This window comes from Nipponia nippon, unplaced genomic scaffold, assembly GCF_047370975.1.
Source record: "Nipponia nippon isolate SJK-2023a ecotype South Korea unplaced genomic scaffold, ASM4737097v1 scaffold_6, whole genome shotgun sequence".
Taxonomy (NCBI): Eukaryota; Metazoa; Chordata; class Aves; order Pelecaniformes; family Threskiornithidae; genus Nipponia; species Nipponia nippon.
In genome coordinates this window covers 10,862,894-10,923,841 of record NW_028262380.1, presented here as the reverse complement: position 1 = coordinate 10,923,841, position 60,948 = coordinate 10,862,894, and the positions used below count along the sequence as shown (strand labels likewise).

Sequence of the window (60,948 nt, the reverse complement as noted above, 5' to 3'; positions counted from 1 at the left end):
CTTTATGCCTCCGGCTCCCTCTTGTGGTGTACCAATGTTGATCTGCCTTACAGACCACACCTTAAAACATCTCATTGCACACCGAGGCTGTGCCACCAGCGAATCCTGCTGTAGAGGTGGTGAATGTTCTTCATGACTTCCATCTCTATAGTTTGGGCATCAGTAGAGGAGATCTTTACACTGCAATTAAGAATTAAAAGCCTTTGACAGTGGTTATCTCTCCCAGTATTTTTCACTGTCCCAAAGCATACTATCTGCCCAGCAATAATAAATAAGTTTCTTCTTTTTCTTTATTTCATTTGATAGATTATATATATTTGTATATACACACAGTACAATATTTTTCTTTTGTGATAGAGAATAAATGGAGTTTTCATTGCTGGTTGTTCATTAAGTCAACAGATTCCAGTTAATAATGAAAAAAATTAAACATTTAATATCAAAAGCAACTTCAAGTATCTTCTATACATTTTAGTATTCAGTATATAGTAAGGTGGTTTGGGGGTTTTCTTTTTATATCAAAAGTGTATTTGAATAGACTATTTTTACCCTAATACTTTAGAGTACTATGCATATCAGGCATGGAGTTTAAAATGATGTATCTCATGGTCCCAACTAGCTCTTCACAAGAACCATAGGTCACTTGTACAATCATGGTGTATGTTTCAAAACAGGGTTTAATCATCAGCAAAGTCAAGATGCAATTACCATGTTTAGAAATGCACTATTTCGTTCTCCTACAACAGGTCAAGCTACAGTCCTTGATGTGAAGCAATATACAACACCGCTGTTTGTAAAACAATACCTGACCTAGGCATAAATAGTACTGAAGTTCCCAGAGCTATTCATCCCTTAGCCTTTCCGTACAAAAATAATTCAACTTAGGCATATATTGCACTAATTTTATCACACTGGATAGCTCTTACCCTGCATTATCTGTTCTCTTTGCTTAACTAAGGTGACACTAGGGTTTTAATTTCCATGGAGAACCTGGGAATAGGGCAACAGACACACATATGGTGTGCAATAAAGGGATATCTATAATATCAATAGTAATCTCAGAGGCATTCACAAAGGAAACTACACATTAGATTTGGAGATCATTTTCTCCAGTAGATTCATCATTCTCTCCTGTAACTGTAAGCTTTGAACTTGAATGATGTTTTGCTGATCCAGAATCCTGCGCACTTCTCTACAGGTTTCTTCCATAGCTCTACTCAACTTCTTTTGTTCTTCCAACATGGCCTCCATTAATTTTAGCTTCTTCTTTTGGAAGCTGCAGCTTTGCATTTTTCTTTTCTTAACTGGTCTTTCTTCAGCTCTGAAATGTGAATATTTGTTAACAATTAAACTCATATTTATAAAAAAAAACCAACTATGTTAGAACCTAGAATTCTATACTACATTCTTGGCCAAGCTACAACCTAGTCCTATTTTTAAACCCCACTATGTTCTCCAATAAATTCCCTCTCAAGTTCATGCCAAAACATAAGTATTTACTGTATTGTTTCATAGTGTTACAGACTGTAAAAAAAGAAGTTTTTAAATCTCATTCTTTTTAATGAGAATTTTCCCTACAGAATACCAGGCATCTTTTTTTTTTTTTTTTATTTTTACATTTCTTACGCATTCAATTTATAAACTGTTTTGGGAGAGACATTTTGCTCATCTGGCCATTAAAACTCCAATTCTAAAGCTGCAATAACCGTCCCATCCAGAGACAGCGCTGCACTGTTACGTGCGGTGGTAAGTTACAGCTTGTTTTTTAAAGCATCGCATCAGTAAGGCTGATCCCACTACAGCACAGTAGTCTCAGAATTTGCCCTTGCACTGAGACACAGCAGTTGCACTGACAACTTATTTATATATTCCATCACAAAATATTATAAACAACATAAAAGATTAGCACAATACAGCTTACAAGCTTCTTTTCTTACAGGTCACAGACTGATCACCTTTCATATTTGCTTTTAGAGGCATTTGCCAGTTGCACTTTAAGATATTTTTTTTTTAATTAAATGTATTTGTCACAAGCACAGGATGCTATGGCTACCTTCTTCTCTTATTTAGGTTAATGACAAGTTTTATCAAGTAGGACAGCTAACAAACCCAACCATACTTCCCTTCAAACTCCTAACATTTTAACGACAATTTCAAGCACATTATAACCCTCTGCCAATAGTTTTGTTTTCACCATAACATAAAGGCAAGACTCTGTATTTGATGTAGTAATTAACTGCTATTTGGATTTAAAAAAAAAAAAAGTTCTTCTGCAATTCAAAAAGAATATTTGTAGCCCTTGGAGAACACCAGATTTCCGAAGCCAAGGCTGTCTATGTATCCAGTCATGTTGATGAGTCTAGCAGAACGCCTCTAAGCTCTCTCAGGGTATAACAGTTAGACAAGCATGTATCAAATTGTACATCCTCAGCTGAAATCTGTAGAACTGCCATGTGCAATCTGGGTAATATTTTAAGAGTTTTCTCTATGCTGCATCATGCTGAGTTTCTGTTTTGGAAGAAAGAGATAAACCTAGCAGTAAAGACAGCACTCTCAAGATGTGTAGTTCACATGGCCGTCCTAACTTGGGGTGACATTGCAACACATGAATCCAAAACCAGCCTACACGGCCTGCAAGTCAGAACACACTCACAGAGATCTGTTTCTCTTAACCTGTAATCTAAGAAAGAAGCATGCTGAACTGTGAAAGAGGAAGAAAGGCATGTAGAAGGCAAATGTGCGAGTGAACTACATATCTTAAAAACCTCCAGGTACAGCCGGATAACTGCTTTTCTAACTTCAAGTGACAGTCCACGTGTCCATTCATACTGTTTGTAACTGCAGACTGGAGTTCCCAACATCAAAGTTATCTGATAATGGGTCTTGAAGTCCCTTCACACAAACAGCAATCTCAGTCATGCTCTGCAAATGCAGTATGCTTTCCAGGTGAAACTCAATAACGAGATAGCACAGTTGTGAGTAGTATGCCATGTCAACACCTTGCAGATTTCAAGACATCCTTGAACAAGGATAACTTGAACTCTCGAGGAATGTGTTTTTATTAATGTGAAGAAGGGGAGCGGGGAGGGAGGTCACTCAGCCGTGGCAGATTTGTATCATAATTTCATTCATGTTCTTATCCTACTTGACAGGCTTTATGCAACAGTGACGGTGGCATTCAGATCTCTCAGCAAGAGAAATAAACAATCCTAAGCACCTGAAAGACTTAATGAAAATATAACAAAAAGACACAATCCCCTTGACATTTAAGAGCACAATGACCCAAAAAGGGTGAGGTCTGTGAAAAGAAACAAGTGGATTAAATTAAATGCTATTAAAATCTTAGAGAAAAAAATTTAGACTTGGTCTTGAGGGAAACTGAGTACTGTTTAGTCATTTCAATGTGCCGTTCCCCTGTGCATAGGTAAGAAAGAACAACAATCTTCCTTAATAAATGTACACTAACATAGTGAACAAAGACCACTGGCTTTCAGATTATCCAAGAATTTAAAGTTACTTGTACAATTCAAAGGGCTTTATCACCATTACACTGCTACGATGATGCTAAGGGAAAGGAGAAGTCATCATCTTTATGCTAAACACAACTTTGGAAGATATAGAAAATAAACTCACCTTTGCAGATTCTATATATCGTATTTGATTTGCGGCATCAAATAAATGCACATAAAATAAATCCATGCTGCTCTGCTCAAACTGCGGGTCAAGCTTGCAGCTGATCACTGAGATTATCACAGCCAGACAATCCTGCAAAAATGGGTCTTGGCTGATGGCAAATTCTGTTTGCCTCCATTAACTCTAAGGGCCAGAATTATTTGAAATGTGGTTCTCAAAGAGGTCAAGCAAGGGGAAAAGGTCTACAGCCATCTAAGAACAACACTGAATCTGTTATTCCAAGGTTCCCATCACTGCACTCACATTCACAAAGAATGCATGCTTTCTGGTAGGCAGAGCAAGAAGCTTTCTGAAATTATGGTATTATTTTAGCAAAAGTCAGCTTTTGCGTTTAAACTTGTCTTCACAGAGGATTTAATTATTGAAAACTCGATGGATCTCTATCCTCTTCCCTATACAGTACTAGAAAGTTGTTACAGTAAGACCTCGTCTGAAACAAGTAAGAACTGGCTCCTAGAGCCACAAGAGGGCTTACGTCTTGTCAAAGTGAGCCCTGGTGAGAGTGGTCCTTAATAAGGAATGAGAGAGAAAATCTGAAGCATGTCAATGGCATTGAGCTGCACTGAGTATTGCATGACTTTCTTGGCAATTGTGCTGCCATTTGGTTTTTAATTTCAATTGGGACCAAAAAAAAAAAAAAAACCAAACCAAAACACCATGAAAAAAAGGAGATGGAGTGATTTGGATTGAAAGATCTAAAATAAGCCTTATTTTTAAGAGAAGAAAAAAAATCTTTGAAGTGTTGTCCTAGAGTCTGTATAGGATTTTATCTGTTTTTCAGTTAAACAAATGTGGTCCATCAAAAACCTGTAAGACATATAACCTTCCGTCCAAGACAATAACTGTCTTGTGCAGCTCCAGAGAGGAAAGAGGGGCAAAACATCTGGTGGTGATGGCAGCTACCTGGGGAACTGTGTCAGCAGTATCTGCAGTCTGCTAATGACTGAGAAAGTACCTGCTGACAAGTGCTTGCTCAAAATCAAGTTTCAGCACAGAGAAGTCCCCCCAAAAGCCAGGGCACAAGGACTCTTCGAGGTCTCCTAAGTACTCTCTAGGTTTGTTTACAATTAACAAACAAGACTTGGTAATTAGACAGCCTTAATTGAAAAGAAATACTTATTTCAGACACCCCTAGCTTTGGTGGTGTTCCCAATCTCCTTTTCTCTCCAGCCATAGTGACTATCAATGAGAGGGTTTTACGATCACCCACAAGTCCATAGTAAGGACTTGGAATTTACAATCCAAGTCTCTTCTTGCAGAATCGCTCTTGAAGAAGAGCTCTTGAGAAGTGGTCTACAAAAGAAGGATCTCATTAATCTAATTTACGAATAAAGAACCCTCAGCAACATGAAACAATGTAAAATGTCCAGTGATGCCTGAAGGAGTTATTTGAATACTGAAGTGTTTCCTCAGATACTGAGCCATCTTTCTTGAGAAGTTCTAGGTCTCTTAGGTAGCACATCAGAGAGACCTCTCCAGTGTCAATAACTTTTTATAACAAAGTCAAGAGAGAAGCAGAGATAGGAATGTGGGTTCAGCACTGAATAACCCACCAGCATCGGTATCCTCAGATAATTTCAGCTAGGAGTATGTCTAGTTTGGCAATCTGTAGGCACGAGCATAAGAAATTATCAATGTTTGCTGTAGCAAACACCAGTCGGTTCCTGTTGCTGATTCTCCACGTTGTATTCCTGTGCAGCTAACACCTCTGTGACAATAAGGGTGCGACAAATCGTGACAGCATCCACAGCCTCTGCCGAGGAAGCATCTCCAGGCTTTGCCAAGCCTAGTCCCTGAAGGTAGATTTTGAAATCTGGAGGAAAGAGGGGTCTAGAAAATCCAGGACCTCAAATACAATCTGCTGATATTCTTGGGCCTCCAGTGTCTACGGGAGGGACCCTCCAAGAGAATTGGCACTGGTATTCCCCTGACTACACAAACAAAGTGTGGAAGAGCTCTGGAATTGGGACCATGTTCCAAGCAGAACCTTGCAAAGCTATTTCCACGCTATGCTCTAAAACAGACAGCAGGGTTCAAATGAAGCAAACCAAGGGAAAGAAATTGGGGACCAAGGGGAACAAAGCAAAACCTCCAGATATAATTAGGCAAGATATTAGGCAAGTCTCAAACACATTGGCTGTCTACCTATCTAAGATCAATTTAATTCACTGTTCAATTAGAAGTTCCTTCATTGATTGCCTACACTCACCCAATAAGGCTCATTTCAGGGATGTGTGTGAATAATTAATGAAGCAGGAGTTGAATGCAGAGAGTAATCTGTCTACCAAAATGTGTTACCTCCACAAAGCCATAAAAACAATTCTTCCTCTCTGATTACTTCATGGCAAATGGGTCTCCAGTACCATTGGTTTCTGGAATTTATGGCTTTCAACAGCTAACAGCTGTTTCTGACTTGGTTGTGCTTTTTTTAGCTATGTACAAATCTGAGTAGACCTCCATAACCCATATCGTTGTGGAAAATAATTAACAATGATCTAGAAATAAGTAATATTAACATTAGAGGTGGCACGAATATCTTCAGAGTTTGAGGACTGAGGATCAGGCAACCTGGATCTTCTGGTAAACTAGGCTCATTCAAATACAGCCAAATGCATTCAGGAATTAATGAGGCTTATCCTTGAAGTAAAGCGTAGAAAAGAACCACAAAAATGACTTGGAGGCTGGGCAAAACATCTTGCTATGATAACAAGTCTGCATAATGAGTTAAGATGCACTACATAATGCGCATAGCCTAAAGCTCAAACTTCTTTGTAGATGCTGCCCATTCAGATTTTAAATAGCCATGGCATAATTTTAGAAAGATTAAAGGCTTTGCCAAAACTGTTATTTCCTGAATTAGCATCCTCACCAAGTTTTAATGCAATTCTATTAAACAATTCATACCTTGGTTAATTCACGTTACCAATTCTTACTCTTTCTCCATGCGTAAACCTTCTATACCAAATTATTTCATCTACATTTAAAAATTAAAGAATACCAAAGACCATATGATCCTGGTACGCAACTACCTTGAGGCAAAAAGTGAAAAATACTGAAAGGGTCTCCAATATAGTGAAGATAAATAGAAGTAACATCCAAAAGTTTAATTCACTATATTCACACTAGAAACAAGACACTGTTTAAGCAAGGCATTAATCACTGGAACAGATTGCTGTAGCGAAGAATGAATTCCCCATCTTCTGAATATATCAGATCTAGACTGGATATCTAAGTAAAAAATTTCCAAGACTCAAACGGATCACAGGAACAGAGAAGAGGAGGACAACGAGACACGGGGCTCCTGAGTGCAGTAGTCCTCTGCTGAGGGAAGCATGTCACAGAACCCTCTCCATAAGATTGCTGGGCTCCACACCAGAATAACTGAATTCAAATACATGGATGCTATTTAACAGGAAGTCAGACTAGATGACATGGCAGTTTTATTATGGTGTATTAATTAATCTATGAAAGTAACTCTTTCACCCCCATTTTCAGTACAATAGAAATGGCAGAACAGATGAAGTCTGAACCACATTCACAGTCTGTATAATTATGTTCTATCATTACTTTAACAATGAAAATAAAGAGTATAAATTAATCCATAGGGTGAAAAAACACCATTTTCAATTAGATAAAAAGTCATTTGTAGTGGTGTCAGGAATCTTGATTTTAAAAGTTTAAGCTGCAGTACAAGACTCCACCACATTGCCTTATATTATCTGACCATAACAGAATAATTCTATTATGGTCAGATGTTTTATGGACATTGCAGTATAATACAAGTTTTGTTGAAGCCCAAGAGCAGTGTTAGAACAATACTAAACAAATAGCAGGCGTCCCATTAAAGGGAAATAGGGATTCCAAATGTTTTTCTCATCTGCAAGTTGCAACAAAAATAGAAGTTAATTTTATCCCAAGTTAATTGTATATCACCAACTAGCAAAATTTGGTTTTTGTAAGAAGGTTCCAAACTCAAAGAATTTCAAATAAAATGCAAAGAAACCCAGTTTCAACTATTTTTAGCTTGAGACTATGTATGTATTTGTTGAAGTATAAATCTTGACATTTTTCTCTAATCATGAAAGTTAAACGTTAAATTCAATAATTTTTTTGAAGTTGTAATTTATATAGCCAAGTAGCCTCCTGCTATGTTCAAGGATACTGTGGAAAATACAAAGCTGACACTCAAAAGCTGTGTTTGAGAGTTTAAGGGAATAACAATAAAGTTTTCAGAATTTTAAAAGTTGACTTAAAAAAAGTTACCGTTTGAGGTTTTTTTCACTATCCTTTGTTGCCATAACATCATGATTTTTATTACTGAAGAAAAAAATCCCACAGCATAAGCTTACTTTGCACACTTAACTGCTCTGTGTATGGCCTGCTTCATAGAAAACTAAGGAATATACAGTTGTAAAATATACAGCTGTAAAGTGCATCTATATTTACATACAGATACGTGCGTATATTTTTCAAAATATGTTTCAAAATAATTGTTTTACATAGCCATAAAGCACGAAAATTGAGGGGGAAATTGAGGACCTGAAATGTTCTTTCAATTTCAAATCCCAGTATTGTCTTTAGTTCCTTTTTTGAATCTGTTAGATCACCTCTGTACCATTTAGAGGCAAGGGCTTTTACAAAAAAGCCAAGATGCACCCAAATTTTGTATGCTAATTCTTTTTTCTCTTGTTGGCTATTTCAAAGTGTTCTTCAAATACAGGATGACACACTAATTGCTTAAGCTGAAAATTGCTTCTCAGTTCATAGTTTTCCATTAGTAACTCTAAAAGAATTATCTTCCATGTCTTACCATGGCAGCTCTAAGTGATTTTAACCCGTCTGATATCATTAGCAAGTGCTGTATTTCCTTCTAGCCAAAAAAGTGTTCCCTACTCTTCTCTCATTCATCAGGCTAAACTAAACAGGTCAAAGCTGTACAAGCTTTTCAAAACCCCCTATGTCTACTGTAATATCACTTTTCCTCCTTCCAGATACGTGCCCCATTAATCTCACAAGCGCCCTCTAATTTTTAACTTGATCACAATGCTCACCTGAAATGTTATACTAATCTCTCAAGTGGTATCTACTGCTCAACTTTCTCTTTTTTTAAACACAGCAGAACTGTATTTTAACTTGTGAATATGTACAGATCTTGCTGTTAAATAGCATGCACAATATTCTATTGCACAAAATTCTTTTATAGTAAAGACTGCGAGAGCATGGCTGCATTCGTGAGGGAGCAACGTATGACGGAAGTCCTGCCACACCGAGAGCTGGCCTGCCTTTCCCTCCAGCTCCCAAACCCTGTTGCACAGCCATCCTTAGCAGGCAACAGCAGCACTGCAGCCTGAGCTACCGCAAGGACAAAGTGTCATTACCTGCCACACGGACTTGCAGCCCGTTGAAAGTCAGCCTGTGCCATTAGAGGCTAGGCTTAAATGATCTGCAGTTTCTAAATTGGCCAAGTAAAGTTAAAATCTTTTTTACTAAAACAGGTTAGGTAATTACTTTGGACAAAGTAAAAAACCACTGAACCTGAAGCTGGCTAAAAAGCGTTCTAGCCTAAATTTTCCAGATCTTATCACTGTGGAAATAATTCAGTTAGAGTGGCTTAAGTCCAGTTTAGCTGTAAATGAAAGCATCTACATAAGAGTGGGAGTCCACATGCAAAGTGTAAGCACAATAGATACGTATTTGTGGTGGATTAGCTTGACTTCTGGGGTGACTTGTCTACACTCTGTAATGAAACCTGGTGTGGTGACCTCCGTCCTCCCCTACCAGTCACCTACGGTACAAAATCTGTGTTGTCCTTAAGCTGAAGAAACTTAACATCTGGCATTTTTTAGAAGTCTGATGTTATCAAATAGTCTAGTGAACAAACTATACCTCACGTTTGTGGAAAAGTGACCTTCTAATTAAATATTAAATAATATTATTGGAAATCAAATTATGAATTGGGAAAAAAGTTATTGCATCAGAAACATGATCTTGGAGTCTGTGGATCCTAAATCAAGAGAGACTGTGCATATCAGGGGTATCAACCCCTTACAATGAACTACGATGAAAAAAGCGTTGCTTGTGAACAAAAAGGCTGCTACAGTTCAAGAATTATGCACCCTAATATATAGCCAAAAAACAAGTTTTAAAAAATAATCAGCTATTCAAGAGGTATTTGCTTCAATGATTGAATGAATTTACCCTAGTTTTATTCATCCAAGAGCAAGCCTGGAAACAATAATCCGAACTTGTTAGGTTGGTTCTTCTTCCAGCTCAACACCTTCTCAGTTGCATGACTGACAGATAATTTTACTGTTACAGTTAAAGCCTCACAGACTCATGCTAAGGATCTCCAGGAGCAACTTTTTTTCCTGCCAGAAAACTGTAATCGACCCTTATTTCACACCACTCTGGATGAAAAATGAGACCAGTAACGTCTACAATTTGTATCAAGTGTACAACCCTGCCTTTTGTTAAAATGCTGCTTTCCAGAGAACTCCAATCTTATCAAAAAAGGAAACACATGTTTGCATTCTCAAACTAGCATTTACTTTGAAAAAGTGACATTCTCAATTATATTTAAAATGTTGCAATGTACTTTCAAACTGCATGAATAGCATTTCGGTGTCCACGGAAATATTTAGTTTGCATCTTTTCACCATTTTAATAATAGCTGAAGCCAGAGAAATTTCATACTCATACCAAAAGCAAAACCAGAGCAAGCCAAAAATCATCTAAGCAGTCTGTTATATCTCTGATTGCACGGCAGGGCTCTCTTGAACATGCCTATACTCCTATTACAAACACTCCACCTCATGTGAGCAGTGACATGCCTGCTGAGTTTTGGCAATATTATACAACTTTTTGCCCAGTCTTCCTACTCCCTTCCAGCCTCTCATAAAGGAATAAAGAAAATACCCCTAATTCAGCAAAGTGGCTGAGACTGGGGAACAGATCTCATTTGTGATTTACAGAAAAGATGCAACAGCTGTTAGAGAAAAATGTGCTAGGGTGTCCCCTTTACATAGCAGATCCAGTTCATTCTGTGAAGTACAAGAAAGAGGGTAAAACAGATGCTACCTCAGCTTGTAAGAAAGTAAGCTTGACGAGCTCTCTGAATGTTCATCTTCAAAGCACTCCTCCCTTCCTTCGTATGTAAACTGGTTATATGGCAAATACAAAGGTGTAGACTTAGCTGATGGAGACTGCGAGGCCTCCGTCTGTGATGTAGAAGGACCTGGTTGCTGATTTTCATGCATTTTCACATCGCTGTGGTCTGTCACTTTGGATAAGATCCTATCAATGGTTTTGTAGTAAGGCCAGTCAGGTGCAACAGTTTCACTGTCAGTCATACATTTTAATTTCCTGTAAGAAAAGGCATACAACGTTAAAGTTTGTTTTCCTGTAAAAGTACGTTTCATACAGATCTTCCATCCCAAAAGATTTGTTCTGGTCACATTTAGGAGTTGAACTGAATGCTTTAAATGAGAATAAAATCAGACACTTTTTTTCCTTTTAATCTCCAATGAAACCTTTCAGTTTCTTTTCCTAGTTTTGACCTGTGATTAAAAGTTGCATGTAAACCCCAAATGAAATTCAACACAAATAAAGAACATTACAACTTCTAATGGAAACAGTACATTGGTTGCAAAATAATTTTTCTTCCCCTTACATTGTGCCAGACTAACCAATCTGACAGTGGTCCCTGACAACTAGAGCAGGCAACACACCGCAGCCTTTACCAAACTACGGGCAGCCCTCTCCTTGCATGCTTTGAAGAATGAATATTTATTTTCCATGATGAATACAAGTGGCTATAAATATAATTCATATCCTTTTCCTAATACTGCCTAAAAGCTCTGAATTGCCCAGGTGAACATCCTAGTAAAAACCATGAGATGTAGATGTCTGTTCATCTGTTACAGAATAAAGATCAGTGTAGGAAGAAGTATAGCATTCCATTAATTTACAAAAAAACGCCAACAAAACAAGTTAATAATGCATTATAAACAGCATGCACAAAAACATTACAATGAAAGGTCTATCAACCATGACTTTGTCTTTCACATGCATCTTATCATGAGATCCATTATTCAGTCCTAACACAAAGTTCACTGCTATCCCACTTGGTACCCATTGCTATTTTATTTACTTTTACTGAGAAATATAAAGCCGAGGTGTATAGATGAATTATACATCTCAAGGAAACTCCAGTGCCCAGCTACAGTCCCAAACTTTCTTTTCATTTGCCTTTCCCAGTTGGGATCTTGTTACTCTAAATCAAAATGCAGCAAGGGAACACAACAGGAAAGGCAAGACCATGCTCCATTTTCATAAACCAGATTCATTCAAATGAACAAAAAGCTGAACCAAATGTGATTCTCCCAGCTAGCAAGAGCCTTCCATTTGCAGAAAAAAGGACAAAAACTATTCCTGGACACCTGGCCCACCCCCTTTTCTTGAAGCCTTTCAGGTTTTTCCTCCTCAGAATCCATCGTGCCCACACTGGTCCTGCAAAGGATAGAATTAAATAACACGTAAACACGATAAAAAGGGTGCCAAACTTAAAAGTGAGAACTTGAAGTTCTTCCTTTTAAACAGCTCTCAGCCTAGGGTAAAGGGAAATCCACCAGTGAGGAAAGAAGGCAGAAAGATTTGCTTAGATTTTAAAGCCATTGAAGGATTCTTCTTTTTTTTTTTCTTGTCCTTGCAAGGTCTGATGAGCTTTTCCAGCTATTTAGAAATGCACATCATAGTCCTGCATAGCAAAGCCTCCACAGCCATCCGTATTTTTATGCCCTCTATGCATTCAAAATTTTAATTTCATACATGTTTCACAACCTGCTGCTGCAATTTCATAGTCAGAGCATATCTAGCACAACCTACAAATACATGCATATCCATCAAGCACAGATACAAAATAGCTAAATACAGGGCTGACAGGAGCCATCACTTGATATTGATTATTTTTAGTTCAATTGTTTAGGCTATTTGCATGAAAAACATACCAATTAAACAATTATAAGCTAGTCTACATTTCACATTTGTGTGCCCATGTTGAAACCCCCAATATATTCAAGCAATGGGGTTTAAAACATTACCATCTTCAGCCGCTCATTGCAATGCATTCACCACGGTCGGTCACCCCACGGGCGAGACAGCAAAAAGCCATGCGTGAGCACGTCTCAGCCGTGCCAGTGCAAAGTCCAGCAGCTGCATTAAGACTTCACCAGACATGGTTTGAGCCTTGAGGACTGCAAAACATTGTGCCAAAAAGGATGGGAAAAGCTCAAAGCTGGTATTCTGCCGACTCTGCTCTGGGGGCAGACTTGTGTTTAGCCTAGCATTAGCCAGGACCCCCAAGTCCTCAACAGAGCTGCTGCCCAGCCAGTCCATCCCCAGTCTGTATCAGTGCAGGGGATTTGACCATCCCAGGGGCAGGACTTTGCATTTGTCCTTGTTGAATTTCCTGAAGTCCCTATCAGCCCATTCCTCCAGCCTGTTGAGGTCCCTCTGAATGGCAGCCCTGCCCTTGCATGTGCAGACTGCACCCCACCGGCTTTGGCGTCACCAGCAAAATAGCAAGCGTGCACTCCACCATCTCCTCCTTTGGGCTGTTGATATTAAACAGGGCATGTCCCAGTATAAACACCTGCAGTCCTCCACTTGGAATGAGCCTCTAGATAGAACACAAGCCATTAACCACTACTCTTTGAGCCCAGTGATCCAGCCAGTTTCTCAACCAGCTGGTAGTCTGTCCATTTGGAGTATAACATCCCAACTTGGATACAAGGATGTTCTTGGAGGCCGTGTCAAAAGGCTTTCTACTGTGAAGCTATAAAACATCCATTGCTCTACACCCATTCACAGATCTAGTAATTTAATCACAGAAAGCAAGCAGATCAGTCAGATACGATTCACTGTTAGCAAATCCATTCTGGCTATTTCCAGTCACCACCTCCTCCTTCAGGTGACTGGAAATTGCTTCCAAGATGCTTTGCTCCGTGATCTTCCCAGGAGTTGAAGGGAAGCTGATCAACTTTTAATTCCTCTTCTTGTCCTTTCTGAAGATGGGTTCAACAATGGCCTTTCTTCAGTCACCAGCGACCTCCCTCGCTATTCAGACTTTCAGAGATGACCCCTGACTGAATCCTTTCCACTACGGGTGTTTCCCCTAGCGCTGCTCCAGGCACACCAGCCCGAGACACCTGGGCCGTGAAGACTGAGATAAAGAAGGCACCAAGTATCCTCACCCTAATTACTTGCATCTGCTGTCACTACATCACCCACCCCAGTCACCAGCACGCCCACATCTTCCATGTTTATTCTTTTATTGCTTAGCAGAAGTTTTCAGGAGTAGGTATTTTGCCCGAGTACGTCAGTACCTTGGTTTTGATGTTTGAGCTCCGCTGTGTACCCAGACCCCATTTTGACAAAACTATCATGATTTTGAAGGAAAAGCTGTAGTTTATTATCTGCCCACACAGCTGTAGGGTTGCAGCTATATAAAACCAGACATTTCTTTGGCTCGGAATGCACTGAATGGATACTAATTCTTCCACTTCTGACTGCTTACCATAGCTCTGGGCTAAAAAAAAGGGATCACTACCAGGAGGTAGGCAAGAGAACTTTGTTAGCTTAAAAGCAGCACCAGCAGCAACCATCTACCTGCATGGAGTCTGGCTCACACATAAAGAAAAAAAGGATGAAATAGATGGAGAGATGAGAAGATAAGGGGGAAGGGAGTGTCAGTCCTTTGGAAAAGAAGTAGGAACACTGCAGGTGGAGGCAAACATGGAGAACAGTCACTGGAGTAGTGGTGATGGTTTAAGTTTCTGGTAAAAACAAACCAAATAGCTAACTTGGTAATACTAATATCAAGTTTCAGGATTCACTGATTTTTAAATATTTTTTTCTACAACTGCCAGAAGAGCAGAAAACCTAGTGAGAGAGCTGAGAGGCTTTGCCTGCACCAAGGTAAGCATAACCCTGGCAGAACTGAAGCCTAAAGCAAAGATGAATTTAGTGCTCTAAGTCAGTCATTACTGTAATTCATCACAGCAGGTCTTAGTTGCATCCAAAATGTAAAGTTGGTGTTTTTGTTTGTTACTTCTCTGTGGTTTTGGTTTGTCTGTTTGTTTTAATGAAAAATGAAGAAGTTAAAAAGAAACAGGACAATAGTAAGGCTGGGATGCAATAGTCCAGAAACGAGAGAGGAAGATGGGCCAAACATTCAACGCTTTGAACTCAGGCAAATCACTGCCTGAGCGAACAAGCCAGGCAGAAAAATTAAGTAAGAAACAGAGGTAAGTGAGAAAGTCAGCAGAGCTTGCAAAATAAATTCACACTGAGTTTATCTAGACCTGTTGCTGGTTCATGAGGCGCTATTAAAATCCAGCTGAGAGCAGAGGCAACTAAGAACTCTCACCAAAAACTCAGGGATCAAAGTCGAGTTTCCACTGGTATCTGAAGTATGAAACACACTGTCCACTCAGTTAATCTGCAAGGTGGTTGCCTCTCTTATTGCAGAGAAGTGAATAAATTAATGGGCTTTGAGATCCTACTGCCAAAACGCTCCACTGAATGGACCGAGACACCAGTTGAGTAATTTGTGCTGCCGTTGACCTTTCTTCAGACTTTATTCTCTGTGCCTATTAATCCACCTTCTAAAATAAAATTATTACAATATTATGCTCTAGAGAGTTTTTTTAAATCGTCATTATCTAGTCAGTAAAAAGCAAGCAACCCTTAACTTGCCTTTTTTTTTTTTTTTACTTTTTGCTCAAAACACTATTGCTTTTTTATTATTATTACAGTATTTGATATTACTACTTGCCTTAAGGAATGGATACAAGATCCATCTCCTGGGGCATCTGAGAAAAGCTTTCAAAATAAATAATAAATAGCAACTGTTCATGAACCAATCAATGGTGAGGAAAAGAAAGATGTCTGAAAGTACAGTACTAAGTTGTGCATCTGCTATAAATTATTGAAATTAAAGAGAAAGCTGGTAAAATATTCAAATTTAACTTTCTGCAGTAATTTGACTGCACTTATATTTTATCATTTGCTGTAGCAGAGGTCAAATATTCCAGTTGCTTAATGTCATAGAGTATAGCAAGGGATTACACAAGCAACAATGTTTAATTGCTATCATGTACACATGAAAATAAAAAATTAGCCTAATCTTTTATTCAAATCATGAGACTGATTCAAATTTACCAATCATTAACATTAATTGACTGCGATTCAAATCAAAAAACAACAGCTGCATCCTGGTTCCTAGGCTTTGGGGAGGGTGATGTTTTTGAAAATAATAAATTTGCATTCACACAGTTCTTATTTTTAAACATCAGAAGGAATCAGTCAAAACTGTGGACCACTGTGCAAGCTTTACAAACCCTGCTTCCTTTTTATAAGCCCGTGTGTATTATGTCAGTGGAAATATTATAACAACAGATACGGTGCACTGTTACACATTAAGATCAGCGTTTTAGCAGTGGCAGGACAGTGCTTTCTTCTAGAAGGACTAATTATAGGTTTATATGTGCTGAATGCCCCAAGTAGCCTACATAATAGACAGAATTCAGCACATATGCTAAGTGATGCTAAACTGCAAGAGCTGGCATGCTAATCTCAGCAAAACTCTTGATGACATCAGAAAGCTTAACTTCAAATTCTAGCAGGCTCAACTCAGCCTTTCCTCCTTCCACAATGGCTAAATAGGCAGGTTCACGCGGCTCAACGCACAGGTGTCTTTAAAACCGAATATTAAAAACCTGGTGGCTGATCTATCCACAACAGATATTTCAAGCTCTACTGCAAGTCCTAAAAGCAGAATTTTACTCAAATGCACCTGCAAAATAATTTTCCTTCCACCTATGGTGCTGTGCAGGATTTTCCACCCAGCCAATTTCCACAGTGGATGAAAAGATCCTTTAATATACTGAGACTCCAGCAAGAATTACTTCAGGTCATGGTATATTTTTCCCTGAATAGTTTCCTCCAAATGCCCTTGGACCACAGTAATGCAGAGGAATACAGGAACCGCTCCCACATCAACCCATCAGCCCGCTGCCTCACTTCTGACAAAGGTCAGTGCTAAACACTTCAAGAATCATTTTGATGGACATATTTTGGGGGCCATTCACCCGTAAAGACACTCGCTTACTTTTCCATTGACAGCTAGTAATATCCCGAATCCCGTTGTCTTTTATAACTCTAATGTGAAGACAAACAATGTCTGTATTTTCATTTAATAAATCTAAACTTTAGTAAAAATAATAATAATAAACCAACCTACCGCTCTCTTGGTGTCAATGATTTTCAGTGGTAATGAGTTCCACATGTGCTTATTACGCAGTGTAATACAAATTTATATGACTAACTAGTTTTACGTTTCTTGCCTTGCAATTCCAATAAATAACTTCTTGTATTACAGCAAAAGAAATATCTGCTTTATATTCTGAAAAATAGTACTGTATATTTTTATGCACCTCTATAACTCCTTTATATTTCTTTGCCCTCTTTCCAAGCGAGTCACAAACTTTTCCACTTCTCTTAAAGCAAGCTTTTCACATCTCAGCCTAATTGTGTTTTCTAAACATCTTCTCATTCTCTTGTCACCTCGTTGAAATACAGGGCAGTCAGAAATAAACACAAGAATTCAAAGAGGAAATAATGACATAAAATAGATTTATATAATGGCATTTTAACATTTGAATAATGTTTTTACCTCAGATATGGAGGAATGGGATATGATCACCCTAAAACTGCTTTTGCGACAGATGCTCACGTGCACTGAACTACACCTGAACCAACCTTATTGGGCAGCGGAAAATTCCACGTGGGATCCAAACGTACCCAAGAACCAGGGTGAATACTTGGGCTGGTAGCCTGTACGGAGCTCCGTGCCACCATAAGCATGCAGGTAGTTGTATTAGCTGCAACAACAGCAATAATTACTGGCTAAGAAAGACTCCTCCCCTACCTATGTAAATGTTTGGCAGACTTTGACTCCTTCTGCACAGTGAGTAATGGCTTTCACTGAGCAAAATAAGCAAACAATATTTACAGAACTGCATCTTAAAATGCTATGGGATCCTCAGCCTGGAAAGCACCATTACAAATGTGTTCACTGCTTTCTATTTTATATCCTTTAATGTTTCAGATCTTTAATATCTGTTTCAAGAGTTGTCCCAAGATAAGACATGCCACTTTTAACACTGAACTTGGTTAAAAGGACTAGTAGAAATATCAAGTGCTGCTTTTTCTTTTATAGAAAAAAAAAATATGTATACATGCATATACACATGTACAGCAATTTGTAGGACAGAAATTTTATTTTCCTTTATGAAATTGTGGCACATCACTAAATAATACTATTATCTGATTAAATATTCCAATCCAGTTAATTTCTGACTATCAAAGTAAGGCTACAGACCATAGCATCTTTGCAACACTGTAAACAGTTGCCTAAAAAAGTAAAGGGTCCTGAAGTGGTGGGAAGAAATAACCGCTCGGGCGCCGAACACCCCCCTCATTCCTGCTGCTGGTGCTACATTCTCCCACGTCATGCTTACTAACCCCACGTAATCATTGCAGAATATTATCTCAAAATGGAGCGTTTTCCCACTCTCAGGATCTTCTTTTTTAGTTTATGCCACAGTGCAGCAATGATGCCCAGAGATACACCAAGGTAAAGCATCTTCCTCAAGTATCCTCCAGGCACCAAAATATGCATTAAAACTCAGCTGCCTCACAGCAAAGCCAGCAGTCGGTGGCAACTCACATCATTTACAGTTTCATCACAACGTTTCCTATCCTCACACACCAGCAAAAAGTACTCAGAAAACTAGAAACTGTAAGTCATAGCTTTTGTTTGTCCCTGTTCTCTCTATCACCTCACCTTGAAAGCGAAGCAGAGAGGCATGCTTTGGATAAGAACAAACAATAAGAAAGATGCATTTCATATTCAAGAGTACAAAATGAAACAGCACCGTGACAGTGCAAGGCAGTTTTCTAACCCTCCTAAATTAGCATCTTAATCAATACACAGGGAGCTGCAATGCACTGCAAAACAGATAAAGCAGCATGACAACACGTAACAGAAGCAATCTTAGAAGTTCACAGAAACATGAGAAGAATGTAAAAAAAAAAAGTGCTGCATTCCCCCACACACACAGCGTGCATGTACGTGAGTGATTTTATTTCTTCCCTTCCCCCAATGCAACTTTAAAGTAAAAACATTAATTAGAAAAACTGAGACGGTCTGATTGATGACAACACTGAAAATTTAGAACAAAGGCTGACAGAAATAACCTATTCCACTTGGCAATTACGGCACTTAAATATCGTGCAGTGTTGCTAGACACCTGTAAAATCTCGGTGCCACGCGATGTGTTTCTCAGCAGGGAGGACTGCAGATTTAGCAGACTAAGCAAAGGCCTGGTAGCCAACAACTCCCGACTTCTCAATCTGCATCCGAGTGTGAATTGCTGGGTGATGCTGGGCAAAAATTTATCTTACTTCCAGCTTTCTCATTTACAGTCTGGGTGAAGAAAATTGTAAGGATTACAGCAGGGTTAGTACAACGTTTTGGAGACATCAGCATTTGCTACAAAACATCAAGTTTAATGTTATGGGAAATGATGTTAAAGATTACGCTTGTGGATCATACAAATGTAGAAGAAGGACATTCAAAGTTAAGGGGTTTACAGGATTTTCCCTAGTTTTCTATTTGATGAGTAGTCTCTGCATGAAATACAGTGAGGGTGCCTTACAGAAAAGCGAGCAGTTTTAACATGGTTGCCTGCTGTAATAACCTTTTTTATTATTAATACAAGCTTTGAGGAGAGATTAAATAAGAGAGTCACATATTTGATTTTCTTGCATTACAAGCACATAGCTAAAATCACCACTCAGGATTTACAGTATGAGGCAGTTTGTGCCTCACACAGATAAGAATTAAAAAAAAAAAAAAAAAAAAAAAGACATGCAAATATTTCTGTTAAGTTCTAATTATTTTTTCCCCTGCAAACAACAAATGCACAAACGCCTGGCATTTTCTAAAGCCAACTTCCCCTCCTGACTGCCACTGCCTGTTCTTTATCATCCCCATGTAGACACCTCCGCCCTCCCCCCGGCTCCTCTGGAGCAGTATTGACGGTGCACATTGATCCTCTCTCTGCAGACAGAATAGTTCTTTCGCTGCTGCTGCTTATAATTATAGCAATGTGTGTCACTCAGTAATAAGACATTCAATTATTCTTGGCCCCGTGAAGTGTAACCCTTCAACTCACGAGACCCAAATCTAGGCGCTTCAGCCCCCCAAAACATTATTCTGTTGTTTTTTTTCTTTTTAACTTTGCCTTGCAATACCGATTCTCACTGGCCACTTCAAACTGCAGGAGTTTCACTGCAAGGAACTGCTGCCAAGCTAACACAATCAGTCCCCTCAGCAAGGAGAAAAAAAAATAAGTCTCTTTTCCCACTAAATACATTTCCATCCCTCTGCATCATAACAACAGCAGCTAATTATAAAGAAACAAAGTTGTCCCGGAGTTTGCCATGAAATGGGGGAAAAAATTAACAATGACGTAACAGCACTGGCAAGAGAGAATTTTAAAAGCGATATGAACAATCTTTAATCTTTTATCGACAGATTTCCTCTAGGAGACTTCTTTCTGAAAGGCAAAAATCACTGCGTTGTCCCTGCTAAAATCTCTTAAAATAAAAAGAATTAACTGAAGCTTACCTGTACTGGAATGTCATATTTGTAATTTTTATCTTTATTTCCTCTCCGTGGCGAATTTCTCCAGTCATTTCAAAGAGTTTGTTAGCCATTTTCTCATAAACTTTGGCATTCCTTTTAGTTTGTTTCAGCTCATCAAAAAATTCTTCCCAAACCAGCATTAAACCTCTCATTTCTGCATCAGTCCAGTTTCTGGCCCTCCTGTGTTTCTCAGTCTGAGAAGAGACAATGTAACTGGGAATTTCTGCTGCAGCCATTGCTGACTGACCTAAAAGGGTTTTAAAAGAGGACACTTAATATAGATTGAGTTTTTAGTTGAGGTTTTTTGTAGTGCAAGACATGCATATGTGGATAAAGAATTTGAATGACAACAGAACATATGAAACCTTTTTGCAACAGCTTGAAGCTTGAGTGCACAAAATGGGGCCTACATCTGACAGGCAGGAATTTAGTTAAAAGCTTTTAAACAGAGAAACGTCATTTTGATGTCACGTTTCCATAGCAACAGAGCAACTGCATAAGCTACAACAACAAAAACCTTTTAACTGAAAGCCAAAGAATCAGGACAAAGTTGACAGGCCATCAATATTAAAGCTTTTAAACACTTTAGGTTTAACAAAAAAAAGATCTATGCAGCCTTTGAGAAGCTACTTTTAAGTTTCTACTTCTTTTTTAGCTTTCCCTTACCTTTTAGGCAGACAATCTGCTGGCAGGGGGTCATGGTCGCCTGAACGAGCTTTTAAGTTGCGCCTTGACAGACTCTCTAGGAGGTTGCAAGGACTGAGGCCGTGTACACAAAAAAAAAGCTTTTTTTGCAAAGATATTCTGCAAAAAGCTTCAGCCAGCTTTATGAAAACTATACATCTCTAAGCTAATAAATGTTTAAGCAGGCAGGCTCATTAAAAAGGAGCCTGCATCTGGGTTTAAGAACATGCACAAAATAGTATTTAAGTGTTTAAATATAGAGAGAAATGTATATACGATTTCAATATAAAGCCACTTTTTTTCCCCCGAGATGTTTTGCTGCTGATAAGCACACACTGCAGTCCTGTCAGTATGAATTTGCCTTTGTAGGTATGTATTACTGTATGTGTATTTTGTATTCCTAGTAATTTAGATGCTATTTATGCAGCCTGTGTTCTGCCTTAGGACTGCAGCAGAAGCATTTCACCTGCTTTATGGGGAACCTAAAAGGATTATTCAATGAGTTAAAAAAAGGCTGCGAGATGCTTAGAACTGTGAATAAATTGCTTTGCTGTAAAACAAGCATTTGGAGCTGGTTTCTGTATAGGGCTAAATTCTGCCAGCAGTTATACCAGAGAAGCACCACTTATTAATCGTATTAAATATTGTGCAACACAAGCAGTGGGCCAAATTCTGCCCCCGCTCACCCTCCTGCAATCTGACAATAATCTTTCACAAAAGAGTGAGATGCAGGAACTGCAGCAATCCAAGCAGTACGAGCAGCTGAAGAGAAAGATGTTAATTTCCTACAGTCCCAATATAACCCTGTTATGTAAAATATAAATAAATAAACCACGGACCTTTATTATTATTATTTTCTGTTTCAGCATATAACAGCAATAAGGACCTCACTGCAGGGCCTTTCCTGAAGATTAATGACAGGCAGGGGTTAATGGCCTGAGGCTCACCCAGTCAGTCGTTAATCCCCAGGAAATGTTCTGTGCCTCAATCCTTAATGCTTAAGTATCCTATAAATTGTAAGTCTTCTCATAACCACATCCTTGATCTTAACAATAGTTTAAAAAATGCACAGCTTGGTTTGCATCCTGAGGATGGCAAAGAGAACACATAATGTTCCTAAAAGGTACACTAGTAAAATTTGTAGTATTGTTGTCTTCTTTCTATTTTATTTATTCTATTGTTTATCACAAAAGGCACAACGGCATACCATAGAATGGGGGGGGGGGGGGTCGGGGGGGACGGGAAATCACATATACTATACATAGGAACTTCCACTGCTCCAACCCTGAACATGTCTCTGTCAGAAATATACCTGCTGAGTCACTGGCTTCCTAAAAAAAAAAAAAAAAAAAAAAAAAAAGAGAGAGAAAAAAGAAAAAAAATCCCCTAGCTTCCAAACAACTACTTTTAACTACTGATGTGACAGCCTAGCAACTATTACCTTTAAAAATGTGTAAATAGCAGCATATGTTGTGGTGATGATCTTGCATGGTTTGTCTCTTGGGTGGCCAGCTGGGAGACATCACATGATCCGGGGACAGATGGTGGTCAGAAGAGGATCAGCTGGTGACACGTCCATTTTATTAATTTATTGTTTTATTTTGTTTTGAAATTCCCATCACTTAACCTTGGGTTCCATGCAGCTATGTTAATAAAACCATACCAGACTCGGCTGGCTGCAGGGGCTGGGGATCACCAGGACAAGTTTAAGGAAGCAATACAGCGTCCTAGAGAAAAACACCTCTGGTCTGCCTTGTTACGGTGCCGGGTCTGACTTGGGACCAATGCACGCTACCGCAAAGCCAAGCTTGCTTTTCAACCTTTAATCATCCATTAGGGGTTTGGTTTTCCCCTCCAGACTCTAATCCACCTAGGTTCTGAAAATGCTGATTAACACCACTGAAAGCTATAGCATGAAATATATACATTGTAAAAAACCCAAAGATGGTCTCTGCTTTAAAGGTTTTTTTTAATCTGGTTTCAAGCACGACAACCCATGGCAGTGTGGGAGAGAACCTGTCCAGCTGCAACAAGTTCTTTCTGCGATGGTCCGCAACTATTCCTTCCCCTTTTCATCCACATGTGCCTGGCATATGTGCGGCTGCTCCCTGAGCTCCGCGGCCTCTGCTGGGGCCGTGCCCAGCCCCGAACCCGGCATCCTGCAGAAGGGGGGAGGTTGTTTCCCTGTACAATTCACATCTCTCAACTTTTCTATACACTGTTTCCTATTAGAGTAATTGACAGATTGATATAGTGGTATAGTGCTATTTAACATCTGTTAAATAAAAGAAATGCTTTCTAATAATACCTCCATTATTCCCCTTCCCTCAGCACCAGAAGGGAATCTAAGTTTCCAGGACTCAAGTTTTATCCCCTCCTCTGAGAAAGTCGTTGATATCAATTATGGAGACTCCGCATACCTCCTCTGCCTCACTGAAGCACATGGGTCAAGTGGTTGATAAAGTGACTGTTTTCCTACACGGAGTTGAAAGCAAGGAAAGCTTTTTTACCCCCAAATAATCCCTGCAGTCCTCACCAGAGCCAGGGGAGGAAAAAAAACCACCTCTCCAGGCTGTGCCTCTCTCTGCTGATGTTCTGCAGATCTGCACAGTCCCTGGGAGTCGCTAACCCCTTGTCCCAGCCCCTGAGTTAGGAGGAACAGCTAAGACAGGACCAGCAAACCTTTGGGGGAAGAGCAGCCCTGCCACAGCAGGAGACCTGTCCCTCCCCAGGACCAGGGTGTCAGGAGGAGATATTGCATTAGCACTCAGCTGCCTCTTGCCCCTCTCAAGCTAGAGGCCAGACAAGATTTGTCATCTATATTAAGACTGGCTAGTCACCAAACCCAGAATAACTGCTGGCATGACAAGCTGTACCCCTGCCAGACCCAAGGCACTGATGCACCTGGCACTGACATCCCTCACACACTCCGCTCTGACGTCTCTGCTGATGGCAGAGTCCTCCAGCATCAGCCTCCTCCAGACTGAGGACCAGCCTGGCACCAGGTACCTCACAAACAACTGAAGCTGTTCCTGTTCTCCTCAATAGGGATGCTACTTCTCTTGGAAACCACTGTAATACATAATGATGTTTCCGAGGACACCTTTGTAGATGACCTCGCTGTAGGAGAAAGCTGTTCTCCTCCTCCACTCCCCTGCTCACCCCAGTCCCTCCTCTGACGGGCACTGCAATGACAATCTAGAAGATGCTCCTATGAACACCAGCCTCAGTGGGTCTGAGGACCTCACTCATGCCCTTCCATTCAATGCACACCTGCTCCTAAGAGCTCAGAAGAACATGAATTTAATGATCCTCTTGCAAATCTGTTCTTTATATCATCTGTCTAAACACCCTTCCTTTTTTTGCAATCATTATATATCAGCTTGAATAATAGCTCTCACAGCTGTTCCAACTTTCATGGTGATTGCTAAAGATAACAAACCCCAAACAGGGTAGAAGGGTTTCTAATTTGCAGACATGGATCTAATGAAGTTCGCCTATAGATGTTTCTGTCACAGAGTCCGGACGGCTCCATTAATCCTAACATAGTTGTTGACTATACTTCAAGTGATCTGTGCTAACCGACTGCGTATACAGCGTTCAGCTTTGCAAGTGGGGGCTAACACATGCCAAATAAAACTTCCTTTAGCCAAGTTTTAGGGAAAGGCATTTTCCCTTGCATTTGCAGGGAGAGAACGACTCTAGTCAGTCAATTACCAGAGCTCAACCCACAAACTGTAAGCCATTAAACTCTGATTACAGAAGAATGTGTCTGATCCTGCTGATGGGGATTGTGGTAGGAGAAGTCAAGCACCACCTCCTTGGCAAATCAGAATTTATTCCATTAGGATGCAAGACATTTCTGCAACTTCTCCTAAATGTGCTTCTGTTTCTGAAACCCAAATGGGCAGCTGCTGAGGTGCTGACACACAGGTCACTGCCTATTTGGGTTTCAGAAATGGAAGTACATTAGTTTTAGTTCAGGTAAGTCTTGAGACCGATTGATCTGGTCCCAGTTTTAGCACTACTGGCAGCAAACACCACTTCAGGCAACAACTCTGGGCAGTGACACTGGAAGGAGGAAGTCCCCACTGGAAGGCCATCAGAAGCATGCATCACCCCTCAAAGACACAGGTCCAGCTCTCTAAAACACATGGGTATTTCGGTAGAGCATCCTCTAACGTCTTGATTACATATAACTAAAAAACCAAAGCTGCTTGCACCCTTTTGTGTTTAGGGCAAGCTGTTGAAAGCAACGTTGTCCAAAGCACAGGCTTGTCCCTGCTCCTCGCAGTCCTCCAGTCTGGCCCACCAGGAGCGTAATACATGTGCGGGCAATAACAAATCTTGAAATTGGATGGTGGCTGCAGAGCACATGTTCATCCTCCGGTTATGTCAGTGCAGGCACACCTTGGTAACTCTGTTTAAAAGGGTGTAAAAGTATGTATGTGTCTGTTTAAAAACAAAGCATTTGGGTTTTGCATTGCAGTAGGATACTATGTTTTAAGTTCAAAAACAGCTGTCTGCACATGTTGGGAGGCTGTCTCCTGCCCCACATTTTGCCGTCCACTGGGCTAAAATGCCCACTTTCTAAAGTCTTACTAAAAATGATGGTTTTAGTGTCTCTGATCACCGCACACTGCAATCTGCAAAGAGAGATAAATATGAGAGAAGCAATACTCTTTCACTGCTTCTGAAAAGCTTGGCCAGAGGAGACAGACTTCTTTTCAACTCCATTAAACCAACAGGTCCATGGCAGCGAAGCTGTTGTGCTCAGGAGAGTGCTGGAAACCAGGAGCTCACCCTAAGGTCTGCAAGGGGCTTCCCTACAACGGAGCTGGGCTTGGGAACTCTGATAAGGTCCATGCAGCCTTTGGTCTGCCGGTCGCCTTGGGTGATGGAGTCGCATGGGTTTGTAAAGGCTCAGAAAACCATAAGGGTTGTGAGCACGGAGCCATCGGGTCAGTGCTGTAAAACTGCACACGAACCACAGCTCATGCTGTCCTAATACCTGTGAGGGAAGTTTAACAGAGAAACAGTACCACACCATTTGTAAGGGAAGCAAAAAGCTATCTAAAATGCAGGAGGGTCCTATTACAAAGACAAAAAGAAAGTTATTCAGGCTGAGGAAGTATAGTAGGTGTCTCACAGTACATAAAAGAAGGACAGTCCCTTTCGTCAGAAGGTCTGCAACCTAAGTGGGACATGCCACAAGGGAAACAAACAGGACAGACCACAGGGACAAGTGACAGCAATGTATTACTGAGTAAAGGCCATCGCATGGTTGAATAGCTTTTATGTACGTCTAAAATAAATAATACCTGCAAAGAAGTCTGACAACAGAAATGGGTGCTCTGGAGGAAGCTGGCTGAGGGGAAGGCATCCTGGCTGACACGGGGCAGAGAAGATTTTGATATGTCAATTCTTGGAACAAAAAGAACAAGAAAAATGAACATTTCCACACAAATGCCCTGCCATGAGGCTATCTGTGTGGCAGGTTTCCCTGATGGCAGAGTGGGGCACCGGCCAGCCCAGGAGGATGGTGACCTGAGAAGATGCAGGTGAGCTGGAGGAAGCTGGAGAGGTTCTTGATTTTATTTTGCTAGACCACATCCTGCTTGAATTTCACTGTAATCAGAACATTTCCCAAAAGCATTTTGATCTTGCTGAACTGGCAGATTCTGACCAAAAATATCTCCTTTGCCTATTTTAGTAGTAACCATGGAAGCCAGCTTTGCACAGACATTCAGTTGGAGAGAGAAGGATGGCGAGAGACAGCGAGGTGAACACAGACAAGCTGGGAAATGGGGCTTCAGCAGTTTTCATGGTCAGACCGGGAAGCATTAGCACAGACAAGGGGGAGAACTGGAATTATGTGGGGCTTTAGAAGGAGGAGCTCAGGGACTGCAGGGAACCCAAGGAATTCACTCCTTGGAGAAACCAGGTATAGACTGGTATGGTGGTAGTAATTAGATTAAAAAGGACAGTACTAAGAATTTTTTACTTACTTTGTATTTTTTTAAGTTTAGCAGAAACACAAACACTCATGCTACAGACCCTAGTTTAGCACATGAGGGGAAAAACATCCCTTCTGTCCAGAAGTTACAAATAACCACTCCCAAACCATCTGGCACTTTAAATATATGGAGGCAGGATGCCAGACTAGATGGACTTTCAGTCACACATGTTCCTAAATTTTCAGGTGTACAGGGAGAGACAGGCAATATTCTTAAAAATTTAGTTATATAGTATAGAGAGCAAAGACATCAGTTCTTTACGTGTTGTACTCCTCGTTCAATTTATAGCAAACAGATAATTTCTGAGATTTGCTTCCTCCTAAAAAATCATTTGCAGGTCCATTAGCATACGGAACAACCTTGCAGTACGTAGTATCAGACATACTCCTTTTCTGGACTAACGGGGGTTAGTCAATAAGTCCTCCTGCCCATATTCGGGTTTTAGCACATTTTAGCAAGCTACGTGCTGGAAAGCGTCTAGTTCATTAAAAACTGCTCCTAAAATGCTATGCAAATATTTCTCTTTCAGAAGTAAATTCCTCTGAGAACCTGTTCTAAACAGTTCACTTTAGACGTAGACCATGATTGAATCCAGTTTGGATTTGAGACGTATCACAAAAGAAGAAAAATAATCCCTGTTACGCAGAAGTCTGCCTTGTGCGGAGCGACGTTCCCACGACTCACCAGGGCAGAAGAAAAAACACCGTGTCACGAAAAACCAGATGACGGCAGCTGGTTTGACCGTGGTGGTGTTGTGGCTGCATGCAGCATCGTTTCTGCCCCAGGAAGAATTAATGCTGCTGGTGTCATCCCTTGCTAACAGCCGCATAAAAGGTAGCAATATTTAAATAAATGCTTGAAGGAGGTTATTGATTCATTGATCCATTAGCGAAAAGCCATCTCTCGGATTCAAACAGATGAGAGCGAGCCAAGCGCAGGGAGCTTGGCGCTGGCACAGGACTCCAGCTAAGCAAGTTTTTGCACCATTGTGGTAGCAAGCATTAGAGATATGTTGAATAAATGGGTTCTAGCTTGCTGTGCGTCCAGAAAGGAGAGCAGTTTGGGCCCTTTTCCAGCAACCTCAGAGAAACTGCAGTGCAAGTCTTTGGCAATTCCCTGCCAGAAGCCCAGCCTCGCCGCTTGGAGCTTGCTACTAGCTTGGCAGCCTGCTGCATCCACCTAGCAGCTGTTTGCATCCCCACGCTGCTTCTCCCTGACTCCCTGCCAAGGGACACGGAGGAGACGGGAAATGGATGTGGGGAGGCTCTGGTCCCTTGCCGTACCATGCCCTCCGCCCGCAGCCGCGCTCCAGGCAAGCCCAGCAGTTACCCCAAGGCAGCCGGGGTAACACCTTGCACCCGTGCATCTCAGTGGGGGATGGCAGTGGGATTAGGTCCCGCTGTTCTGCAGTTTAATCAGCCACAGGTTTTGAAAATAAAAAGTATTAAAGATCAAAGATGCCTGCCAAGTCGAGAAAGGCAGGAGCTTCTCCGACTCTCCTTCTGCACTTCTGCTTGGAGACTCCAGACTACCCACAACCACAGGCTTTTCCCTTTGCAAGGTTTCACTCGGCTCTCCAGCCCCGCAGAGGAAAATTTACAAGATTTAAAAAAAAAAAAAAAAAAAAAAAATTCAGATAAAATATTTAGGGCACAGGAGATTTTCATATCGGTTCATAAAAGATTTAAATACTAAAACGTAAATGGTGTTTTGGGTATTATTGCGAGGCAGCCTCAGGAATGGAAATTCAAGAAAAGTGTTTCAACCTATAAAGTTCAGACGATACTCGTAAAAGACTGCCTGATCTGAGAGCTTCCAAAAAGATAAGTAAAACCAAATTCACGAGCACTGCTGCGACAGCCAAAGAGCTTACCTGTTTAAGTAGTGGCTAATGGAAGTTGAGACGGTACAAGGGGTAGCTGCCATTTCTGGGACAGGCTGCCAGCGATGTCAGCCATCCCACAGCATCTCCCTCTCCTTGAATGGGAAACACATACGGCTTTCAAGGGACCAAACTGGAAGCATCACACAGCAGGTTGCAGTTGGTCCTGACTTTATTCCCAATGCTGTGCTCAAAGTGTTTCAGGGGTGTTTAGTACCCTGTCAGAGAGCTACATGAAAAAACTGCTATTCCCAATGAAAACATATGGGGTTTCCAGTAGAAGCACGTGTTTCCATGTCGTCCCACAGAGATTGTGCAGCCATATGGCCTGTGAAGTCCTGCACTGTCTGTTTCCAAATGCTTCCCCTGAAAGGATGACTTCTGCCTTTGTGCAGACGATCTATGCAAGTAGCAAGCTACTGGGACACTGAGTTGCAGCTCCAGGACAAACACAGTACTGGGAACTTAAGCGTTAGCTCTCACATCTCGTGATAGGCAGGAGGATGACCCGTCTCAGCGTAGGAAGGTTTATTGTGATATGCATATAACGTTGCCCCTTTTAACACAAAGTGGTTTGGCAGTACGTGGGGTTTTATGATTCCTCTTGGTTTACAGCATGCACAGTCTTGCTCCCTGGACATCCCAGGGACAGCCAGGAGGGGTCATCTCCCACTCCCACATCCAAACGTGCCCCTCCGCCCGGCCTGCTGCCCACGCGTGCCGCATCTCCTCTCACTGCCTTCACCGTAAGCCTGTACCACAATTGCTTTTATGCTCCTCATTGACTGCTGGCTTTTTCCAGCTGTTTTTTCTCCTGTCCGTGGCTCTCTGCTGTTTATCAGACACAGCTCTGCTCCAACCCCTCTCCAGCCACCAGAGTTCAGTTTATGTTCCAGCCTGAGTGTGCTCCTCCAATCTGGGCATTAGCTTCTATTGTTTCGGCTATCACTAAACCAAGGAGTGTCTATTTGCTCCTCTCTTGGCCTCAGTGAAATGCTGCCAGCAAACCCATCAGCCTACAGATCAAAGAAACATTTTCTAGCTGTCGCATACAGGAACATTCTGGCCAGCCTGAGGAAGTCTGTCTGCCTCCTTTCGTAAGTTCTCCTGAAGTAATGCAACCCACAAACCACTTCTGGATGCAAAACTTTTCCACGTCCAACACCAGCTGTCCAATACCACCAGTGATTTTAAAATCCTCCCTGGTGCTTTTCATTCAACATGGCATTCCGTGTTGTAAACCAGATGATGTGTCCCAAGTGTAGGTCTGTGCAGGGAAAAGCAGTATGATTTGCTTGCCTATTAATACTCACCACAACGTGGGCATTCAGAGAATATCTCAAGTTGGAAGGGACCCATAAGGATCATCAAGTCCAACTCCCTGCTCCTCACAGGGCTACCTAAACCATATGACTAAGAGCATTGTCCAGATGCTCCTTGAACTCTGACAGGCTTGGTGCTGTGACCACTTTCCTAGGGAGCTTGTTCAGTGACTGACTGCCCTCCCAGTGAAGAAGCTTTTCCAAACATCCAATCTGAACTTCCCCTGACGCAGATTTGGAGGCAAGCAAAGCTAATGCTAGCAAAAGGAGTGACAGAGTACCTGCCACCATCTATTTCTCTGCTGAGTAGATCATGCAAGTGCAATCAACAAGATTAGTTTAAATTATGGATTAAGCGGACTCAGTTTGCCTGCAGCAGATTAGCGAGCACTCAAACGACTCTTTTTTGGCAGCAAAGCTGCTTCCAATAGGTGAGCAAAAATTATTCTGAATAGTAACAAAACCGAAGAGCTACAGATCTGATTTTCAGTACAGCAGAGCCTACCTATTTCCAGCCAAGCTCCACAGGGGGCTGGGCATACCCAGCATAAACAAGCAACCTAACCCAGATGTCCGAGGGGGGATTTGGACAGAAAACGTATGGAACCCAAAACCACACAGATGCAGGAGACTTCCAGCATGAAGATGCAAGTACAGACAAGCTGTCTGACGGGAGTCCGTGGCAGATGTGAATGGCACTAGGGAATTCTTCTTTTATTTCATCCCTAAACATTCAATTGACAGATTTCTGCATAGCCAGAAGGTGCACTTTTGGATCCCCGTGTTCTAAGCAAATCTTCAATTGCTCAGAAGGTTGGGATTTTTTGGTTATATAAAACAGCTTTAATGACTGTAGGACCAGGGACCTTCTAAACAAAGCAACAAGGAACCACCATCTGATTGCAGAGAAACAAGACTAAACAATTTACAAAAAACCAAGCCAGTTCACAACACAGTATCTCATTCTCTTTAATAAAACCGGCCAGTGTTTTTCATTTGCTGTGCAAACAGAAAGCAATAGTGCGTTTCCCAAGGGAAGCACTCTTGTGCAACTGTTTACCAGAGGCAATCGGCCAACTCCAAAGGACTTAGGAAGTCACTGCTCTTCTCCCCGCACCTCACTTACCTTACTGTAAAGGGGTATTGTAAAAACTACTTGGACTGGCCTTAGCTCCTGTTTTGCTGTGGATTTAAAAAGAGCTCAGCCACCTGATCCACAAACCCTCCCAGCCAAGGGCAGAACAAGGACAACTGCTTCTCATCAGCATCTCACTAGCCATATAAATGAAAATATTCTTCTCTGCTAATATACTGTAGCCGTAACCCAACAGTGATGGCTTGCATGCTTGAACATACTGTTTGCACTGACTCTTCCCCGACGCTGTCTTTAATGCCCTGCAGCAATATCCCAGTGGCTGAAGCCACTCAAGCAGACCACAAATGCATCACAGGCAGCAGTCTAAAATATTCGATCCTAATGCCATGGTTTTCTCCCTTTGCAACATCTTTCCTCTCTGCACACTATGCTTCATGACAACTGGACAGGCAGATTATATTAAAGCTCATGCATACCTTTTCAAATGATTTCTCATCAAGTCTCAGCAGGAACTAATTGAAGATTAAACTAATCATTCCTTGAGGCCTCTTACAGAGTGTTTTATCACTTTTTGCGAATACATTATGGAGAACCTCGGTGAAGTGCTGATCTAGCAGGACCACTGAACACACAAGCTGGAGTGGCTGGACAACCCAACACCCATCTGAGAAGTGAGGACTTGGGACATCCCTAATAAATGGGACAAGACAAACCCTTATACATTTCTTCTGGCTGTAAAAACCAGTCTAGCAAAACCACAATAGTAAACATTTTCCAAAATATCATCTGGCCTTTCTGAAAACAAAGGAGCAAGTCTGACAAGAGCTGTTTGACATTACATGAAATATTCCTGTCAGACTCTCTGATCTTCTCTGCCTCCTAAAATCTGGAGAATACCACGACGCCCAGCCAAAACCCAGCTACCGTAACTCGTGTTGATCCCTGCTTTAACCTGCGTCCACAATAACCAAATCCTTTCATCGACCGATCTGCAGTTCCATCCCCGACCTCTGATCTGCACAGCGCCTCTCTGGGTATTGTACATGGCTATCAGATAACGACAACTGACATCCAGACCTCCACCAGCCTCCGGGTAAAAGCCATAATGCTGGGTCATGGCAGACCCCAGACAAAAAAAAAATTAACGTGCTTTTTCTGCAGTGCCTTGCAGGGTTAAGGAGTCATTTAACCAGAGATGAAAGCTGAAAGAAAGGTCCAAAAATGTTTTGAAGCAACAGAAAATATCCTCTGGAATGTCAGAACCAGATGCTTCACTCAGTAATAAAATCCATGGTCCCAAAAGCAGGATCAGATATATTCTTACTAGTGTTTGCTTTGACAGAAATACATGTTTTCAGGCTTCTTCTGCTGTAAAGGCAGAAGAGAATCCTGAGCACTGATCACCACAACTATTGGGAATATTTTGGGAGTATTTTATACATCTCAGTACTGTAAAAGTTGTAGAAACATTATTGTGCTCTATTCTACTCTGCCTCCGTATATAGTTATCATCTTACAAACAAGAACTCTTTCAAGGCAGGTATGACATGCAAGTTCCCGTCTAAGCATTTAAAATATCACCGGTGGTGTGAGTTATCAGTCAAATTTTCTGGAATCACTCTAACTTAAAATAATTTAGATGCTTCCCACTACTTTCAACATGCTACAATGGGATAGCAAGAGCAACTTTGTTTTAGATTATTAACATGATATGATTGCAGTGCACTCAGAAGTGGTCAAAAATCAACTCTCTCTTTCAGTCCCAAGTGCTCAATTCTGTATGAAACCACAGTAAAACAGTAAGTAAATCTTGTGAAGGAGGTGTTTGTTTACATTTGACTGTGCTAATTATTTTCAGAGAGCCAACATGTGTGCTGTTGCCTATCTTATTTATACACACACACACATATATATACATACACACACACACGCTTTTTATATTTTTTATATATATATACACACACATGCGCATGCATTATTTTATCTGGGTGATTTCTAATAGCAACTATTCCAATTTAAGTCTTGGAAGAGGAGAGGAAGGGACAGCTGAAGGGAGACCAGGCCGCTGCCTCACAGCAGAGGCCAGGGAAGCCTCACTACGTGCAGAACCTCAGGACATGGAAGAGCATCATATTTTCCCTCCAAAAATTCAGAAATGCATTGCATGTCCCTACAGACTCCGCACTGTCTCAGGACAAATCCAAGACTGCTAAAAATCAAAAGCACGGTTGGATGCCACAAGTTGTTTTTCTGTATGCTGTAGTTTTACATAAGAATCACCAAAAAGAGAAATTATTTTGTCTTTCTTTAAGCAATAGTCTCATCAGAAAATTCTGCATGTAAAAGCTTGGGGAGATAATAAGACCGACTGCCAGTCCAATATGGGATTGTAAGAAGGCACGTCCACCATGAGACACAAAAAGTTGTTGGGACTCTCAAAACTGTGAGGAAATGTTAAAAGTCAACAAATTTTAAAATACACCCCTCCCAGGCTACTAGCTAATATCTCTGAAATGGTCCAGTCACACAGCAACCTCAGAGCCAGTGCATCAGGAGAAAGCAAACGGGTTCAGCGACAAAGTACTGATCAGTTAAGCCCTATAAAAACCCAAGTCAGCAATCACCACAGAAAGCAGGTATTATAACAGGGACTCCTCTATCCACAAGGTACAAACCTGTGAAGCGACTCCTTACAAGGGACTGAAACAGTGACCAACTTGGCCTCCTCTGGCTGAAGAGAAGACAACGCAGCAACCTCTCCACACTCAGAAACTGCAGCCCTGAAACACTCGGGCCCGTTCCCTTGCCCTGCTTTTGAGAGGTGGAGCAGAAGGGAGGCACAGGCTCAACACACAAGCCCGCGTTTTTATAGCTTTGGGGGTTTTATGGTGTGGAAGAAAATGTTTGGTACCTGCTGTCCTAGGAACAGAAGATCCTCCATGAGCCTTGAAGTCAACGCAGGAGTCCTCACAGCAGACCACCGACCCGGAGCAGAACTTCGTGTCTGGGGGAGAGAGAGTTTGGCAGAACAACGCATCGTGTGGGGAGGGGAGCGAGGAAACATTTCAGAGCAATTGAGGAGGAAGGTCAGCCGTGCTTAGCCCAGGTTATCTTTTAAAGGTTTAGGTGAGGTGGGTTTAGTTTACTTTAGTTTGCAAACTCTAGCCTTTTAAATAGCACGGGCAAATACATTCCCCGTGCTATATAGTCCCATCATAAATGACTTGAATTGGCCCGTAAGCCTTCAGCCTCCTCATTCCTGTGTGCTGAAAGCTATTCACTTTAAGCCAAAAGAATATGACAAACATCCTCATCCACACTTCCTACCACTGCCAGCAAAAGGTGTCTGTTTAAAAGACATCCCAGCCTCACCCAGGCCACCAGCAGACGCAATTTTTCCCTACTTTTTTCTCATCTGCCAAACTCTTCCATTACTGAGTTAATGTTCAATGCTCAGTGTGCCGTCCTTCAGAGGATCGCAAAGCTTTTTTAAAACATGGTGGGTCCTGAAGGTATTGTTATCTCTATTTCACACAAGGAGAAGCCAGACATAGCAAGAGAAAAAAAATTTCAAAAGCTTCTAAATGACTGTGAAACTGAAGTAATTTTCAAAAGAGAATTGGACACTCCAGAGCTGAAGTCAACCTCGCATGTCCTTCAGTCACATCTCAAAATGAAACATGCTTTCAATTCACTGAAGGCAAGGTCCTCAAAGCCACAGAGGTACCTAAAGAGTATCGTAACGGGAAACAATTTCCAGGCATAAGACGCAGAGCTAAATTAGCCGTAACTTCTCTGCTCCTCCAAGAAAATAACCGATTAGGTGCCTAACAGTCCACAGGAACACATTTTTTTCACCAAAAGAAGGTATTTGGGTACCTCAAGTTTTTCTTCCTCCGTGCTGTGATCCCGCCATTTTGGCTGAGCTGAACCTCTTAGCACTAACACCCGTGAAAGCCCACTCGAGACTGGGAAGCTGCGAGCACGGCTAATGCTCCTCAGCGTGGCTCTGGCGTCAGTACGAGGGAGCAGCCGCTCCGACTTTCATTTAAAGACGTGGCTGGAGGAAGAGGGTGTGGTTGGGGTGGCACGAAAATAGCACCCGCCGCCAGGGCAAGGTGGTTGCAACCTCTCCCAATGGAGAGTGCTGGGTTTGGACTCTGCCTCCAGGGCCGGTTTTGATTTTTATCCAGTGATGTTTTCATGCAAAGCGTGTAGTAAGCAGCCTTGGGAAAGCCGCCAGATACCTGCTCCCCACCTCCCTTCAGGGGAGGTCCCAACCGGTAGGCCACAGTCAGGCTCCCACTTGCTTCTCCTCTCCGGCTCTGCAAATCCTTCTCCGCACCATGGCACAACTTCAATAGGAAGGGCTGAGAGGTTGCCTACAGCCTGGGAAGGGACAGGTGGATTTGAATATCCCTTGGGAGAAGGAGGACCCAAACCCAAGCTCGACCACTTCTGAGACAAGTATTATAACCATTAAGTTATTATATGAAAACCACCACACCAATCATTTGTATCTTAAACAGCAAGCGCAAGGCTGTGAGCCGAGGCGTTGGCAACAGGGGCAGGTTTGACTCCCCGGGCCAGGTTTGGAGCTTGCAGTGTGGGAGCCGCTCACGGAATGCAGCATGAGAGCTGGCAGGGGGATGGGAAAAGAGTACCAGATATCCGTGCAGAGAACTCATGGGACAAGTATCGGGGAGGGAACAAGATCCTGCAAAGAAGCCCTCTTGAAATCACCGGAGATACATCAGTTCCCACCATTCGAAGTCCTAACCTATTACTTTAGGGTTAAAACGTCAAACTAAAAATCTCTTTTATCACCAAAGTGCTTTTACCTTGAATTTTTAAGTGTTTGTTTAAGCTGGGCTCCTTGACTGTTAAACAGGTCATAAAACTCTCTGTAGACCAATAGGCTATAGAAAGTTTCTATAGTTTTACTAACTATTGTCTCTCTAGTCTAGCTTCCTGCACCTTCTTCATCCTCAAACTAAAAGAGTTTAGCTGCAAAAATTTAACTAAAGGGGTTTCTTAAAGGAATTTTTAAAGTCGCTGTTGGCCAATGTGTTTTTATCACAAACCAACTCAATAAAGTAAGTAATAGCTAACTCTATGTTTAATTGTTAGAAAAGAGTATGTTTCTAATTAAAGAGCAAGTCTATACATGTATTTTTAAATCCTGTGAGCCTGATTGTCTTCAATTTTGTTGTTTCTTTCAATTCTTTAAATATGTATTTGAAAGAAGTGGAAGGACAAGTAGCACTATTTGGAAGTTGCAAATAAATCTTTTGAGAAAATAAGTACGTTTTAATCTCACTGAAATATACTAACCATAAAAATAGGAGCTATGCAGTAGAAAAGGGATACTTTTTGACAAAACAAGAGGTATTTAGAGGAGGTATCCCTCTAAATAGGGATAGATGAGTAGGCTGAGTAAATGGAAAATATTTGCAATTCATTTTAGACATTTGTCAAGATAATTTTGTAGGTAGGTGCGTGCAAGAACTGCAGAATTTGTTTCAGGCCCATTCAGAAATAAAGTCTGACTCAAATTTTTGATTTAGATTTCAGACTCATCTCAGCGACATAGTCATTAGTTTATCCAGCAGCATTAAAAGTGAACAGCAAGTGCCCCTAAACCTCCTCCCACAAAATAAGAAAGTTACAGCTAAATTTCTGCATCATTCCATGTCGGTGATTTTTAGTCAGAATTTCCCACTTACCTTAACAAGGTGATAATTTAAAAATCTCTGCCAAGGAATACAACCTCCTCTCTGGACTCCCACAGCTCTGAAGACACCTGCTGGTGGAATTCGATATCCTCTATCCAGAGCATCAGCAAGTGTTTGGGAGACTCGTGTTAAGAAAAAGTACACAGTTGTACAGAGATTAAATTCCTTGGAGGTTTTTTATTTATTTATTTTAAGAAAAAAAGAAGAGAGGATCCTACATTTGTATAAGTCTGAGCATAAGAACACAAACAGAGCTTATGGTCTTCCCAGCCAAGCACCTGTTGGCTGTAGAAGAAACACCACGCAGTTGTGTCTCCACTGACTTGCGATGGCCATTTTTTCAGTATTTACAATGGTGTGGGAGCATTACAAAGTTTAACATTGCTTTTGTCGTTTGGAGAACAATGCTGGCCAATCCTGCTTGCACTGTCATTATTTATTTGTTTAATTAAAGATCCAAAAATTAATTATACCACATGCCAATACACAGTGTAGTCCTACCAGTTTTAGTTTTAGAATCTAGCTCAGTTTTCGACATGAATGACACTGCTGAACAGGGGGGAAAAGGTGGAATGAACAAGAGCAGGACAGCTATCTACTGCAATGTAAGCAGAGCTGAACAAGCTTAATGCATTCAAGTCGGAGACCAGACAATTCTCTGGCAGCATTTAAGAAATACATGAAAAAAAATGTATGCCATGGTGCCAGCAGCAGTAGAGGACTGAACGTGGTGACCGCAGGGGCCCTTTCCCAGCCCATGTGTAAGTTCTGTTGGCACAGATACCGTTCTGTGTGTATTACCATTATGGCAGCTTTTCTGCGTACCATTGCAACTTCTACTGTATTCAGGACACAGTTATTGCACTGTGCAATACGTGGGCATATTGTGGATTTACACACAATTTTTTTTTTTTTTTTAATCTATTTTAAGTTGCCTGTAAAGTCTTTAACATCCTATTTATCTTCTTGAGCACCACTAAGGATTGAGCTGATATTTTCCAAGAACTATTCAAAATGACACCAAGATATTTTTCCTAAATGGTTACATCTCTGTGGATGCATAGATATGGTTCTTTTCCCTGATGCATTACTTTGCAGTTGTCTAGACTGGGTGAGAAAATGGAGAAAAATATTCACAGCCAGTTTTAATTTTGATTACTTTGAAAATTTCTTATATGTAAAGTTTGTCATCTCTCCTTTTTTCCTAAAACGTTAGTAGATAATTTAACAGTAGAGAAAGCAACAGAGACTCCTGTAGCCTGGTGACTTTCCTGCAATAGGAAAACTGATGATTCAGTTCCTACCCTCTGTGTTATTACCTTTGACTAATTAGAGCCATAACCAGTTCAAAACTACAGGACTGCTTTCCCTTTTATTTGTTGAGAATTTAGGGGGTTTGATGACCATTAGTAAGGGGCCTTGGAAGTCCAGCTATACCTTATTAACTGAATCACCTCTACTCATGGGCTGCTGGGCTTCAGATCACACAGATTTGTAACAGCTTCCTTCTACAAAAGCCATTTTGACAGTTACCCAATATATCATATTTACTCTATGAATTCAGGTCTTCATTTTAGTTTCCATAAATTTGCCCAAGGAAGGCTAGATTTATCAGTATACATAGCCCTTTAAACAGCAATTACGTTCGCCACCTTCACTTACCACAGCAATTACTTAATTCATATCAAACAAAACCATTAATTCAACAACTCCACATTTGGGACTCTTAGGTGGCTACCATGGCTACCACCTATTTTTATCAATAGCATTATGCATTTTATCCAATTGTTCTAAACCTGTTCTGCTGACACTTCAATTTAAAACAGCTCTTTACACTCTTTCAGATACCAAAATGCTCCAGAAAAGAAAGCTCCCTGAGATCCTTTATAAGGAACCGCAAAGCAAAGATTTATTTAGCCTTTCTGTAACAGCCCTATGTACTTTGAGTGTTCTTATTACACTGCAATCGCCTATCAAGCCTGCTGATGGACAGGCTTCCTACTCCTCATGTGTTTGAAGGGGTTTTCTCATTGTTTCTGTGAGTTTAGCAAGTTGTTCCTCAAAATTGATTTTACCTGCCTTGTTTAACTTGCCTTATTTAACTTGAATGTATGCTCTTTTCTATTTTCTCAGTTCAAACATGACCTCCACTTTCTGAAAGATGTCTTTTTACTTCTAACACATCTCTGCTCTTCCATTGAACAATACCAGCTTTTCAGAGAGTTCTGCTCAAGCCTTTTGATAGAAGAGCCATACACACTTCCTTGAGCTCGTATTATAACGTCTTCTCAACAGCTGCATGTTCTCTGCAAGTATCTTACTCTTTTTGCTGTGTCTTTGAATGACAAAATTGTAAGAATCGTTCTTATATTTATGTATTCCACCTCTTAAGAGATTTTTTTTTTTTTTTTTTTTTTGCACAGGGACAAGAAGATTGAGTTTGTCCTGGACCTTGCACATTGCTCTGGGTTGAAACCAGTGTTGTCTTTTTCCTATTACATTAAGTTGTTTCACATCCATACGTTGCTTTCCCTGGTGTCTCTCATATCAAGGTCTTTCTCCTTCTTTTCTGATCCTATATTTAGCGTCATTGGTATTTCTCCATTTAGTTCTGCAGAGAAAGGCCCGTTCTGCCCTTGTACTTCACCGAATACTCTCTCGATAACAAGCGTCTCAAACAAATACAAGTCTCTCTTCCAAATGAAATTGCTCCATTTGCCAAGACAAGAGCAGCCCATATTTCCAAAACAGAGTCCTCTGATTTTCTCAGCCAGCATGTTGATAAGGGGAATTTTCCAGACAGTTTCAGGACCGTGTTTCAGTCATCACTGTGCAATAATACTAATTACAAACACAGTCAACACCACTATCAATGCTGCCACCTCCACATCTCCCTCTGATAAGAAATGTATTCCCCTAGCCTTATTCTTTCTTTGTTTCCCACAAGAGCACTCAAGTTCCCTGGAAGGGCAGTTTCTTCACACCTCCAGCACAGTTTGGATGACAAGGCAAAGAAGATCAGCTTCTGTAATGTTTTCTAAAAAGCACTGTAAGGAGGATCACTGACACAGATGACTGATTTTCATCCAGGAGATTCTAGCATTGTTCCACTACCTCATGCACTTATTAGGATTTCATTTCCTTCTGGAGCCTCAAGGGAAATTTCATAATCAGCACACCTGGTATGTGTAGTATAAATAATTAGGGGGATGCCCTCTCTAACAATTTATGCAGAAAGGCTGTTCTGCTGTAAGAAATGGCCTCGATTGTAGTCTTATTAGAAGAAAGAATTAGGGTTATGAGATCCCCTCCATTTTCAGATTCAAAAAACCTCATGAACATTTACTGAACCAGATGGAGTCAAGGCTCTACCTGATCTCTAGAGGAACCTACTCAATCAGTATGTTTGTGAGTTTTTTCACCATTATTCTTTCTATGCTGTCAGCATAGATGGTGCTTTATCACCATTTTTCCGTCCCAGAATATAATTTATTGCTTGCCTTAACAAAAAGATCATGACACCAATTTAGCTTACAGTCACATCAAGAAAAATACCTTATGTGACAAATTTAGCAATAAGCCAGCACTATATAAACTGGTTTGACAACAAAAATACTCAGGGTAAACCATGTTAAAGAGGACAGAGATCATGAGAAGCCCTCCATACTTAGCTTTATCTATTCAGCAGTTTGCAAGGGCAGAATAATTGTTACAGCCCAAGCTCCGATCTTGGGAGGTTTTCCCCCCAGACAGTCCTCACAAACTGGACCTTTTAAGAAGAAGGAAATATATTATTATCACGAATGGATAAAATAATCAACACCCCCCGTGCATTGCAGGACATGCAGATTCATGGCCGATGGCTCACACTAACATGTTGGTAGCACCCGCACAATTTTGATCTGAAAGGGTTATTTTGGGGTTTGGTCCCCGTCCCCCCCCCCAAGCCAAAGTCCCTCAGTAGCTGGACTTTCACTCAAGTGCTTTGTGTCTTTCTCTGTTTTACCATCAGAACCCTTTGTTCTGAATTCTTCTTTCTGCTACCTTCGATTAATTCCCTGCCTTAATCTGTATTTAATGCTTACACTACAGATCCCTCACTTTAAATCTTTTTTTTTTTTCTTTCCCCAAACCCAAACTCAAGTTTTACTTTAAAGCTTCTAAAAAAGTTTTATCATTTGAGTGTGCTTCACTTTATGCTACCATCTGTAACTGAAGTACAGCACATTAAATGACATATTTGTGATTTGGAATCCAGTTCTGCAGATAAAAGGTTAAACAGTTCATTTAAATATGCCTCTTTGATATGTAACTGAAATAGATTAAAACACTGAGATTTGCTCACCATCATTACTCCTGTTTTCCAACTCATTAATTGGATATAGGTAGTCAAATCCAGAAAATCAGCTTCTCATCAAGGACTGTGTTCTAAATTCTGAACTTTTTAAAGCTAAAAAATGCTAATGAATAATTTATGACTAAAAGATTAAATCTGGTATGAACAAAACCAGACATATATGCAACATTGTGTAAACCTACTCCCACCTTTCAATTTGCCCAGTTACCTTAGGTCCATCTAAGTGCTTACGCATTTTTCTAAAGCAATCGGTTTTTAAAAATCTATGACTAATTACATCTATTGCTATTAGTGTGAGCAGGCCACATGCAAATTCCAGTTTTCAATGGGTTATGAACCAAAACGTATTCATCACCGGAATTTCTCCCTTTCTAAAAGCCTGACGCTCCAGTTGGATCTGACTGGGCACCTCCCTACATCCATATGTTGCTTTAAGGGGATTCTGCTCCGGTGCATGGCTCCTCTAGAACCAGAGCCTTCAGTCGCAGCATGAGAAAGCACTGCAGGATTATAGTAGTTTTCCCAAGACAAATAAAAACGACTCATCTTTATCTTCTAAGTTTGTATTGGTAACATCAAGACCTTACCCCTCAATTTAGAAAAAGAGAAGCAGGTATCAACGTAGAGGATCCAGGTATTCCATGACAAAATTCAGTATTCTGTTTCAGTGCTGCCCTCTTCTTATCCTACCCAGAGCAGCGGGGTGCATGAGATCTGATTAATTAAACCGATTTCAGAACCCTCAGCAAAAAGTGGGTTTCAGTTTAGAAAGTGGTAGCAGGAGGACTCTGGGCATGTCTGGAGTGAAAAGTCCACTAGTAAAGCTCACAAGCAGAGCAATATTTTTCCCCTCTTTGAGAAGTAAACGTGTGATTTGAAAGTCTGCACAGAATGGATTACTTCCATGGGACGAGCACTTGACAGCTTAAGGTATTTTGTGAAACTTGGAAGACTTACCTTTCTCCATCTGCATCCTTCGTTCTGCTCTAGCGGAAACTCGCACAACCGTGCGCCCTGCTGCGCTGAATCCATCAGCCTGTCCTACACAGCCACAGCTGCTGGAGCCCACTAATACTGTGTGTGCTCTGAGTACTCCCACGCTGTAGGGACTAAGGGGTTAATCCAACTGGCAGGCATACATTAAACTGTGCTAAGAGCATTCCACAGAAATACCATCCTGAGCTAGCAGCCCAGAAGGAATAGCTAACCTGACACATGCTCTGTCCGGGCAACAGACAAATACACTTGCTTTTTAAACTCAGCATCAATAGGGCACTTTGCGGGGCACTCATGAACGCTTGGAAACCCACGGGCATAGAAAATCAGCCGTTGTATGAACGGCTGCATGAAAAAAAACCAAAACTGGAAAGCAATTCGTGCAGCATTAGCTGTGAGAGTTGTACTTTGCTTTAAGCAGACTCACTTCAAGATTGTATCACCTGTCTAAAAGGCAAAATATTTCCTCGTTTATTTTAAAAGTTGCAGCTCTGCCCCCCCCCTTGCATAAACGTGCCGTACAGACACACACTTACAGAGGAATAAAGAACCTGCAGTTGTAAGTATCCCAGATATTGATCTCTATCAGGTTATATAAGGCAGCAGTTTTAGCAGTCTCTCAGGAGTTTGCTGTAAAAGCAATTGGAACTGCAATTAACAACAGCACATCTTAGGATAGGGAAAGACTTCTAACTAGAAGCTAATTAGGAGGGCAAACACTGAAGCTTGTTAGCTGAGATGCTAATGAGAATTATACTTGAGTGGCAGCAGACTAGCTATTCAGAGTTAATTAGAAACCTCAGCTGATAGTATATTGCTCTTAAGAGCTTTCAAAACAAACAACTGGAAAAACTGTCCTGCAGCTAAGGATCCAGCATGCCATGTTGGGTAATTCATGGGCACAGGGAACAGCCAGAAAATTACACTCAGGCTTGAAAGTAATTTAACAGCATGTGAAAAAGGTAGAGAGGGGTTGTTTAGGAGGTGCATGCCCTCCTGGATTTTCTGCAACAGTTCTGTTCACCAGTGGCAAGGCGGATGCTGCATTATACGCTGCCATTTACGCTGCCCGGCGAGAACAGCGGCCAGTTGCACAAGAGCGAGCTGGAGGGCTGCCGCACGCCCCAGGCATCCGCACCAGTCTTGTGCGGGAGCGGGACAAGGACCTGGGCTGGTTCAACAGCCCCTGACAGCCCTCCTATCCCCCCCGCCAGCCTCTCCCATCCCAGCCCTCAGCCGGGGAAAGCTGCTGGTGTCAGCTGTACCAGGGCGAAGCAGCAGGCGTGTGCAAGTTGCTCTCACCATGCCTCTGCCTTCCCGGGGCACAGGAGGGTTTTACTCTCTCCCCCTCCTTGTGCAGTGAGGAGGCAATGAGTAAATCGAGGCGCTTCGAGGGGAAAATCTGTTAAACGTAACATTGCCGCAACGGGGATCGTGAAGTTGTGGCCTTACCTGGGCTGAGTTGCATGGCTGATTCCTGCTCTGAGCAGAGCCAGGGAGGCAAAGCAGAGGGGCTGCGTGTTTAAATGTTTCCTCTGTGCCTGATTGGAAGCGCAAGAGCCAGTCAGGGGCAGGGGAGAGGCTGCTAAACTCAAAGTAGGTTGCTTGTTTCAGGAAAAGATTGGATACTGGAGAACCTGCAGACTGGTTTGCAGCACATTTGAACGCACGAAAAACGTGTCACAGGGGAGAGAAACACTCCCGAAGAATCAAGGGGATTTTCAGTTTTGCCAAGGCCCTGTTTGCATTAAAACTTGCAGTGATTTAAGCAAAACCTGGTTTTAATTCTATTTATTGAAACCAATTGCAAACCCATGTGGCTACTCTTAAATAGATTCAGCTTTCCAAAAGAAAAACCGATGCAATGCAGATTTCAATTAAGGCACATAGAAGAGCACCCACAAACAGTTTTACACCAGTGTAATTAAATAGATTTCAAAGTTTAACTTTAGCTAAACAAACGTGACTTTTAAGGCAGATGTGACCTAGCAGTCACTGGCTGATGGCATGTGAGAGGACGGGGAACTCTGCGTGCTGAAACCTCCCTGCAAGAGTCCTGGGAGTGAACATGTGTAAATACACCCTTCGCACAAGCTTTTCAGTATCTGCAGTGGAAAGCATGTGAAAGTACAAAGAATTAAGAGCAGACACTAACACTGGCAACTATCATCCATAAATCCATCCATTTCTTAAAGCAAAAAAAAAAAAAAAAAAAAAATCCCAGTGCGTAAGCAATATTCTGAAGAGACAAATTTACTTCACTAAAGCTTTGAGAACCATCGTTTTCACCTGATGTTTTTGAAGCAAGAGCCCCGGATTGTGGTTATTCAGGTTTAACAGGACTCGTAAATGCTGACTGAAGCTAGAGGCAAAATTCCCCAAACACCAAAGTGATGTAGTTCTGGGCTCGACCACGCAGCACCTCGCTGGAGAATCGTCCCCGCCACGCGGCTCGGCTCAGCAGAGGGCAGTCCACTGGTGACCAGGACGTGACTGAGAGTTTGACAAAGCCGTTTCACAAATCCAGACTCACCTGTGGCTGGTGCCTGCGATCCCCGAGCTGGCTGGAAGCACCGGCTGGGGGTCCCCTCGCTCAGCAGCTTGCACAGCCGCTCTGCGCTCAGTGCAAAGTGTAATAAGCCGCTTGGCAACTCAAACCAGGCTAAATAAAAGAAACAGAAAAGATTGAAATGCAAACAACTTGTATTAGTGCTGCAGGGAAGATTTACTAGTGGGGAACTAAGGGTATAGATAGCAATACCTCTCAGACAGTCTTAGCAAACTGCTGTCAAGCTGGCGCAAGTCCTAGACGCAATCTAGCCAGCACAGCAGAGAGATGAAAGGCAGCTCCCTTCCTCTCTTTCTCAGGGCTTATTCCCTCCACCCCCCCATCGCTTAGTACTTCTGGTAGATTTTCCCCATGTCAAAGAGTTTCATGGAAGTAACCTTCCCAGAGCTGCAGCCTCAGCTGGAAGCGAACCGGGGCAAGGCTCTAGGTGTTTCCAGGGTTTGTGCTGCTGACAGCAAGCAGGTACAGCCATAGGCGCAGGGGGGCAGAGCTCAGATTTGGCCATAGACACATTTGTGGCTGTCCTCCCTCTGTGACCATCCCAGTGGCTGGAGTGGAAGGCTGTGGGATGCTGGTATCAGACACAGCATCATCTGCAGGATATGGTATCTCCAAGGAGTGTCGGACAGTAACTCCAGTACCTGAGTTGACAATGAAAAGTATGTACCTGTACTTAAAAGGTCAGTTTAGCTAAGACTGAGCCTTTCTCACAGTTAGCAGGCCATGTTGTTTCTTCTTTGCTTGAGTTTATTGATGCTTAGCTTGCTTCGCACCAGTGATAGCGCCTTTACTGATAGCAGAGGACCACAGCAGTGCCTGCCCTTTCAGTGCTGCAACTGGATGAAGGTACCTCTGACCCCAAAGCCTTATCAGCCTGGGCACAGTCAGCCCTAAAGCCGGGCTCAGAAGGCACCCACCCGTGCTGCTAGGGGCTGCGGTCATCCGTCTCCAGTGCCACTTGAGCCTTTCTATCTACCTCTGCATGCTGGCTCATCATAGGCAATCAGTCTATAAGGGAACACAAGGGTCACCCCTTTCTGTGGAACAAAGGGTACCTGAAGATGCTCACTAAACTTGGCTTTCACAGATTACCTTCGGCCTTTGGTTTCTGAACTTTCCTCAAACTCTTCTTCAGTTTCTCAAGCTCTTTATCAGGACTAATACCTCATCTGCAATAAACATACTTGGACAGCAGAGCTCTGCAGCTGGCATGGCACAAGTTAAGCTAGAGAAGCAATTCCCAACATAGCTCGGCATGCCAGTTTCTCTGTCCCTTCTGTCTCCCAGACAGGGATTTTGGTGAGGCAGTGTGGTGAGCACCTTTAACATGCTGTGCTGACACCCACTGTATTGTATTTATTTTGGGGGGGGGGGGGGGGGAATCAAAGATGTTGGACTAAAACTATCACTGGCTCATGCCAACACATATGTAGGCATGAGCCAATGGCAGTGTACATATAGGAATGCCTATAGCGATAATCCAATCGTAGTGAGGCCTTTTAGGTATATATTTATCATCAGAAACTCTTCTGGTTTGAACCACAGATTGAAGCACTGCATTTGCCCCGCCGTGCCCAGGACATACTCCCTCAGCTCTGAGCACTTCGCTTCCCAGCACAGGGAGTCTTCTGACCGCGTCTTTCAGCCTCTGGGGAAACTATAGCAAAACTGGGTTCTCTGAATACTTTCTGTTGCCTTGCTGAGCAATCTCCTTTCTCCCCAGACATCCCCAAACACAGCAATTGTTTTGCTCCCATTGATTCAGGAGGGCGATATACAGTCTGTTAACGTCCTAGCAAGCATATGCTACAAACGGTAGCTTTCCCCATTTGTTATGTGTTCTTGGTTCCCATCTTCCCTCTGCAGGGATAAATGTACAACTCTAACCCTGAATTTCATCTGTTTACCTTCTCCTGACTGTGAACCTCTTTCAGCATTGCTAGCTTCACACTGGCTTGCACACAGCATCCAACTCCACAAGAGCCCAATTTTCCTTTCAGGCTGATGATCTCCTGCTGCAGCGGCATCGGCTCGCCCTGCGAAGGAGTCCTCCGCACCGGCCCTCCTCTCCCGGCCCACGCTGCACACCTGCAGCAAAACGACACAATCTGTTGCAGATTTTACCTCTTTTTCTCCCCCCAGAACTAGGCTGCTGCTTAGCTTGCATTGCAGCTCCCTGGGGATCAGCGTTTTAGCTCTGCAGGACATACTACCCCAGGTCTCCATCTTGTAATGGTTTTAATTTTTTATCACACTCAGAGCACTGCCTGCTGTCTCTTCTCTTAAGTTTTCATAGGCATTGGGGAATTTCCTTTGCTTGGCAAATATTCGCGGGATTATCAAGGATTATTTCTGGGTTTTCTAATAATGGGGCTTCCAGTAATGCCTCTGAATTTACTTTTTTTTTTTTTCCTAATTCATAGTCTGATCTCTCACAACCAACATAATGCTCCGAAATTGCAGCACTGCACCTTTAATCTTAGATCACTCACCAGTCCTCTTTTTCTTCAGGGAAGAATAGAGAAGAAAAAAAAAAAAAGGTAGCATCAGGAGCAGAACTCTCTTCTTTGTTGAAGCCTTTGGCCTTGGGTCAAGAAGGCGTTTCACGGGAAAGCCCTGGAGAACTTGCATAAAACCCCATTCTCTGCTGATACCTTCACCTCTGTGCCCTCCAAAGGCAGTGGCTGTATCCCAGCTTTCCTGTGCTGCTTCCTTCCCTTTGCATTTATTTTTTGGTAACCAAGTACAGCTATCGCATCCCATGGGAGATGACTAGAGGAACTTTCAGCCCAAAGGAACTAGCGAATCCATGGTGCCGTTTTCCCTATTCTATGAATTATTTGGATTTGTTTTGTTTGGATATGTATTATTAAAACAATTTGTCCACAGTTTAATATGGGTCGGTTTCTACTTTCACTTGTGTTTAGTCGTGCGTTTTCTGTGTGACCTGCATGCTTGATTTCCAAAACACCCTGTATGCCATTTACTTTGTCCTTACCATACTGCAATCACGCTGTTGTCCGATCTTCATTTGGCTTGGCTTGCTGCAAGTTTCTCTTCTCTCACATCAGGTTGAGGAGGTCTCTGTAGCCCCACGTGCTCCCCACTGCATCCCTGCCAACTGCTGTTTGTGGGAGCAGTGCTGCTTTCCCCAAGCACGCAGCGCTGCTCTGCGCTTCACTCATCATTTCTGCTCCTTTGCACTAGTCATACCTGTAAAATCTCATTCCCCGAGTCACCACTTGTGTCTGAACACAGTGCTTTCCATCTCCTTGTGTTTCTCTTATCTCCTGACTTTTCTCATTGCATTTTATCTCCTCCTCTTTGCATCTTTGCATCTTGCCTTTGCACAAACATAGGTGCACTTTTCAAAGTGCTTTTCATTATGTCTCTGAGCTAGCTCATAAATTTTCTTTGCTTGCATACTTCCTTTCCAGAAGTTTCACATATGTCCTGCAGGCTGTGGGAGATGGACAGGAGCATCTACATCTTGTAATCTGGGCAGAAGAAAGTTTACTGTGCCCGTGCCCCACCAAAACAGCAAATAACTGCATTAGTACAGTGCTGGGGCAGAGCTACCACACCCTGCCCCTCACTGGGACTTCTTACCCCAGGGCTTGATCCTACAAGAAGGGCAGCACTTGCAGTGATCACAGGGCTCACATCTGCCTAGGTTATGCTTGTACAAACACCGTCAGCAAGGATCACAGACGCTAGTGAGCTAACAACAAGTTCAAGTACCCTCCAGGATTTTTGTTCAAGTTTTTATTCCCATTAATCACTGCTGAGGATGAAGGATTAATCTCCTTGCAGATTTGTGAACATCAGCCATCTTGCACAGCTTGGCCATATAACTGATATTTTTCCTGATTCTTGGTAACACTTGTCAATACTTTTCCGATCAAACCTCATTAGAGGATTTTTTTTTTCCCCCCCTTCATTTTTCAGAAATAGGATTTTACCTTACCTTGGCAAGTCTGTTCCTGTTCCCACCCTAATCCTGCTAGGGAATGTGCATTGCTCATTATCCTTAATAACACATCTACTCTTTTTTTTGCTTTTCCTTTTTCTGCGTGTCTGGCAGTTTTGTAGCTTTCCTCCTGTGAGCTGAATAAAGCTCCGTTTCTGCACCTGTTTCTTTTCCTCCAAGTCCAGCTAAGGCAGAAAGCCTAGGAATCCTCACCGTGCCCTCATTTACAAAGCAATTCCTAATTTCTGGTTGCATCCATTTGCCACAACCAGCTCACATCTGCCACTGGGTGCAAGCACAAGAAGGTACCTGCTGCAGAACAGCTCCTCAGTTTTATTCCTTTGACTCTCCTCAGCCACATCCTGAAAGGAGAGCTCTCCCTCTCCAGTATATAATCCTGTTGCAGCACTCCCCGTCAGGGTGTTGCCATAAAAACGTCTACCTTTTGACTGCAAGATACCACATATTGCAAAAAAACCCCAGTGAAGTGTGTACATGGGTATCCCCCAGAATGAGAGGCTCTGTACGCATTTCATAACAAAATACCCATTTCACGTTTAGACCCAGCCGAAAGGACAGATAACAGCAACTGGTAACAGCTCAGATATTGCTACTTCAGCCTGCGTTTTTTCCCTACTATTCTAAATATAAGTCTATATTTCAAATAAAAACATTTCACAAAGAGTTTATAATAATTGGGAAAGCTTTCATGTCCCCTCTGAAAGGGCTCCTTGAAACAGATTAAAAAATGAAAACATCAAGGAAGACATTAGGACTGTCCCTCGCTCTTTCATCAGTATCTGTAGTGCATAATGCACATCAGGTGCCACAGGAACTGCTGTTCAAGGTTAAAGCAAGGTCCTTATGAAAGGGACAATTACTCTCTAGTGACAGATAAGGAGAAGAAAGTCAAAGCTAAACCATGTGAGAGGAAAGGCAGGAGTGCTCAAAGTTAAGTGAAAAAGCTACAAAAGCCTTTACCTCAGGAAGAGATCACTTCAGAACCTGGCTGTGAATTCAGGTTTTTGTCTGCCACCAATAGTCCCCCGACAGCGTCTGCCTCCCCATGCCTGAAAGGCAGCGGCCGCGCCGGCTCCGACGAGCCCCAAAGTGGAGCAGACCTCTCCTGGGATGGGAAGTCCACGTGGCTGGTGGGCACGGCGGGGAGCAGCAGGGGACACAGCTCACAGCTTTACCCAGGCCGTGCTTGGACTGTGCTGGGATGCTGGGTTTCATTCTAAGTTACTATGAAAAAAGCCTGGTTTCAGCATCCTTGTTAGATACTGAAAGCACAATAAAAGCATGTTTTTGAAAGGAAAATGAGAACCAAAGCTCATGGCCAATATAGTGACAAATTTGGTAGGGAAGGTATGACTCTGCAAAATTATTCAAACATCACTTTCTTCAGAGTTGACATAAAAACGTATTTGAAGGCTTGTAATAATAGCCTTACCTTATTTATTTATTTATTTTGACATACCCTGATTTGCATTGCAATTGGTCTCCCAAATCTTTTTACAGATCCAAAATTCTCACATGATGGAAGACCAGAGGAAAAGATGAGTGTGACCAGAGGAAAAAGATGTCTCATTGCATCGTCCAGGAGCACCAGATCAGCACACAAGTGAACGCCTACGTTGCCTTCTGAATCCTTGATAGCTTTTGGTTGTGGGACAAACAGCAAAACTTTCAACTTAGGCATGAATCTAGGTGTAGCCATAAAAATTTCATGTATTTTCCTTTATGCAAGTTCCAGAAGAAGTCTTACACCAGAACATTCTCCTGAAAAAATAATTCTTTAAATTCCCTCCCACTAACGCTGTAGCCTTGTGTTGTTCTTTGTCCATAATAAAGAGGTCACAGATCTAGATATGCCAGCAAACGTTCCCTCCTAGAACAAGCCCCTCACAGCAGTTTAACATTGATGTTTCTCAAAGAAATAAGCTAGATCAGAAAAAAAAAAGTTTTACATCTACAGAGAAGTTTTCTAGCAGGCACAGCTATATGTTGATTAGATGTGCGATTCTCCCACCCTCTCCTCTTCCAGCTGACAAAGCTGAACTGGCCAAATTTAAGTTCAGCTCTGCATATTTGAGTGATGTATATGGACAACATTTAGCATGAAGGGGCCTGGGACTTCTCGACACCACCACTGTATGACTGCCTCCGTCAGTGGTCAAGATACACTCACTGCAGAGGTGGAAATACACACGTCAAAAAGCAAAACTCTAGGGAAACGAGATTACTTCAATTTTGAAACAAAAAGGAACAAAGAATTGGAATGGGCTTTCTAGATACCCAAACTTTCAGTCAGGCACAGAGGAGCCAGATGTTACTGTGTCAAAAGAGAAGTCCAAGTCCAGGGCCTTGTCTCTAGCAAAGGCCGAGAGTGGTCATCCGGAGATGTTAAGAGAACAAGCATATAGGAGTATTTCCCAAAGCATTCTCTCAGCCTTCAACTGTTCACAGCTCAGGGACTTCCCAAGACAGATGTGCTTCTTGGGTATTTAATAATCCTCAATACTGCACGCTCTGATCTTGCCTAGTCTCCTTTTGAAGCCATCTAAACCTGTAGCATCCAAACATCCATGATTTTGGAAAGGAGTTCTGCAGCTTAACTACTTGCTAAGTGAAAAACACATCTCCTTTTGCTTGCTTTCAGCGTGGTTCCCCCTAACCTTGTATGATACTCCCTTTGGATTTACAAACATTGATCTAGATGCCCAGTTGCAGCCATCCTGTTTGAGCATGCAGGGGTGGGTTTAGAGAGTGAGTTCTGGCTGACTCTGGAGTAGTAATTTACAGGGAAAATGGTACTTCAAAGAACAAATAAAGTATTTATTCTTTTTATAATCGAATATAAAGGAACACTCAAGTTAAAGTCTAATTATAAGGGTAAAAAAAACACTACTAAGAAGCAGTTTCAAGTTCTGCAACCTTCCTTCATCTTGCCATCACAGCTCACTAAAAATGTGTTTCCTTTCCTTGCTGCTCTGTAAACACCCATGGAGCCAGAGAAAACTAAACAAAAGCTGAAAGCAAACTGGAAAAATGCTCTCGAACCCTTAACAACAGGCAGGAAACATTTTCATGCATAACGTGGTGAAGTGGACACAGCCCCTGAAGATGAAGAATAAGAAGATGCTGCTTCCTATCATTCCTTTGTCCCTGGGCCGTACCTTGCAGCCACGTTAGATGAAGCCATTCCCTGCCCTCTCTCCAGCTCGAAGGCTCTCAGCCCCCTTCTCAGAAGCTGTCAGCCTGGCTTTGTCCTACAACGCCCTTGAAAGTGTCAGAGGTGCCTCTCTGTCCTTGGGTGCACCACAGCTGTTTGGTCTCAAGGGAGATGATGTCATTGATCTAGATGCCCAGTTGCAGCCATCCTGTTTGAGCATGCAGGGGTGGGTTTAGGAAAGCCAAACCCCAACTGGTGTTGAACATGAAGGACAAGAAGGGCTTCTAGAAATATATCAGCAGCAGAATACAGACAAGGGGGCTCAATACAAGAAGAATACAATACAGTGTGGGCTCAGTGCTGAATGGGGTGAGGGACCTGGTGACAATGGACATGGAAATGGCTGTGGTATTCTATGCCTTCTTCACCTTGGTCATCACTGGTAAAGTTTTCCTCCAGCAATCCCTGTCCCACCCATGGGAAGGTCTGGAGCAATGAAGGCTCGCCCTCTAGAGAAGAGGATCAAGTTGGGGAGCATTTAAACAGATTAGACCTACACAAGCTCATGGGATGTGATGGGATGCATTCATGGGTGCAGAAGGAACTGGCCAATGTCATTGAGAGGCTGTGGCGATCAGGGGAGGTTCCTGAGGACTGGAAGCAAGCATCAGTTCTGTCTTCAAGGAGGAGGATCTGGGGAACTACAGGCTTAGCCTTACCTTGATCCCTGGGAAGGTGATGGAGCAAATAATCCTGGAAACCATTTCCAAACATATGAAGGACAAGAAGGTGATTGGCAGTAATCAGTATGGACTGAGGAAGGGGGAAGATGTCCCTGCTCATTGCAGGGGGATCGGACTAGATGATCTTTAAAGGTTCCTTCCAACCCAAACTATTCTATGATTCTTTGAACCATGCCTGACCAAGCTGAGAGCTGTCTTTGATGAAATGACTAGGTCATTGGATGAAGGAAGAGAAGTGCATCTTATTTATCTTGACTTCAGCAAGGCTTGAGACAGTGTCTCCCATAACAGCCTCACAGACAAACCGATCAAGTATGGGCTGGGTAAGTGGACAGTGATAACGTGTATTGGAAAGTGGCTAAACTGTTAGGTTCAAAGGGTTGTGATCAGTGGCATGAAGTGGATTCCAGTTGCTCAGGGAATAACTCAGGGGTTAATACTGTGCCCAATACTGTTCAACATCTTCATTAATGACCGGGATGATGGCGCAGAGAGCACCTCAAAAGTTTGCAGAGGATGCAAAACCGGGAAGGGTGCCTGATGCACCAGATGGGTGTGCTGCCATCCAGTGGGACCTCAACAGGCTGGAGAAATGGGTCAACAGGTACCTCCTGAAGCTCAACAAATGGAAGGGGAAAGTTGTGCACCTGAGGAGGAATAATCCCATGCACCAGTACATGCTGGGGCTGGCTGGCTGGAAAGCAGTTTTGCAGAAAGACCTGGTGGACAAATGAAACGTGAGCCAGCAACCTGCTCTAATTGACCTGCATGCTGCGAGGGAAGAGCAAAGAGACAGCGCTGCATGGATAAAGCAATTCTCAGGGCTGTATTCAGCCCCAGTGTAACTGCATTTATATCTCAGCCCTGTGTACAAGCTCAAGGATTAGACAAGACCAAATCATACCACAGAAATAACAAACTATCCCTTTCCCAAAAAGAATTTCGGGCAGGAGCCATCTTTATCCTACCAAAACCCTTTTCCTAATGATTTCCCTGACAGCAGGGCTACTAAGCACTACCCAGCATTTAAATATTTAGGAATAAGCTGTGCAACACCAAGTTTTTACAACTGGTCTCCAGTCAAGCTTTTTTTTTTTTTTTTTTTTTTAAAAATCATTATATCAAGAGGTCAGTTTACAAAACCAGAACCAACCAGTGTCTGATAAATCTTAATGTTGCATATGTTGAACTCTGGCACATCACAATTGTATAACTTAAAAATAACATCTTTTCACAGAAGTAATTTTCTGGAATGTGATCGAGAAACAAAATAATGCAAGAATATTACCTGTGAAAATTCAAAACATCAGGTTGTCACTAGAGAAAAGTGCAGCAATATGAGGAGATGCAACTGTAACTAGAAAAAGCAGAAAAATTTTTACTTTTTTGATTGTCAGGAGAGAAAAAACCCACACTTGCTTTCCTCAGCTAGATGAAAGTCACCAGTATATAAAGAAGAGAGTGAGTTCTGGCTGACTCTGGAGTAGTAATTTACAGGGAAAATGGTACTTCAAAGAACAAATAAAGTATTTATTCTTTTTATAATCGAATATAAAGGAACACTCAAGTTAAAGTCTAATTATAAGGGTAAAAAAAACACTACTAAGAAGCAGTTTCAAGTTCTGCAACCTTCCTTCATCTTGCCATCACAGCTCACTAAAAATGTGTTTCCTTTCCTTGCTGCTCTGTAAACACCCATGGAGCCAGAGAAAACTAAACAAAAGCTGAAAGCAAACTGGAAAAATGCTCTCGAACCCTTAACAACAGGCAGGAAACATTTTCATGCATAACGTGGTGAAGTGGACACAGCCCCTGAAGATGAAGAATAAGAAGATGCTGCTTCCTATCATTCCTTTGTCCCTGGGCCGTACCTTGCAGCCACGTTAGATGAAGCCATTCCCTGCCCTCTCTCCAGCTCGAAGGCTCTCAGCCCCCTTCTCAGAAGCTGTCAGCCTGGCTTTGTCCTACAACGCCCTTGAAAGTGTCAGAGGTGCCTCTCTGTCCTTGGGTGCACCATAGCTGTTTGGTCTCAAGGGAGATGATGTCATCTTCAAGGTGACCATATGTATCCACGTGAAGGCTGCACAAAGAAAAAGTAATGATATGCAACAGACAGCAGTGAACCATCCAGTCGCTTGGGGTTGGGATTTTTTTTTTTTTTTTTTTAAACAAACATAGATACTTTTCCCTGTCCATAACTGGCCATCAGCAGACAAAAAGGTCCTTTACTCATATATAGCACACACCAGGCTACTGCACAGAATCCTGCCGTTGCTTCCTGCATCATGTCCTGGAGCTTTAGAGCAGAAAAGCGCAAGAAAAAAGATGCATGTCAGACAACCCTCATCACTACCTCTTTTTGAGTCCCACTAAAATGTCAACTCTTGATCATTTTTTTAATGAATGCCCACCTTTTGTCAGGCTTTGAAACTCGCTCCAAAATATGTCATTTAGGGGTAACTTCTTGTTTATGGCACTCAGCTTCCAAAGTTATTCTGTCTACATGAGATTTTATAGCCAGTAAAACATGGCTGAGTACACGTGAAATAATGATCGAATTTGCTCTCCTATTCTGAGATTTTTTCATATAATCAAGCTACAGAGAACAATGCAGTTTAATCATCATTAATTTGGGATTGGCATTTGTTTCATCTAGAGTTAATGCAGTCAAACTGAGAACAAAAGCAGCGTGTACAAAGGAGAGCCAGACCTCACTAAGTTAATAATTAATAACTACTTTGACGATATTTAACCCATCAGCAAAAATGCAAAAGAACTTTAAGCACTATAAATGTCACTGCAACAAACTGAGTTCCTCATACTTTCACCAGTACATATGGGCTAGCAATCTTTTCAAGTGCAACACAATAACTCAACATGACTTCTTACAACACTCCATCACTTCCACTAGATTCACCATTCGTTTCAAAGGTATAATACGCAGTTTGGATTTTTATGAATCTAGGAAACATAGATTTGCTTAATCCCGTCATCTGAGACAACTCAACTGGAATTAGACCAAGTTTGCTGTATTTTTCCCACGCAAGGATACTCTCAAACCCCACAGTAGGCCAGTGGTAGAATTGGAAAATTAACCTGTCAGCATAATTTAAGCCTCTGTTTTACCATTGGTAAAACATGGTCCCAGATAATGTTTTCTGAAGCAGCAGGTTCCTTTCACTTTTACTGTTAGTGCTGCCTGCAGGTTTCCCAGCTGCCAGATCATGTTTCTCACATATTTTAATATCATCAGATCACACTGCAATGGAAACAGGTATTATCCACAAGCTCGCATTTAAGCAACTGCAGTATGTAAGTATGTTGCTTAAGTGAGCATAGGTAGAACCACAAAAGCAGTAAAGAAGCAAAAGTATAGATAGAAATGTCATTTGTGAAAGCATTTGATTTTGGTACCGATGAATATAAACATTTGAACAATCTTCTTAGATTATTACATTAAGTATTAAAGAGTTGCAGATTTATTCAGTCCCCTTCTTAAGATTCACTTCTTCAGGACCCCCAATTCATTCATGAACTCCAGGTACTCTGGCTCACTCAGTCTTATCTTCTGTTACTTAAGTCATGTACCAATCTATTGATGACATACAACTTTTATTGTAAAGCATCAGCCATGTGAAATATTTATTCTAGGGGTCAGGGCAGAGGAAAGAAGGAAGAGAAGAAGGAACGAGCTTAAGCCACATTGCCAAGAGATGTAAGGGTCAGATGCCTCAAAAGCACTTAAAAGCACCTCCCAGCTCTCCAGTATCCAGTGTTCGTTTAAATCAGTGTTAGTTTGAAGCAGTTACGAAGGCAAAGAAAAATGAGTATGAACAAAGCATAATGAAAATAATATCTGCCCAAACTTGCCTGAAACAAAAGTTAAAAGATGAATTGTGTTATTTTCATAGATGTTAAATCAAATGTCAAAGATGGTATTTGAAATGTCAACGTTAACAAGACATATCAAGAAAAGAAAAGTTAAGTTCGCAAGCTTTACACTTGCATTTCCATTGGATGACAAAACAGATACTTCAATCCTAGAGCCATTTAACAGCAAGATAGGATGAAAACACACTTAGTGCCTTTTCCTCAAGGGGAGAAAGGGGTAGAAAAAGACGTATTTAAGATTTGTCATTTGGGGACGTTATTTCAAGCTTGGGGAACATTGACTTGGAAGTTTTACAGTGCACGTAATTCAAGATGAGCTAGATTAGCAAAAACATACTATTTAAATGGTCTGATATAACCCGGCTCACAACTCTGTAGGCATCTGGGGCATGGTCAAACCCAGCCCTCAGGGATGCATTTTGCTTGGAGCCCAAACACTGCAGCCTGGCTGAAAGAACTCCAAAATGTAAATAATGAGGTAAAACAATCAGGTTGCACTCGATCAAAATCTACCCATGACATCTGCAGTTTGAAGGATATGAAAACAGCACCTGGGGTGAGGATTACTCTACCATACTTGGATGTACATGCCATGGGAAAGAACAGAAACAAAATTAAGGCAGAATTATGGCTGCAGAAGAGCAGGAGGTTTGGCTCAGAAGATACCATTCTATGTACTGTATAAACTTTTTCATGTTCCTACTTCCAACTTTTTAACCTACAAGTTACAAATCTTTTCATCTCTTCAAACAGGTATGCAAAACTTATGGTATAATTACAGTATAATTCTACAAGCAATCAAAGCTTTTTGTCTTGTAACTGGGGTGGAGTCAAGCCAATTCCAAAATGATCGCAGCAATACCCTTACAGCTGCACTGACTAAAAAGAAGAAACAAACCAATATCTGTACAGGACAGGAGAGGCAGTGGGGAAAGCAGAAAAGTTATAGTAAGATAAAAAGTTCTAGTCTTCTAAGTGCAATGTGTGCAATGCTTCATCTCCCTGTGCCTGGCAATTCATCTTTAGGGATAATCTTTCCAAAAATTAAATGGGTATTCTCTGAGTGATGAAAAGATGAAGACTTTATTATCAAATAAGTCTTGAACTCTGAAGACAAAGAAACTTAGCACAGTACAGCTCTGTTCCTTGGCTCCACGGCTAAACTAAAAGGTGACAAGAGTGACTGATCATTCACTATTAACACTGGCAAGGGAAAACAAGATGTAAAAAAAATTATTATGACTGAAACGAAACCAGCCAGCACGTGCTTTCTACATTAAGCTACTACTTTAAAGCTTATTTCAGAATTTCCAGAGAACAGCCGAGCACTGCAAAGCTAATCAAAACAAGATGTCTCTGAGCAGTTGAGTACTGCAAGAGATCCTGTAGCGTTCAGCAGCAGGACCACCCAGAAATTTCTTTTAAGATGCAAGCCTAACAGCTGGGAAACCAAGCTTAGGCAAGTTAAACCATTTCTTCTCCTGTGTAACTTTATCCCCCCCCCAGGACTGCTGCAGATAAATACACCCTCATTCACAGATACAGCTGTACACTTAAATTTTGTGTTTGCTGATCTCATCTAGAAGCCCAGAGAAGTTTTGGCAAGCATGACTATTAGATACAATTAAAAGCTCAACTGTGATACCTCTTTGTTAATTGCAAACAGCACTGTGATTGTGAAGCGTACCTACGTTCGCAGACAGTTCAAGTATTCTTACATATTTTTAAAATACTCCATATTTGATAGTTGCTGTAAAGAAGAGCTACTGGGAAAAAAATATAGTAAGAATGCATCAAGACCTTTTTTTAAATAACCAGAGAAAATCACTTATAGTAAGAGTTATATTTTATTTTCTCTTTTAGTTTCAATGTGCAGTATTTTCAGCATTTTTTTTTTTTTTTTAAACTTAAACATACATCTAGAATTATATGCTTTCCTTTTCCTTTGAGTACAATTGCTTTAGGGGTTGGGGCTCCAAGCTTTTGCTCGTCATTGCCCTCAAACTGTGCAAGACAACACCACAGGGTGCGTTACCTTATCCTTCGTCAGGTTGATCCAACTTGATGGTATGCATACACAGACGGATGGGAATGATAAGCTCACACAAAATGCACGTGACAAAAAGCAGCGCATGCTTCACAAATGCTCTGCAGCATTTATACCCAGTTAACTTGAATACAGCTAAAACTTGACATTGGATAGAAGCTCTCCTGGGTATGACTGTGGGATTCTCAAGAGTTTCAATGGATACTTTAAGGTAGCATGCACAAAGAGTTCACCTGAAATCTCAATATTAGGTAAAATTAGCATATTGGACTTCCCCAAAATGTTGCTACATTGCTTACTCTAGTTCTTACAGCAGCTTGCTTTCACCTTAAAATAATTAAACTACCTAAGAACTACCAAAGTACTTTGCTCTCTTACAACTTTCATCAATTGTATCCTTATAACCAAAATTGTTTTAAAAGAGCAGAGCACCTACCATTGTCACTTAGTTGATTTCTACCTTTAGTAGAAAGTTTAGTTGGGATTGTACATAGAAAAAAGTCTGCTTTATGCAATGAATGTACTTGAATCAGTTCCCCTTTTTCTCCCACCCCATCCCTTTCAACCACCGGGTAAGATCCTGAATGACCAAATTTAATTAAACTTCTTATTGCTATATTTATTGCTCATTATACCCTAAAATTTCTTTTATTTAGGAAGCATAAATGCTTAGCCATGACAGCTCCACAAAAATATTAAGACAAACCAGGTCTGCTGCTCTTGGAGAACTGTCTTTGCAGTGTTTTTGACACAACCTCCTTATCTGCTATATAAAGTTAACAGCCATTTAAAAAGGAGAATGGCGAGACAGAATGCTCTTAAGGCAAATCTCCTAAATATCAACAAATTACTTTTAACCCAAAAGGTTCCACTTGTTCCCCACTTTGTTTGATCTAAATCTGTTAGTCCATTACTCAGTGCTTTAGGAATGCTGCTGGTGGTTAAGAAACAATCGGTATCTTGGTGCTGAGAAGGCATTCCTATCAAAGCAAAAGTAATACGCAATCATTTACTAGATGCTTTAGGCAAGAAATGACATCTGAGTATACACTTTAGAGAAGATTTAAATAAATTCACATTCAATTTCAACTGGCAAAAGCATAAATAGTAAAGAAAATACTTTGAATCCCGCAAATAAGAACTGGTTTACAACGGGTGGTAGTTTCCAACTCCTCACTCTTGCACTCAGCGCAAGGGAGGGGGCATGCTGAAATGAAATGCAATCAAACTTTATTTAACGGGCCAGTGGGTAGCTGGCCCAAAAACTATTTCTAAAAAGTTGGCCAGCATACAGTGTTCTTAAAGGAGGGCCACATTATAGATTTAGTAAAGTAGGTTCTTTGACAACTGAATTGTAAATGAAGCTTTAAACATTAATCTGTCTTAAGTGTGCTCCCAATCATGCCATACCTCTAATCTTGTAAGTTTGTAAAGAAGCCAGTCCCACTGCAGAGCACATTAAAGAAACTGTTTGCTTTGGTTAGCCAGGACACCAAATGTAAGTCTTAAGCCCAAACACATTTCTACCTTGTTCTCAATGAAAAACTGAACAGCCTGATTTTCAGAATTAGCTTTCTGTCTACAGCAAGTCAAAAACATTCTGTGAAATAAAATTTTGCCTTAAGTCAATTAATCACTTGTCCCTTGAGATTTTTTGCTTTAAAGCCAATATGGGTATTTCTTAGTGGCCATTGTTTTGCTGTTATTGTCCCCATTGCATACTTCTTGGTTCTTGTCACTAGAAGCAGTCAGGACCGATTTTAAATACGATTTCACTCCAAAAGAAGAGAGGGTGGGGAAAGCGTCTCTAGGAAGTAGACAGGAAAGTGTGCTGCAGGTGAAATGTTAGATCTGAAGCACTACCGGGGTGTGTTTCCACACTAGGAAGACCCTTAAGTTACATTCCCTTCAGGTCACTGAGAATTTCCTAAGAGGAGGTGTCCTTCTTTACACACTTTGGACACATTTCAGGAGGTATACTACAACAAATCTCCAAGAGA

The 60,948-nt window shown here is 41.6% G+C and overlaps 2 protein-coding genes across 8 annotated transcripts in view; both read right to left on the bottom strand.

The window, feature by feature from the left end:
- Window positions 1–505: 505 nt before the first annotated feature.
- On the bottom strand, window positions 506–47,110 carry MSANTD1 (Myb/SANT DNA binding domain containing 1). 5 transcript variants are annotated; one of them, XM_087737039.1, is made up of 6 exons: window positions 47,030–47,110; window positions 45,087–45,215; window positions 34,377–34,469; window positions 20,447–20,711; window positions 10,771–11,055; window positions 506–1,321 (listed from the first exon to the last, which is right to left on the bottom strand). In XM_087737039.1, the coding sequence occupies exons 1-6, from the start codon at window positions 47,088–47,090 to the stop codon at window positions 1,081–1,083; spliced, it is 1,074 nt and encodes a 357-aa protein (XP_087593165.1). In that variant the 5' UTR covers window positions 47,091–47,110; the 3' UTR covers window positions 506–1,080. The 5 variants fall into 5 exon arrangements, with proteins under 5 accessions (XP_087593165.1, XP_087593166.1, XP_087593167.1 ...); XM_087737040.1 differs by lacking the exons at window positions 45,087–45,215; window positions 47,030–47,110 and adding an exon at window positions 44,006–44,021; XM_087737041.1 differs by lacking the exons at window positions 45,087–45,215; window positions 47,030–47,110 and adding an exon at window positions 42,515–42,555.
- A 12,833-nt stretch (window positions 47,111–59,943) lies between these two features.
- HTT (huntingtin) overlaps window positions 59,944–60,948 on the bottom strand; it is an 86,199-nt gene continuing 85,194 nt past the window's right edge. For all 3 annotated transcript variants that reach the window (XM_009471152.2, XM_087736005.1, XM_087736007.1), the window contains one exon: window positions 59,944–60,948. This exon is cut by the window's right edge and continues 2,850 nt beyond it. The gene's annotated coding sequence lies outside the window, so the exon portion shown is untranslated.

Coding starts and splice junctions, on each gene's coding strand:
- MSANTD1 (XM_087737039.1), bottom strand. CDS start 47,090: ATGCTGTGTGCAAGCCAGTGTGAAGCTAGCAATGCTGAAAGAGGTTCA. Junction 45,216..47,029: donor AGGTTCACAGTCAGGAGAAG/GTAAACAGATGA, acceptor TCTTTTATTTAG/CCTGGTTTGAGTTGCCAAGC. Junction 11,056..20,446: donor AATATGACATTCCAGTACAG/GTAAGCTTCAGT, acceptor CTTTTCTTACAG/GAAATTAAAATGTATGACTG.